At 43.3% G+C, this 70,263-nt stretch overlaps 1 protein-coding gene across 1 annotated transcript; it reads right to left on the reverse strand.

Annotated features, from left to right (window-relative positions):
- Window positions 1–2,698: 2,698 nt before the first annotated feature.
- Window positions 2,699–48,984, reverse strand: zgc:56493 (Thioredoxin-like). Its single transcript, XM_060924868.1, has 5 exons — window positions 48,874–48,984; window positions 29,384–29,488; window positions 9,527–9,592; window positions 3,232–3,297; window positions 2,699–3,056 (listed from the first exon to the last, which is right to left on the reverse strand). Exons 1-5 carry the CDS (start codon window positions 48,895–48,897, stop codon window positions 2,994–2,996), a joined length of 324 nt encoding a protein of 107 aa, XP_060780851.1. The 5' UTR covers window positions 48,898–48,984; the 3' UTR covers window positions 2,699–2,993.
- Window positions 48,985–70,263: the final 21,279 nt, after the last annotated feature.

Genomic DNA, 70,263 nt, shown 5'->3' on the forward strand with positions numbered 1-70,263 from the left:
AAACACGCCTAACTTCAGATAACCGTGTAAATAACCCTGTGTGAAACAAACATGATCCATGGCACCTCTGAGTAATTCAGCCAGTGTTCATGAGAATTGTAAATTAGCATAAATAACACAGCAATACTACCATAAAGCTACATCTCCTTCCCCAGGCCAAAATGTTCATTCATGAAAATGGCAGACTAAAAAGTCATCCTGTTTTTGGAGCTCCAATTAAACATTATGCAGTAATTTTAAGTTTAATAATTATTCGTTGAAGGTGAGGTGAATAATAACAGATGAAGTCATGGTTATTATTCACGGAGCCTGAGGTGGATAATTGTTTTAGTATAAACACAGTGTTTATTTGGAGGACCCACAAACTTTTATTCAAAAAAAATTTACTTCAAAAGTGTCATGCAAATCTAATAATGGCATATGACAGATTTGTATCACTTATCTATGCCAACTCACATAAAATACTTTGTTATGGAATTGATAAATCACAATTCCACCTTACCTTTGAATACTTTTAGACCAAACTTTGTTGCATCTTTAGTGCTTTTAGGAACAGCATTTTCTTTCAGAATTTGTCATTCTTCCTCACTTACGTTGACAAAGCAATTGGTCGATATTTTGCCAAGTCACTTGAGAAATAGTTTCTCGAACAATCAGCATGCGCGATTTCCCATAACCTCTGTATTTATACTGTGTTTTACAGTTTGAGATGTTCATATTAATATTGGACTGTTATACAATAGCACTACTAGTCAATTTAATGTTAATAAAAATGAGGTTAAACAAGTTGAGAGTTTTTATTATACTTCGAATTGTAGAGTCAAACTGGATGTCAACATCATGAAGCATTTCAGATTTGCTTCAAGGGAATGAAATGTACAATCCGTTAGGGAGAACAGTGGACTAATTTGCACAACTCCAACAGGTCCGAACCAATTGTCTGTGCCTAAAAGAAAAACTCAAAATACAAGATTTGCAAATGTAGCAAGTTTCCCAAAACTGTTTTTGTATGAGCGATCCTTGCATGAAGCCCATTGTCTTATTTTAGAGTAAATTCAGCAATGACCCTAGAGCCAACAGCAAAAAGCCAAATCGCAAAGTTGACGGGGCTTTAAGGATCTCATCTCATTATCTGTAGCTGCTTTATCCTGTTCTACAGGGTCGCAGGCAAGCTGGAGCCTATCCCAACTGACTACGGGCGAAAGGCGGGGTACACCCTGGACAAGTCGCCAGGTCATCACAGGGCTGACACATAGACACAGACAACCATTCACACTCACATTCACACCTACGGTCAATTTAGAGTCACCAGTTAACCTAACCTGCATGTCTTTGGACTGTGGGGGAAACCGGAGGAAACCCACGCGGACACGGGGAGAACATACAAACTCCACAAAAGGCCCTCGCCGGCCACGGGGCTCGAACCCAGACCTTCTTGCTGTAAGGCGACAGCGCTAACCACTACACCACCGTGCCGCCCGGCTTTAAAGATTTGTTTAGAAAACTTCCAGACTTCCTTTAAAACCTGTTCACTGGCAACAATTCCCCCATTCATATCACTATCTCCTGCACTCTTTTCTAAATAGAAACAGGTTCTGTCTGGCCGTCCGCATTTTCGTTTCCAGGCCATATCTTTAAAACTACTGAAGATATATCTTCATGAAACTTTGTATACATAAATCAAGCAACATGCAAACTGGTGCCTTTTGCCATTTTGGATTTTTTTTGGGGGGGAATCTGTGCAGTGAGGTTGCCAGGTCTTAAATCCCACACAACGAAAAATATTTATATACAGTAGATAGCTAGATAGATAAGCACGGTTGCCTCATAGCAAGAAGGTCTTGGGTTCGAGCCCACACTTTGTGTGGAGTTTGCATGTTCTCCCCGTGTCCACGTGGGTTTCCTCTGGGTGCTCCGGTTTCCCCCACAGTCCAAAAGACATGCAGGTTAGGCTAACTGGTGACTCTAAATTGACCGTAGGTGTGAATGTGAGTGTGAATGGTTGTCTGTGTCTATGTGTCAGCCCTGTGATGACCTGGCGACTTGTCCAGGGTGTACCCCGCCTTTCGCCCGTAGTCAGCTGGGATAGGCTCCAGCTTGCCTGCAACCCTGTAGAACAGGATAAAGCGGCTAGAGATAATGAGGTGAGATGGGATGTGCCTTTGCATACTAAGATTCATTTTTCTATGGAAACAATTTCAGACTTGGTCTCTCAGGTTAGTCTTAGGGGTAGGTTTTGTTTCCAGAGCAGAATTTGAAAACTATGAGTGGTATGGTCTCAAAAGTTGGTACGTGTTAAGTAAATGTGTGTGTAAATGTGTGTGTAATATATATATATATATATATATATATATATATATATATATATATGCCTTTTGATACTAAGAAATGTGAAAATTTTTTAGCTCATCCGGACCAAACGCTGGTGGGTTTATGCCATGGGCTGCTGAGATCAGTGTAAAGAGGTAGGGTTGGTTTGGTTTCCTGCAGCAGAACTTGGAAAAATGTGACAAACAATATCTTGAAACTTGGTATATAGGGTGGGGGATATAATGACTGATATTTAAATATATCTGCAGTAGTTTCTCCTTACACTTTGTTACAGGATTTGGACATGACTGTTCTCACTTATGGTCATGTTAAGAGAAATGATTTAACCCATATTTATTAAAATAAATAACCACACACCACCACGCACTTGTATTCTTTAGGTCTGTGTTGTTTAAACCTGATTTCAATGGTTATTTTTCTGGGCATAAGATCATGGGGTTACATGGTTTTAAAGGAAAAAAAAAAAAAAAGCTTAAATAATTATGGCAACACAATGAATTGAGTAAGGCTTACTTGTTTAAAATGTACTTTTCTACAGCTCATCTGTCAGGGCATCAAAAGTTCATTAAGCAACAAAACGAGTGCTTGTTAGAAAAGTCTAGGAGATTAACAGGTGTGTTTGGGGACAAGCCTATATTTATATATTTCACACATTTCTCTCTTCATTTGTGAGTCTTCACCAGCTCTTCCAGTTTCGTGTGGTTGGACCCAGAGAACTCCTCCAACTGCAGCACAAATAAAGGAGTAGAATTAGACTTTACAGAAAAACAGTGTGACGCAGCTAGCAAGCCAGGAAACTTCAGTAATGACTCCGATTACATGCAAACCAGAAATAATGGCAGGCTTTACAATTCCCTTCTTTTTGTGTGCGCTGTAACTAGAGTAAAGAAACCAGCTCACCTTCTTTCCATTCTTGTAAAAGTAGAATGTTGGCATGCATCGGATCTCACAGAACTGAGCCACGTCCTACAGAAAAAAGGAGAAGGGTTTTTATATTTAAAAAAAACAAACAAACAACAAACCCAAAACCCCTCAACTCACTTCTTTCAAAGCCAAGACTTGTGTAATTCCATGCCCTTCTTTGTTTACTGGAGGAAGTTTTTAATTTAAGCTTTGTGCAGTGTGCCTCTGCTTGTTGTATTTTTTTTTGGGGGGGGGGGGGGGGGGGGGGGGGGGGGGCGGCATCAGCTGTCACCTCACAGCAAGAAGGTTCGGAGTTTGAGCCCAGCAGCTAACAGGAGCCTCCCTGTGTGGAGTTTGCATGTTGTCCCGTGTCTGCCTGGGTTTCCCCACACAGTCCAAAAGACATGCAGGTTAGGTTCCCTCTCTAAATTGATTGTAGGTGTGAATGGTTGTTTATGCGTCAGCCCTGCAGTGACCTGATGACTTGTCCGGGGTGTACCCCACCGCGCACCCATAGTCAGCTGGGATAGACTCCAAGCTTGCCTGTGAGCCTGCACAGGATAAGTGGCTACAGATAATGGGTGTGTGCGAGATTGTGAGAGAGCATGAGTTATTTATTGTGTTCGTGTTCTCATATCTCTAGCCGCTTTATCCTGTTCTACAGGGTCGCAGGCAAGCTGGAGCCTATCCCAGCTGACTACAGGCGAAAGGCGGGGTACACCCTGGACAAGTCGCCAGGTCATCACAGGGCTGACACAGACAACCATTCGCACTCACACCTACGGTCAATTTAGAGTCACCAGTTAACCTAACCTGCATGTCTTTGGACTGTGGGGGAAACCGGAGCACCCGGAGGAAACCCATGCGGACAACATGCAAACTCCACACAGAAAGGCCCTCGCCGGCCATGGGGCTCGAACCCGGACCTTCTTGCTGTGAGGCGACAGCGCTAACCACTACACCACCGTGCCGCCCGTGTTCATGTTCTTCCATATGAAAAAGACAGGAGATCTGAGTTTCACACTCCGTCTAACAGCGAGGTAAAATGAGAATTTAGATGGCAAATCCAGGGAGCCAGAGATGAACTTTATATAATAATAAAAACGCGATCTTAAAGACAGAGCGAGTGTTCAGTATAGCACTACAGGGATACGTTATTCAGAATGAACAGTGTTCTACAAACCAAGAGGAGGCACATTTTTTTTTTTTTAAGAAACGAATATGATTCTCAGAAACCAAATTAACAGTCCTGCACCCTTTCTAAAGCTTGTCTGATATCAATACAAAGATGATGGAACATTCAAAATTACAAGAAAAGAATGTGCAAAGAAATAGTTGTATCTGGTTGAGTGCGTTTAAGCTGCTGCTTCTCACTGGGACCCTTTTCGGTTTTAAATCTTTTGCTGATTTTGTCTCCTTGTCTGCTGGTTGCAGTGGAGCTCCAGACCCAGCCTTGGTCCACCATACAGTACATGAGGAGTGTTCTCCTGTTCACTATGGATTGCAGTGTGCTTGCGGTTCTCAAACATCACGGTTGCCCAGTGCTCTGGCAATGATGGTTTCTATACTCCGAGATGAAGCTGATCAAAGGCCAAAAAGGTACCTTTATTCCGAGTTACACAGCTAGCCCATTAGCCTGAAGGATTCACTACACACAGCTTTGATGAGAAGTGAGCACATGCCAGCATGTTTGTGAACCTCCAGTGAAGGTAAATACTGTTTTGTTTACAAGGGAGAGGTTTTTTTTAATACATTACTTGCATATGTTTAAAAAAAATTAAAAACCATCCCCCATGTAGAATGTTTGCCAAGTTAGTAAACTAGCTGGCTTTCTAAAGCATGAGCTTTATAAAAATGTAGTGAGCCTGATAAAACATGCTCAGAAGTGAGCTTTAATACATGCATAAATGTGAGTGGCAGTTAAGTCCACGCATGCAAATTCAACAGAGCTCATCATTTGAAGTAACATGCTAAGCTAGCAGCAAGCAAACAAAGATGCAATCAGAGCAAAAAAAAGGTAGAACAGTGACCATTAACTAGCCCATGTAAATCAGTTTGGTTGAGGTGTGGGGGTGTAGAGGGCAGACTCTGACAGGCTGAGCTCCAGGCTCGTGCTTATTTATCGTCTAGTTAAAATACCCCCCCCCCCACACACACACACCTGTCCCCTCAACAAAAAGGGCAATTCTTCAGCAGAGGGGCCAAAATTATCTTTAAGATTGCTTTAACTTGTCAACTCCGTGATATTGCTAAAGTATGGTGTCCGGAGGGCGGGGGGGAATTGAAAGCCATATGCAAAAAAAAAAAAAAAAAAAAAAAAAAAGAGCAAAGTCGCGGTTTGACTTATGAAACAAAAGGTTTTTTTTCCTTGATGCAATTCCATGACTTCTTTCCTCATAAAAAAGACTTTGCATTCAGAGCTAAACAACCAAATTTATGCTTTTTAGGGTCAAAAGATACACCATACACTGTGGGATTTATTTACTACCATTATCTTGAGTTCAGTAGGCGGCACGGTGGTGTAGTGGTTAGCGCTGTCGCCTCACAGCAAGAAGGTCCGGGTTCGAGCCCCGTGGCCGGCGAGGGCCTTTGTGCGGAATTTGCATGTTCTCCCCGTGGGTTTTCTCTGGGTGCTCCGGTTTCCCTCACAGTCCAAAGACATGCAGGTTAGGTTAACTGGTGACTCTAAATTGGCCGTAGGTGTGAATGTGAGTGTGAATGGTTGTCTGTGTCTATGTGTCAGCCCTGTGATGACCTGGCGACTTGTCCAGGGTGTACCCCGCCTTTCGCCCGTAGTCAGCTGGGATAGACTCCAGCTTGCCCGCGACCCTGTAGAACAGGATAAAGCGGCTAGAGATGATCTTGAGTTTAACTGCAAGTTGGCCTAGTGGTTAAGCATGTCTGATCAGGAGATCACGAGTTCTACTCGCGGTTGGGTCGTACCAAAGACCATCATAAAAGTGGTACCTACTGCCGTCTGGCAAGGCACATTGCAATAGAGATGTGAGTGGGGAGTCAAATTCTTGTGGTTACCAGAGGACTAGCCCCCTACTGTAACCCTAGCTATGCAATAGACGAGAAGCCAAAGGCTACAGAAATGGAGATTGCCGCCACCTAATGCGCCCTATGGTGCAGGAAAGACTTTAGACTTAGATTATCTTGAGTACTGCAATTAAAAAAATAAACCCTTCCACACGTGTGAATGTCATTCCGTTACTGAAAAACTACTAACAGAAATAGTTCCATCCCAGACTTGCACCTTTCACCAAGGCAAGTTCAAGCTCTGCCAGCTCTCGCTCTCCAAGTTTATCCAATAAGAGCATTTGTATTTCATTATCTGTTTGGCAGACATGTTTTGTCCATTTTGTTTGAGCGCTGCCATTAACATGTATTCAAGTAGGAGAGAATAGTTACATATCCAGGCCTAATTAAGAGACACTTGTGTACATAGTTAAATGTTCCCCCCCCCCATGTACATTTGACCTGCTTGAGCATTTTTGTACTATTTAAAATATTTTAATACCTTTGTATTTGAAAATTTTTCAAGGGATGGGCATCAGATAAGGATAATACAGGTTATCAAACGTCAGACCCTTTATTGGCGCCAAACGTCCCTTACTGGTCAGGCTCTAATCCTTAGGCTACTATCACACCGCCTCGCATCTTGTCACGCAAGCAGCATGTGGGTCAAACGGCAAGAAATGAGGCGCATTTTGTCCAAAATTAAAGTCCTGTGACGCACATAGCATATAGTGTTACTGTAGTCTGGCTAACGCGACTTCAAAGCTCTGCGAGCATTTGGTCTGGCAAAGATATTAAGCCCAACCGTTTCCCAAAGCGCGTGGCTGACCCACCTCCCTGAAATGCCTGTTTGCTACTGGTCGAAGCCAGAAAAGGCTGTGACGAAGCTTAAACCAATCACATCACTCTTTCCTCTGACGTATGTGACACGACGGAAACTGCTTGAGTAACAGGAAGATAAATACCTCCAGGGATGCTCTTTGCTCCGTTTTCAATGAGAACTTCCCGTTGAATGCTTTCAATACAGCATCTACCGCTGTGTCAAAGGCTTGCTGCTGCTCCATGTTCGTAATGTTGTTTCTAGTGAATGAAGCGCTTCCGGCATAGATTCTGTAAACAATCTATGGCTTCCGGTCGCAGTTCTACTACGTCACTGCCTTGAACACGCCTCTACCCAGGGCCGTTGGAGATGCTCAAAGTTGATTGGTTCCCGATTTTTCGGGAGCTTGGAAGAGCTGGAGATAGCTTGCCTTGCCAGACTAAGCTCGCAACAGGCCCTCGTGTTGCGTCACACTTAGGATGGGCGGGCCCAGGCTAGTGTTACTGTGGCGTATCTGGGGTTTGTATGGGGTTCAAGGAATGTAAAGTTATGGTGTACGGAGGCACATGATGCACTGCTACAGCATAAGTTTCGTTGGCGTGACATTTCGTTCTTACAGTGAAGAAAGCATCATGCCAGCGAAGACGTCAGGACCCAAGAAGGGCAAGGGAAGACATCAGCTGCATCCACCTTCATCAGACACGTCAACTAAAGCTTTCGCACGGCGTAATAGATGTTCAAGCAACGTTCCCGCGGCATCACTGCTGCGTAGCTTTCATTTTTACAGCATACGCATGAGTGATGCATCAAAGCTGCTACGTATGTGTTACAGATTTTTAAGTGCAGACTTAATACACCATACCCTGGTGTACAAGGAGATAGTGTTACACATCCTAGAGTATCAGCTACCCAAGCTGGCGATGCTGTGACGTTCCTTTCTTACGGTCACACATCCTGATACGCCAATGTGTGACAAGCATTAGCAACTGCCTGGTCAGAGCTGTGGTGCTTTAAATGAGCTCACTAGTCAGTTTATACTCTGAAATAGAGCCAAATATATTAGGGAAAAAAAAAAGAAAAAAAAAAGTTAGAAACTATATCCTCAGGTGATGTAGTTGCAGTTGGCTATATAAAATGTCAGAAGGCAGGTTTCCATTGTTGACTAAACAACTGCAAATGGTCCCTTTCTCCAGCAAGTGATGTTATATGATTAAAACCTGGGTTTTCTCCTCTCGTAACATTCATTCCAATTAAAACACCACAATGGATCTCCAAGAACCTGAAATTCTGGCATGGTCATTTCATGTCATGCAACTTAAATGTTCTTGAAACACTGCTTTGTCGAAATCATATGAAAAGCCACCATGTAAGCATACGAACAGAGATTAGAAGGTTGTTTTTGGGTCCCCCCCCCCCCTCAAAAATTCACCTGTTTCCATTAAACATTAGCTCGTAACTTCAAATTGTGCCATAATCAGTTTAAAGGAGTACACCACCCCCAAGTGAAATTGAGTCAGTCCCTAGAGTTGGATGAGTGAGCCAAAGCGTTTTGTAGCCGACCCAGCCCTTGTCCTGATCTGGAAACGTCCCGGTTAGCTTTAGCTTAGTCGCTGTAATCCAGCGTGTCCAGCTAGCATTGTCGTTGCAAAAGTGAATCAAATAACTCATTTTTTATAATTATTTCTCATGACCTGTACATTCACATTGAGTACACATATCAATGCAAATTAACACTAAGGGATTTACTAGACCAATTTATATCTGGAACCATTTTCAGCTACAGCACAGGCAAAGCACCGCTGCAGGCGCAAAGACTACGCAGCACCTGAAAACCCTGGTTTCCTTGGCAACACTGGTGTATTGACGGAAGCTGTGGTGCTGCGTGGTGTCTTGGCGCCTGCAGCGGTGCTTTGCCTGTGCTGTGGCTGAAAATAGTTCCAGATACAAGTTGGTCTAGTAAATCCCTTCGTGTTAATTTGCCTTGATATGTGTACTCGATGTGAATGTACAGGTCATGAGAAATAATTATAAAAAATGAGTTATTTGATTCACTTTTGCAACGACAATGCTAGCTGGACACGCCGGATTACAGCGACTACGCTAAGCTAAAGCAAACCGGGACGTTTCCAGATCAGGACAAGGGCTGGGTCGGCTACAAAACACTTTGGCTCACTCATCCAACTCTAGCGACTGACTCAATTTCACTTGGGGGTGGCATACTCCTTTAATGGAAACCTGTCTAGGGAGCAAGTTCTCTCACACCATTTTGAAAGAGCGGTCATTTCTACTTCTGAGGTGCCCCCCCCCAGTGGCATGGATGATACAGCTCAACCAAGGCCCATTACAGGTTTCAGTCCCAATACAGGCACAGGGCACTGAAGAGACACAGTTACACCCTCTACAGCACTGGAATAAAGGCATGGTGTGAGATCAGAAGAGGAGATTACCAACCTGTGCGTCGTCCACATCTACCTTGAGGAAGACCACATTAGCATTTTCTGCATCTTCAGACAGTGCCTGAAAAACAGGAAAAAAAAGACAAGGCAAAGGATAAGACGGCCAATTCAAATTGAATGCGTTCGTAAAAGGTATCCACTGGAGAACGTTTCCAGCAAGAGTGCAGCATGTTGAACTGAAGCTCATCTGTTTTAACGCTAAAGATAACCCAATAATTCTTTAAAAAAAAAACACAATCACTGGTTTGGAAGTGACCCAAGGGGCTGCCTACTGCAGATTAACACAGACTGATAAAGCACAGAGGGGAGAGAAAGAAACCCAACCCTATGCAAGATAAACCAAAAAAAAAAAAAAATTGTGATAAGCATGATTTGTGCAGCAAGGTGGAGGCTGTGAAAAGCATGAAACCGTTGACGTTCATAAAGACGCTATTTAGAGACAAAACATTCAAGCCATAAAGAAAAGCCTGTTGAGCCCCCCCCAAGTGTATGGTACAGGAGCAAGCACTTCATATTGTACCAACTTGCATTTCGAAATACATAAAGACCCACACAGTTACAGCAGACCTTCCTTTACCCACTGCTGTCACCATGACCATCGAGATCCTTCTAGAAATTTGCCCCACCCCCGATCAAGACACCATACAGAGAATACAAGATATATCAGAGGACAAAAGAGATGAATCAGATGCATGCCATCCTGATTGAAAGACATCAAAATAATCCCATCCTCAGCTTTCGCATTTATTTGCACAGGCTATAATTTCAGCTCTGTTCTTGTTCGCTGCAATTAAATCTCATCACGTTTATGCATTTTCATACTGACTACAATATCCGAATCAGTGCGTGTGTGTTTGCGTGTTCGGTAAGCAGCACTGTGGCAGCAGGGGCGTGGTTGAGCGTCAGCTGTGAATGGCAAGGAGTCAGGTTGAACCAGGAGGTAACGTGATGGTGTGCCCGTATCCAATTACTGGCTGTCCATGAACGTGCGTCTTTCAGGCAGCCAGTAACAGGACAGAGAGCTGCGTCACCCCGTCATGCGAGTGTATACAGTATAGCGTGCCTACATGGTAGTCACTGAAAATGTTAATGAAATTAAAGGGCACTTTGAATTGCAACACCTGTCTCCAGTGCCTTATTGCCCACTCTTACTACAGGCACTTCCTCCAGATCCTGTGTATGCATTTACATAGTGGCCCATTTTCACAGTCACGTGAAAAATTAATTCCACACTTGATTAAGCATGCTCACTGCATTTAATAAACACTTTCCACTGTAACTGTGTGGTACAACCTTAACCATTCGATATGCAAGTTGATTTCCTGTTAGGAAATCAATCATCCAACTTGATTTTGCCCATGCAATAATGGATTATTTGTATTAAATAACACTGCAAAATTAATATGCATTTTTCCATATGATAAATTTACCAGTGTTGGCTCAAAACTTGATGTTCAACAAAAAAAAATACGGAGTCCTGAAGCAAGAGCAGTTGAGAAACACCGTTTTACATGTAAAGGATAACCATGACTGCTGATACAGTCAATGATAAGTTCTACAAACACAACCGCTCGTTCTTGAGATATCTAAATGCTAAACAGAATGTCAGACAGAAGCACGGATGACTGATAGCAAAAATCTTAGCTAGCTAAAAACAAGCCTCAAGGTCATGAAAAGTTAATACGCAAGATTACTAGGTACTGCATGCAATAACCCCAACGTCGAAAGTTCAGAGCGTGCAACATGGTCTACACAACCCGAACTTTGGAAAGATAAATCACAAGTCACTGACAAATTAAAGGACCCCCTCCATACACCGTCATGTGCTGGATCACCACAAGCCAATGGAAGTTTCACTACATTTACTTTTAAGCGCTCATCTTGAATTACAAGGGCTAGCCATAAATGCTTCGTCTTCATTTATTTTGTGCCCCCCAAGAACAGGCTAGATTATCCAGATCTAGCATCAGCTGATATGAATCCTTGCACATTTTTTATATTAATCTTAACCAAAAAGGGGGAAAAAAAAAAAAAAAAAAAATAGGCCTATGAAATTGTTCTTACATGCAGCTCACCATAAAATGCTGGCAGTAGACACGTTTCCATAATTGCGTAGTGGAGACCGTCTGAAATCTGGTAACATCAGAACCATGACGGAGAGAAACTCAGTCACTTAACATTCGCAAAAAATGTGATTAGTGCCCAAGGCCTGGTGCACAGTAGAGAATTTTCAACTCTTGACCAAATTTAAAAACATGGCAGACTACAGACCTAACAGATGCAGCTGATTAAGTCTTAAAAATAACAAGAACCCACACACTAGATAACTTAACACAGGACCTCAGCTCCCCCCCCCAAAAATCACTAATTTATCACTTCGAGTGCTTTAAACGCTGAACTTTCAGAGTACGTTTCTGTGAAATCCCAAGTGCCCAGGATTGCCACTGGGGAGAGACTTGGGATTTCACAGAAACGTACTCTGAACTTTGAGTTTAAAGCACTCGAAGTGGCGGACCACAAAGGAGAGAAGGGATTGGGGGGGAGGAGAAGAAAAAAACCCACCCACAAGATCAACTGAGTGTTACTGCTCACTTATATCAGAACGCAAGCAATCAAAGGATAGGACTCTTATGAATGTTGACTTCAACAAATAACAAACCCTGAAACAAGTAAAGAGCAGCGTCTCTCACCAGGGATTTCAAATAGCATCCTGGTAAACTGCCATTTTGAAATCGCGTCAAAATCCACCCCATGTCTTAATACATTGTCAGTAAACAGGAAATCGATGTCTTCACGTCTGTTGCACAGACGTCCACTGAATACATTTACGAAAACAGTGTGGATTTTCAGTAAACACTTTCCTCAGCAACTACAAATCACAACTGCTTGATATTTGGTACTGAGCTTCAGCTTGGGGTTCTATACCGTGTACCGTTTTCAGGTCTGTCGCACGGTATAGAACCCCAAGCAGCTACGATTTGTAGTTGCTGAGAAAAAGGGCGTTTCAGCCAGATGGAGGTAAGCCAGTATACACCCCCCCCTTTGGAGCAGAGGCATTTAAAAAAAAAAAAAAACCCCACACACCCCACAAGAGCATGCGCTCTTCATTGGGAAGAACTGAGATGCTGGCACTCTGGGTAAATCTCTGTATGGATGGGGAGACAGCAGCTAGTGAAAGCCACTGCTACAAGCTCACGTTTTAATAAAGGCCAAAAAAAAAAGTTTCAGGTAACATGAAATACTAAAATAAGGTCGGTAGGTAGGAAAAAAGTTTTTTTTTTTTATTTTTATTTTGTTCGAAAAAATTAACACAAGTAAACATCTTACAAAACAGTATTTTGGCACAGAATCCTTTATACCACACAAAATAAGTGTTTTAAATCTTTAAACGAATTAAAAAAAAAAATTATTTTATATATATATATATATATATATATATATATATATATATATATATATATATATATATATATAAAAAGAGTTCGAGTTATGATCTACGGAAGTGTATTGCTGCCACACAAAAAAATTGGCTTAGAATCAAGTAATTACGTGAAAAGATATTGTTAACAAAGTTATCACGTTTTTAACAATATATTTATCATGTAATAACACCACGTAATTTCATGATATGAAATTTATGATATTTTCATGTAATAACATGAAAACACCTCAAGAAATATGTGAAAATACCGTCCTAGGCTAGGCTACTTCCATTAAAAGCAGACGGCCTAGCCTAGCCTACTGTAGAACTTGAGTCGAGCAAAAACACCAAGCAAAAACATGTCTGAATCCTGAATGACTCCTATTTGTATAAATAGGGGACTACATAGGTGGCAAAACAGTGTTTTTCCCTGCCATGGAAGTGCACTTGTATACTGAAGAGAAAGCAATTTGCATTACAGCCTTGAATGAGGATTCAAAATGGCAGCTCAGCTCAGTTTTGCCTTCCTCCTTCAGTATACAAGTGCGCTTCCATGTTTATGCAGGAGGGCTGATAGAGGCGAAACATTTCACTTATCGTTTCTTTCACAACTTGAATGCATTGAAACAAAATTATGACCAACTAACGCTGCTTACACTAAAATATCAAGGGAAATTTGTAATAACTTTACGGTCGGCAATTTCGACGCGGAAATTCTCGATCGGTCAGGTTACCGGAAACGCACTTTTTTTGGCCCAATATAAACGCTTACATGGTCATGGAGATTCTGTGCTAAACATGATGCTTCCCAGTCAGCTGGCTCTATTCAATATTCCATTGCTGGTCCTTTCACATGACAATTTTGAACATTTTTGATATTTATGATTAAATAAAAGGGAAGCACCTATCCAGCTGGCAACCCAAAGATTCTGTAAACACCCCCCCGAACACCAGCCTTGAATAGGGAACGCCCCTGTGATTGTCCCCATACGAGAGGATAGTCTAATGGAAATAAATGTGTTTATTTGCTGTGAATTCAAAACTGGATTACTCAAAAAAAAAAAAAAAAGCCACACAGATACACTACCATTCAAAAGTTTGGGGTCACTTTGAAATTCTTATTTTTGAAAGAAAAGCACTGTTCTTTTCAATATCAGAAATTGACTCTATACATTGCTAATGTGGTAAATGACTATTCTAGCTGCAAATGTCTGGTTTTTGGTGCAATATCTCCATAGGTGTATAGAGGCCCATTTCCAGCAACTCTCACTCCAGTGTTCTAATGGTACAATGTGTTTGCTCATTGCCTCAGAAGGCTAATGGATGATTAGAAAACCCTTGTACAATCATGTTAGCACAGCTGAAAACAGTTGAGCTCTTTAGAGAAGCTATAAAACTGACCTTCCTTTGAGCAGATTGAGCTTCTGGAGCATCACATTTGTGGGGTCGATTAAATGCTCAAAATGGCCAGAAAAATGTCGAGACTATATTTTCTATTCATTTTACAACTTATGGTGGGAAATAAAAGTGTGACTTTTCATGGAAAACAATTGTCTGGGTGACCCCAAACTCTTGAATGGTAGGGTACTCCAATATTGGTGTAGAGAACACCTCAATATTCCAGCTGGTTTACAGTGAACTAAAAGCCACACTTTGCCGCTTTTCCACTACAAACGCGGCTGAGTCGGGCTGAGCCGTGCCGTGCTGAGTCGGGCTGAGCGGGGCTATTGAAGTTGCATTTCAACTACAACCGCGCTGAACCGTGCTGGCTGGAAGTGGGTGGACACATTGGGTGGAGTTAGCGAAAGTGGGTGGACGTCACGCGATGTCGTTAAGCGGCGCAGTGACATCAGTGATCTTTTAAGCGGTAGTCTCACGACCCGGAGAGTAAACAATAAACATGGAGTCGTTAGTGTTGCTGGTCTTGGTGCTGTGGCTTGTTGTCACTGACAACGCCAGATACTGGCAAGAGCGTATAGATGAGGCGAGGCGCATAAGGCTTCAGAAATTCTCGTAATTCGTAATTCTTCTTCTGGGTTTGCAGTGTTTACAGATCCCAGCGTGCTCGCGGGGCATGTGTGGGCATGTGAGGACACTCCTCCTCACCAATCAGTGCACAGGGGAGTGTCTGCTCACACCCCCAGCCTCACTCAGCTCGGTTTGGCTCGCTTCAGCCCCACTCCAAAACCGTGCGAGTTTTGGGGGCTAAGCAGGGCTGAAGCGAGCCGAGTCGTGCTGTTCTGAGACAGTCGAAACGCGAGCCGTGTCGGGCTGAAGTGAGCTGAAAAAGGGTAGTGGAAAAAGGGCCACTAGTGTTTGTGCATTTTGTTTAACTGCCATTTGGCAACCAGGAGTCATGTCACACCACCACATTGGCATCTAGGGTAGAGGTCTGCGCGGGTCGGATTTTTCAGTCCCGCTCCTGCCCGCATTGTGCAGTCCCGCCCGCAAAGAATTATGATTTTCAGCCCCGCTCCCGCCCGCCATATTTTGTCCCGCTCCTGCCCGCAAATCCCCAATGATGCAGACGTTTGCGTTATTTCTCAGGAAAGTTCTTGTCTTGACACAGCATGATGGTGCCCCGCCCCCTACTTTGAGTGGATTTGAGCATAAACATCACAGCTCACGTTTGCTATTATTTACCTTGTTTCTGAATTCGGAATGTTGAAATGGCAGCATGTAGACCTAATAATAATTTAAGTAGGCTAATCATTTAAGTATGCGCTCTCCCGTGGTGCATCTCCTATGAATAATTAGTGTGAAAGGAGAGATGGATCGCACTCTTGAACTTATTCTTTTAAGTTTCTTTTCAGTTGTTAACAGCAGAAGGAGACAAACGTTTCGGCTGTTGCCTTCGTCAGGGTCTCTAATAATAATCAAAAAAAAAAAAGTATAGGCTACTGTAGCCATTATAGGGCTATGGTTGCACAAAGATCTCAAACACGGAAGAGGAAAGGAATCGGAAACGTACGAGAGTTATTTATCCTCTCCTGGATCAGAATCAGAATTCTGATGACTAGCTCTTCTAAGGTGTCATTGAGGCATCATGTTAGGCTACGTTTACATTACGTCGAATCAGCGGATCATCAGATTAACGTTCTTAAAACGATTCGCGTTTACACTAAAACCGTTAGCCGTGCACACAGCAACACCAATACGCGGATACGCTCGGCTCCGCAGGCATCCTGCGCTCCAAATCACTCCGCCCTGAACAGCGAGTGCCCTCTGGAGGGTGCGCACTCCGGCCCTGCGCAGCTCACACAGCGCGCGAGTGAAGTGCACAAGCTGTGATTCGGGACTGAGCCGCTGTGTGTGAGATCCCTGCGCATATCACTTACTACTTGCAAGTGGAAGGATGGCAAGCCTAAAGACAATCATAACTACACAATGGGCAGTATTTGCGTCAGTATTTGCAGTATTTTCATACTTTTATACTCTTTAATGAAAAGGTGATACAAGGCGGAAGTCCGGGCCGTTTTTCAGCAGTCGCGTCACATGACCAACGCCAGCAAATCAGGAAGGTGGATGTCACAGTGACGTTGTCCAATGAGACGCCAGCTAGAGCTCAGCACAGCGTATCTGCGTATTTTGAATGTTTACACAGCACCGGAGCTGACACGATCTGGATTGAATACGTGGACGCTGGCGGATTCCCGTTTCCAGGCGTTTTAATGTAAACGGACAGCGCATCCGCGAAGAAAACGAGACAGATACGGTCTAGTGTAAACGTAGCCTTAGTGTGGGTCACTGGACGCTGGGTGTGAACAGCGAGTCATTAGAGTGATCAAAGGATTGCCCGTTAGGGTGATCAATGGCAAATTTAAGATGCCATTCCTCACTCAATCTGGCAATCTGACTCTCTGCAAATTTAGGCATCAAAATGTTATTAATGCCAAATAAAATATCCAGCACAAATTATATATGATAGACATAAATGAATAATTTATAAATTTTATTTTAAACACATTTTTAGTTAGCGGGACTGCAGCTCATCACCACTCCCGCCCGCATATGTGCACTCCCGCTCCCGCCCACAACGAGCTTTCAAAATTTGTCCCGCGCCGCACTGCTTTGCAGCGGGTCCCACGAGTCCCGCGGGAGTGCAGGGCTCTAATCTAGGGGAACACGTCGACGCAACAGAAGTATGAATACCCTGAGAATACCTGCATTGCTTTCAAAAACAGGTGAACTGAGGGTTGGTGTTTTCATTAACAGGCACATTTACACAACTCTTGAAAACACAAGCAAAGTTATTGAGCAGCACATACAACATGTAAACCACTCCTGTTAAATAATTCACATTTAAGGGAAGTAACAGCCTCAATACACACAGACACGTTTGTTTCCATTAACAGACGACTTTCCAGGGGGGAAAAGTCTGTCACAGGCAACTGGGCTTGCAGAAAGGGGTGGGAAGAGGTAATAAGAGAGGAGCGACTCCTGCAAGCAGCATGTTTGTGGATCAGAAATACATTAACAGAAAGTAGGAAGCATGGACTTTAGACACTGTAGACAGAGGTTTGTTTGAATTCTTGGGTTTCACATGACATCAAAACTTTAGCTAGTGGTCTACCAAAGCTCAGCTGAAAGCGTTTGTACAGAGAAGGTGCATTGCTCATGTGAAAGATGCCTCATGCTTGCGTTGTTTTAGGCTACATCCACACAACGAGATGTTATTTAAAAATATATCGCGTCCAAATGGGCAACGATCAGTAAAATCTCAGGTACATATGGCAACGCAACGCTTGCTGAAAACAATGCAATACACATGACAGACCTCTAGGGGCGCTGTAAGACGGTCCCTTCGGAGACACCAGAACAATAGAAGTAGTAAGGACGCATGCGCATAAACTATTATGCGCGAGACTTCATATTAGCCACAAAGTCAGGAAAATCTGTTTGTAAAATTACATTATAATGACCAAATACAATGAAAAGTATTTTTCCAGTCTCACCTGTGAAAGGTAATCCCATGTGATCTCGTTTGGACGGCAAACCTGTTGGTACAGTTAAACGCAGCTAATCTTTATTCTCCGCTTTGACCCATCCAATATGGCGGCAAGGATGACGTATGATTCTACGCGGAAGGCGGCGTCTTCAATGGTCCGGAATAAATTGAATACTACACGATGGATTAATTTGCTCCTCTACGCCCTTTTTGAGGAATGTATTGTCGGACTTAAACCAACATCTGAAGAGGTGAGATCGCTCCCTTTTTTTCCCCTATTTTTGCTGGCGGGATTGACTCTGCCCTAAGGGCAGTCTCTCTCTCTCACTTTGCACCATTACACAATAAATATTCACAGTGAAAATATTTTGTAAGCGCGTTTCATGAACCAAGTTATAGGATTTGTTGACAACTCGCATCGAGTTCGTTACACTTCTACCTGGCGTGAAGCACTGACAGTCATGTGGTTGTGACGTCATCATAAACAAATCCGTTCTACTCATCCAGACGACTTCACAACGGCAACGTTGCCAGATCTTTCCACTCTGGAACCCGTTCTCAAAAAGATTGCGTTTTGGGCACCCAAAACGCCGGTGCCGTGTGGACGCCAGGCCTAAACGATAAGCAATTGTATCGGAGTCACCTGAATCCGTTGCCGTGTGGACAGGGCCTTAGGTTGTTCAAATCGATCAAACCATGAAACTGATGAGTTTTAGGGTTCCTGGTGAACTAGTTTATTAATTAAAAAAAAAAAAAAAAAAAAGGGAACGAACACAGGATTTCACAAAAAGACGTCAAGAAAGGTGGCTTTTGAACCCCTCACTGAAATCGAAGGGAACCAAGTCGAAGCATGCTCGAGTTTGCAGTGATCACTTGGTGAAAGGTTTGGATCTGGTCAATCCATGTGAAAAATCACCAGAGGACTCACCACTGACCAGCTCAGATTTGCTTCATACTTTCTGCAAATATTGTCAGTGTGCCCAATAAATGGTGTACAAAATTTTAGGCTTGTACCTTCATTAGTTTGAGATATAGGGGCTTAAAAAAGGGGCGTGGCCCCAATTTCACTTAAAACGCGTGCTACAGAAAACGGACCTAACTTCCATAAGTCATTACTTTTGGACTATTAATGCAAGATACATGAAATTTTCAAGGATTGTTCTTCAATGCCCGATGCCTTTAAATACTAAAATAGAAAAAGTTCACAGTTCAATATTTGCCAAGTTATGGCTTGCTGAATTTTTTTTTTTTTTTAAAGTGCTTTGGAGCAACTTTGACACCCCAAATCTCCACATTAGAGCACACCAGATCTTTCAAGTTTTCTTCTTTATTACTCCGGTTATAGTACTCTTTAGGCAACTGGGTATGTGCTCAAAAGAAAAATCAACCTTTGATTTATTACGTTTAAAAAAAATAAATAAATTTGCGCCTGTAATTCAAATGCATATTACAAAATGTAGGATAAGGTCTACCATAAAGACAATTATAACCACTGGAAAGAGCTGGTTTTGATTAGCAAAATGCACAAAATATGAAGTTGGTACTCTAAATCAAGCTATAAAACATTAAGGTATCAAGTATGACATGTTTTACGATAGACAGAAATGCTGTTTTGCCATAACTTGCCAAATATTGAACTGTGAACTTTTAGTATTTAAAGGCATCTGGCATTAAAGAACAATCCTTGAAAACTTCATGTATCTTGCATTAATAGTTTAAAAGTAATGACTTATGGAAGTTAGGTCCATTTTCTGTAGCACGCGTTTCAACAGTGAAATTGGGGCCATGCCCCTTTAAGCCCCTACATCTCAAACTAATGAAGGTACAAGCCTAAAATTTTGTACACTATTGGGCACACCGACAATATTTGCAGAAAGTACGAAGCAAATCTGAGATGGTCAGTGGTGAACATTTTTCTAAGTCTCAGAGATGCCTACCCCAAATTTTGAATTTCAGTATTCTTGAAAACATTTCAGTATTTTGGAATGACTTTCAGTAACATTAATTTATGTGCATTTCCATTATAAAAGAGGTACATATACCAAATGTTTAATATTTAAATTATTAAAAAGTACTCTTTTGAGTGAATTGAATAAACAAAACACTAGCAGCCATCTCCACTGAATTTCCACTCAAATTTCTAGAGCATACTATATCATTTTTCTAAATACAATATAGTGTTCCCTGTTTGCAGACATTACAGTTGACTACCAATCATTGGTATTGAATGTAACTCCTCAAAAGTATTATATTATATTGCCTGGCAAAATGTTCTACCTGTTAACGGATTCTAATAAAATAAATAAAATTAAAAAAAATTCTTATTTCATGCCAAAGAGAGTCCGACATTGTTATCTTAATGTCCCAATATATAAATACTTCAGCATAATGCTTCAGAAGAGACATTGAATAAAATGACATTTATAATTGTATTTAAAACAGTGGAATGATCAATTTTTTGCCACAATCCCAACAGCACTAATCATAAAATTCTGTTTTGGATCATACTACATGTACATTTGCACTTGCAACACTGAAAAGACTTTGAATTAAAGAAGTCCAGCCAGTGTTTGATATTTTCAGTGAATAAAAATCATACATGTAAAAAGAAACTGAATTGGTTTAACTCACATTTCATGGCACTAATCGGCAAGTTCAACTCCAAGCACAGGTCAACCATCACCGCTTCAGTACGCGTCACGTTCCGTGTCTTTTCATCCACAGATTTCGTAAAAAACTGCTGGATACCCCCAGGTTTACTTTCCGCCTGACTCGCCATTTCAGCATACTCCATATGTTTTTTTTTGTAGTTGACATGCCGCCTGCAGTCATCGCGACCACCATGAGTGATGTTAATGTCAGTTCTACACAGTTTGCAGTGTGCGTATCCATTGCCCTTTTGACTGGGTGTAATGCACGGCCATTCTACTGTATATCGTGGGAGGAACACCTGAGACCTGTGCTTCACTTGTCCCGATACTGAGTGTTTCAGTTCCACGATTGAGAAGCAGCACCATGCGTGTGATGCCGAGCGAAAATAGCGCAAACAAATGTGCGGAATCTGCGCATGCCTCACACACACACACACACACACAATCTGCGCATGTCTCACACACACACAGAGCATGTGTGCTTGTCATAAAAATAGCCATGAATTGCGCATGGACTGAAAAAGTCACTTAGACATTTAAAAACAACTCACTGGAATTTAAGACTTTATAATAATTCCGTACAGAATAGCACTGTTTGCCGTAACATTGTATTTACGTAACTTTTCCACACAAAATACGGCCAATCCGTACTAATAGGCATCTCTGAAATCTGGTGATTTGGGGCGGAATTACCCATCTCGGCTATCATTAGTGTTTTCCAAGTACTTTTCTTGCCATGGTGTTATTTTGTGGTACTGCGTTTTTCTGTTTGTTTTTTTAAGTCATGAAGTGCTAAAGTCCCCAGCTGTTTCGGTTTCCTCCTCACAAAATCCTTATGCATGAAGGTTGTGACAAAATTCTTATCCAGCCATAAAGTTACAACGCACCATGATCACTTCGTCTTGTTTAACTAAGATCCAGGTCTTTAAAGGGGTTTCTGATCTTTGTGAATGATTTACCTGAGAAATAAAAGACCCAACACAAGTGAAAATCAAGTGAATGGTTTGTTTACACTTCAACTTGCAGCACTTTGTTGTAAAGATGTGGATGAAAAGCTTTTTTTTTTTTTAAATAAAGTTTTAAGCCTCCATACTCTTCCACGCTTTCATCTGTTTTGCGGTGTAGAAGGACGTCTACAACACCAGATAGTTCCAGATGTTGGGGAACTCGACTGAAGGGTAGTTTGAGATCATATGACAAATCCTTCTTTCCCAGACTGTAGGGGTCAATTCCATTGCACACAGCAATCTAATGAATATATCTAAAGCCAGCAGTGGATTCTAGATTACAAGCATACGCTGGTAAGCTATTGCTAGTTGTTTGCACTACGGCAGCTGTTTTGGTTTGCTCCACCACCAGCTGTTTCACTGGAAGTGAAATTGCCAAGAAAAAAAAAAAAAAAAAAAAAAAGTCACGTGACTGAAACCCCAAGCCCCACCCCACCATCCCAGCTGTCCCTTTTACACAGGCGTCAATAGAGTGCTCCGAGATGATGCTAAAAATAGTAACACTGCGGTCTGCGTGGCCATCTTGGAAGTCACTCGCTCCAGAGCACTCAGAGTACACATTCACCGATTCGTTTCCGCGTTAGAGGGCTTAGAAGCTTGGATTTTTTAAAGGTCCCATGGCATGAAATTTTCACTTTGAGGTTTAACGTTAAAATGAGTTCCTCTGACCTTCTTAAGTCACCCCAGTGGCTAGAAATGTCATAATGTGTAAACCAAACTATGCCCACCCTTTGTCAACATTTGAGAATGGCGTGTCAAAATGGCGTGTTGATAGGCTCTTCCCTTTACTACGTCAGCAAGGGAGATGATCCCCACCCACTGTATGGATTGCCCGCCCAGCTCAAAAGTTGCCACCATAGATACGTCACTTCAATTTTGTAGTGAGGAGACCATAGAGGACACAACATGGCACCACCTAAGCAAGCAAAACAAATTGTGCTGTACATGGATGTGACAAAAGGGGAAAAAAAAAAAAAAGTCTGTTTTTACTGCCGACGGGAGAGCCCCTGAAGACGCAGTGGCTTAATTTTATTTACTCCAATAATACGCCGTCGAGTCTACCTAAGACGGTGCATGTTTGTCGGAAGCATTTTCCTGATGAATGTTTCCACAACTTGGGACAGTACAGGGCAGGTTTTGCACATCAACTGTCACTGAAGCCTGGGTTCGTACCAAGCATCCCTGCCGCATCAGCAACAAACACCGAACAAGTGTATAACTTAAGTCGTTTTGCCGTGTTTTAAAATCGGTGCGTTAGCCTTGCAATGGCTACATTAGCTGTGCAGCTAACCGCTGTGCAAAAATAGTTGAGTTTTACAAATGACTTCGTGTATCCAGCACGATAGGGATATGATGAAGTATGGTGGCTATTTATATCACCATGTGAACATTGTCAAGCAAACCGGGATATAGCCTAAATCACTACCTTTGTGTAAACACAGACTCTGCTTGATCGCGAACTTTATAACGGGAAACATAACCAACCCAATAATTCCCGTTTCCAGACATAACATTTCAAACTCACCATTCTGATACGTCCTGCTGAAGTCAGTGATTTACAGTTTGTTCAACTGCTTGCGCTTCTGCTTCGGGGTCGGACTCCGGGTCAAAAGTGAAAGCTTGGACTGTTGCTTGACCTGCCATTGCTACTGTTCACACACAGGTAGCATGCCTGCAGCTTGGTCAAGCCCCTCCCCCATGGCCCACCCTCTACCCTTCCCTGCCTCCATGCTTCTCATTAGCAAAACAATGCACTGGGAAAAGGGCTGAAATGGGGCTCTCTCCCAGGAGGCTATATCTACGTGCAGAGGGTTCATTTCGAGAAAGGCTGCGGATATAACATCCGGAAACCTCCACGAGCCCGTTTAAAGCATCAAACCACCATGCCATGGGTCCTTTAAGAATTTAGACATCTGAAGTGATGGAGCACTACTGTGAAAGTTTGGATAAGCAGGCACGGGAGCATTAATACTGAGAAGGTACGTTTCATTGGGAATGTAGATCCATACACTTAGTGAGAAGGAATGGAAAGCTGACCCCAGCTTGTTGCCGCATGGGACATACATCGATCTTGTGAACTATCTAGTGTTCCAATATGGCCGCCGCTGGGTTCGCACCAACCTTGAAGCACTATTCTGGCTCTGTTACGATCAATCTTTCCAGCTCAGAGGTGGAACACCACAGGTTCCTGTTCCACATTCGGACATTTCACACAGAACGTCCAGAGTAAAGGCACAAGATTCCCACCTTGAACAGGCTGTGTAACAGGAGCGTAATTCGACATCTGATTGTCGATCAATGTACCCCCCCCCCAAAGGGACATATGCAAACTACAGCAGCCAAAACACATCCAATTACACAAACAATGACCAAAAATATACACCACCACACTTTGGTCTTGACCAAGCTGCTGCCACAAAGTTGAAGCACAAGTTGTCTATAATGTCTTTCTGTGCTGTAGAATTACAATTTCCCTCCACTAGAACCAAGAAACCAACACCTGTTCCAGCATGACAAACATTCCCCTGCACAAAGCGAGATCCATTAAGACACTGACAAGGTCGGAGTGGAACAACTCGAGTGTCCTGCACAGAACCCTGACAGAACACCTCAGGGATGAACTGGAACATTGACTCCTCACCAGGGTTGGAAATTAACCTTTTATCCACCTGGTAGATTCTAAAATCCATCAGCCACTCAAGTTTTTAACTGAAAGTGTGTAACCGAGTGTGAATACAGTAAGAGCTACAATATTCAAGCATGATTTAAATCGGACATTTTATTTCATAAGTTAAATATTTAAACACAAAGAAAATACTGACACGCTCATGCACACACCTGTAAACTGATGGAGGTTAGGTTGGACGAGTTGGACAAGTTTAACCTCCCCCCCCCCCAAAAAAAAAAAAAAAATTAACAGGACTCTCCACTGTTGGCCTTTTTCCACTTCATTTATTTAAAGTTTAACCCTTGTAATGTGTTCGTGTTTTTGTTACACAGGGAGTGCTCCCGGGTCTGGTGGACCCATTGCACTTTAGGACTATCACCATATATTCAAACCTTTTTTGTTAAAATACTCAGCAACTGTTTCATTCATGCAATTTGCAAGTAGTATTAAGAACATATGTCTTATTTATTCCCCTTTACCTTTATTAATTTACATTTTTAAAAGAAAATGCCACTCGTTTGTTATTTTTTTTTTATTAAAATGGAAGAAAATAAGGAAATGCATCATATAACAACCATAACTGGGTAATGATCCAAAATGTATAAATCAAACAAGTTCTTCCAACAGTTATTTGAGATTCAACAGAAATTTAACCTATGCATGTCAGTTTACACAACATCTCTCTGAACAGCACTTGAATGCAAACAGATCCAGAACAGATTAGGACACACATGAGGGGCAGATTTTCACTGTATGTGTATTGCAGATATACTTCTGACACTTGGTGCATGTATATTGGGTTTTTCTATCCATCTGGGGTCCACACACTGCACAGCGCTTCCTTTTGTTGACAGTCACAATCTTGCAAACCTGTGTGGGAACAGCACTGCACTGGTGGTTCCCACCAAGGGCCCATCTCTCTTTGTCTCTCTCTCTCTCTCACAGTCAGTCACTCACAAACACACACATGCACACACAGAGAGAGAGAGAGAGAGAGAGAGAGAGAGAGAGAGAGAGAGAGAGAGAGAGAGAGAGAGAGAGGCCAAAGACAAGAATAGGGAAATTAAAGCCGCAAGCGGCCTCGACGGGCCCTCGCGCCAGCGGCCAAGGGGGGCGGGGGCATGCGTCCCCGCGAAATACCTTCCACAGCCTCTTCGGCAAGAGACATTACTCCCACAATGGCGACAAACCACAGAAATGGACACATGGCAACAATAGGGTCTCGCACTGAACGGTGCTCGGGGGGCGCTATAGAGGCCCTGAGGCCGGCCTGGATCTGGGCTTCTGGTTCTCAGTAGCGGTGGCAGTCTAAGAAAAAGGAGCCAAATTTCGTGCGTTGTCGACCATGGCAAGCGCCCCAATAAGGGTCTTGTAAAGAGTTTGCTTGCCAAGTTTGACAAATCAGAAGCTGCAATATCATTTTTGCCATAACCAGCACCCCCAGGGGCGAAAGTGCACAAAATTTGGCGTGTATGTCAGGTGAGCCATGAAGAGTTTGCGTATGAAGTTTGATGACAATTGAGTAAATAGAAGATGAGATATAGATTTTTGAAGAATAAATTTTTTGGTTTTTCCCATGTCAGTAGGTGGTGCTATGCTGTACATGAGCGATTATGAGTTGGAAAAATAAGTGTCAACAACAGCAACGAACTTTCACAAGGTAGTGGTGTGAAGGAAAAGCACTACGGAATTATTTACCAAAAACCCGTTTTGGAGCAATTGCGTCGGCCAAAAACAGCGCCCCCCATGGACGAAAATTCCCAAAATGAGGTATAAATGACATGGGAGGCAGGAAGAGGGTGGCCGTGAAGTTTGACCAAATTTGATTAAAGATTGGATTTTTTGCCCAAAAATAGCGCCCCCAGTGGCGAAAGTGCACAAAATTTGGCGTATATGTCAGGTGAGCTATGAAGAGTTTGCGTATGAAGTTTGATGACAATTGAGTAAACAGAAGATGAGATATAGATTTTTGAAGAATAAATTTTTTGGTTTTTCCCATGTCAGTAGGTGGTGCTATGCTGTACATGAGCGATTATGAGTTGGAAAAATAAGTGTCTAGAACAGCAACGTACTATCACAAGGTAGTGGTGTGAAGGAAAAGCATTATGGAATTATTTACCAAAAACCCGTTTTGGAGCAATTGCGTCGGCCAAAAACAGCGCCCCCCATGGACGAAAATTTCCAAAACGTTGTATACATGACATGGGAGGTAGTAAGAGGGTGGCCATGAAGTTTGACCAAATTTGAGAAAAGATTGGAATTTTTGCCCAAAAATAGCACCCCCAGTGGCGAAATATCACAGAAATTGGGTAACATGTCAGAAGACCAATGAGTGATTTGCGAGTGAAGTATGAGCAGTTTTGAGCAATCAGAAGATTTATGAATTTTTAAGCATGTAAAATTTTGCATCGAAAATTGATTGACGTATAACTTCTGAACGGTTCATCCTACGTGAAACGTATTTAGTAACTTTTGTCAGCCATGTCTGTAGATGTGTATCAATTTTGGTGACATTCCTATGAACGGTCTAGGAGGAGTTGCGCCGTATTCGTGGCCATGCATTTCGCACAAAAGTGAAATTACCTCACTTCCTGTTGGGCGTGGCTAATGCATTGGCATTACATTTTTGTCCGGCTTAGTGAGATACATATGCGTACCAAATGGCATGCCACTACTACAAACTACATGGCACCCAGGCACCTTAATGCGGGAGGCCAAAATCACAACGACTTAGGGGGCGCTATAGAGGCCCTGAGCCCCGGCCAAGTTTGGGCTTCTGGTTCTGAGTAGCGGTGGCAATTCTCGGAACTGGTGCCAAATTTCGTGCGTTTTCGCCCATGGCAAGCGCCCCGAAAATGGCCCAACAGCGGAGAAAAATAAAGAAGACGACAGAAGAAGAAGAAGACGGAAGAAGAATAATAGTGAACTCTTACAAGAACAATAGGGCCTTCGCCCATAGGGCTCGGGCCCTAATGAGAGGGGCACAAGAGCTATGATTTCCATACTTTCAACAGCCCGGGTCCAGTAGACCCGAACACCCTCTATGTAATACAAATGTGAAGGGGGTGGAAGCAAGGGGGGGGGGGGTCAATGGTTTTTTTGTCTGATTCATGTTCCTTGCACAAAATGAGCCAAAGCCAGTGAATCTCAGTGTGAAAAAACAATTCTTTATGTATTTTTTTTAAAGATGAAAACTGAAAACAGGTCCCACAGACCCGAACACGTTACAAGGGTTAAATAAATGAAGTTTTTCAACCTTCCCTTCTTTGGCCTGTGTCTCCTGGGAGGTTTTCTCTGCAGACCTCTAACCCCTACAAGGGGGCATTGTTTGCTTGCTACAACGCTTGCCTCAGCTGCCTGACCTGAGGTAATTCTCAAATGCCGCTTTTCCACTACCAACGCAGCTGAGTTGGGCTGAGCCGAGCCGTGCTGAGTCGGGCTGAGTGGGGCTGTTGGAGTTGCATTTCGACTACAACCGCGCTGAACCGTGCTGGCTGGAAGTGGGTGGACACATTGGGTGGAGTTAGCGAAAGTGGGTGGACGTCACGTGATGTCGTTAGGCGGCGCAAACACTGACATCAGTGACCTTTTAAGCGGTAGTCTCATGACCCGGAGAGTAAACAATAAACATGGAGGACATGGAGTCGTTAGTGTTGCTGGTCTTGGTGCTGTAGCTTGTTGTCACCAACAACACCAACAGATACTGGCAAGAGCGTATAGATGAGGCGAGGCGCATAAGGCTTCAGAAATTCTCGTAATTCTTCTTCCGGGTTTATGGTGTTTACAGATTCCAGCGTGCTTGTGGGGCATGTGAGGACACTCCTCCTCACCAATCAGTGCACAGGGGAGTGTCTCCTCATGCCCCTAGCCCCACTCGGCTCGGCTCGCTTCAGCCCCACTCCAAAACCGTGCGAGTTTTGGGTGCTAAGCAGGGCTGAAGCGAGCTGAGTCGTGCTGCTCTGAGGTAGTCAAAACGCGAGCCGTGTCGGGCTGAAGTGAGCTGAAAAAGGCCAAAAGTCAGTAGTCAATGTTGAAGTTGCCACACTGAAGGAGTCTTGTTTCACTTGAACACTTTCATGAGGAGATTGCATCCTCGTTAAAAAGTGTCCAAGTAGAACGAAGACTCCCAATTCAATCTGCATTGTGGAAGGTCACAAATATTACAACTCCATTATTTCTTTGTACAGGCTACTTTTATTTAGCCACCACTGTGACTGGTAGGTTGAGCAAATTCACCCGCCACGACAAAAAAATAAATAAATTTTTCACCTGCATTTGGCAGGTAGCAGGTGCTAATTTCCAACACCGCTCATCACACGATAAACAATCTTGGAGCCACACCTCAGAATCCAAAGGAAAGCTTTCCCAGAAGTTACAACAGCAAAAGGGGACTTAAAAAAAAAAAAGATCCGGATTGGGATGTTCAACAAGCATATACAGATGGTCAAATGTTCACAATTAATTACTTTTGGCACATTGGCACGCACATACAGTGAGTGAGCAAGTTATTTGAATAATTATGTAGAAATTTATTCAAAGCAGGTTGTGTGGTCTCCAGGCTCAGTGATGTTTATGATCAACACAACAGGTAAAGATTTACTTTCTCAAACATTTTTCCGACCAATGATCGAAGAAGTCTTGCTCAAACCCCCCCCAATTTGTATAAAAACATTCAGTGAAAAATCAAATCCAACAGCAAACAAACCAAAGTCATCAACTTTGATTTGGAAACCAGGCAAATGGGTGTGGAAGCACCAGTAGATTCACTGCTCGCATTCCCATTTCAAAGCAATGACACTCAACCTGTTACTCAATTTGAATTTCCCACCAAGGATTAATAAAGTAACTCCTGATTACTAAGGATTGAGACTTCATTGATTTCAGGGTAAACATTTGCAGATAATTCAATAAACAAATGTATTTTGGATCACTGGCCTAAAATGTAACCCTTACACCAAATAAAACCACAGTGGCACTGATTTTAGCAATACACAAGTAGTGGGTTTTAGCGTCTGTGTAACTATGGTTTAATTAGCTTCAGCATCTGCAGCCACATCCACCCTGAACAAAATCACCAGCCACGCCCAGGTATGCGAATTCCCCATGAGGCAAGCCAGGGGATGCAATTTATTAACTTAAAAAGCAGGATTTACTCACTTTGAAGCATGGAGCGATACTCTGGCAAGGCCCACACCACGTCGCTGTGAAGTCCACCACAACGAGCTTATCACCTGCATCAGCCAGAGCTTTATCAAAAGCTGCCTGTGGAGAAGTGTGAGAACAAAAGTTAAACCTCAGACAAAAACTGAATATAACTTAAGTCAGATTCAAGAAAAACATGCTTAAAAAGTTATACCCAAGAAAACAGTAGCACATAGAGGTCAGTTCCATGTCTAGAAAGAAGTATTGGGGGGCTGGCAGGCGCATGGATGTTCCAGTTGGTTACAACTTACTGGGACTCATAGGTGCTACAACACTCATGAAACAGGTCAATGACTTTATACCAAGTCTATAAGAAATTTAGTAATTAACAATACAACTATTCTTACATAGAGTTAAAATTGAGTACGAGATTCCAAGCAACTTAAAATGACTCAATTAAACATTATCATTTGGCATTCAGACTAAAATCTGCTGGATGAGAACTTGGAAAGCAGAAAAACTTAATATAAATCTACATCCTACAAAACATAACTATCATTCTTATTAGGGGTCGACCGATAATCGGCCTGATATTCTGCATTTTTAGGATTATCGGTATCGGCTATAATTTCCACCGATATGCCGATAACGTCTTTTTGCAGCCATTTCATTCCTAACGCAACCGTCACTGCACGTCCTTTCCTGCACTCGCCTCTGAGTTCAAGAACACGGTCCCGCCCACCACATCTGATTTGTTGTGAACTGTTTCAAGGCAGCCGTACGGGCACTCTGGCAGAAGTGGCACAAGGGATACAGCCAATCAACACGCGTAGCTAACCGCTCTGAACTGTTTCAAGGCGGCCGTACAGGCACTCGGGCAGAAGCAGATCCCACTTCAAGGTAAGGACACGCTGCTTTTGCCGCAATAAGTCAAACACAAGTTGCAAAAGCACAACATTATATGTTTACATTCTTCATCTACTACTCGTTAAAATTGACCATTTGCATCTGTGTAGCCAGGCAAACTTAGCTTACGGAAGGAAGCACTTGAATTAGCCTACAACCAACTAGTCATTTTTAAATCCCCGTCTAGAAACGTTGTGAATGTGTCAGTAGTTCTACTCGAACAGTAGAATGACAGCCATACAGAGAGGTGGTCAAGGGAAGATGAAATAAAACGTAGTGTAGGCTAGCGCAAGCCTACTGGCTATTTGTTATGGTGATGAGTAAACTTCATGACGTGACTCGTGCTCAAAAAGCGCGTTGCACTTGTACGGTAACTTCATAAAGCGCTATATGAACATTTAAACAAGCCAGATGTGATGTGGTGCTAGTAGGCTACGTAATACTGTAGGGAGTTTGTCAGGACGCTTGTTGTGGGCTCAGTAATTGTGTCGTGGATGCACACTTGCTTGGATAAACGGTAATGAACGAAATACATCAATTAAACTCTTGCGCAAGTGATTCTCCTCGCTAGCGCTTCTGATTCGGAAAGCGATATACTCTTAAAGGAGCAGAGCTGTAGACGGTTACTTGTTAAGTTGTTACATAATAGGGAGTGATAGCCTACTTTGATTTTACTTTTTAAAAAAATGCTGCAGGCAGCTCCCTACACTTGATTTATTTAAAAACTACTTGAAGTCTTACTTAGTTCTTAGTGTAAAAGAATCCAGAGTGTATTTTCATTTATTTTCCACTGAAAATGGTGAGCTGTAATATAGTAGGAAGTGATTTTTTTTTTTATTGGTGAATATATTATTTTCTCATTTTATTCTAACTAATGTTTGACTTTATTGTACAAATGCTGCTGGCATCTCCCTGCACAAAATTTCATGTTCAATTTTACTATTAAACATACATTTCATGGATATGAAGGTCTGTGTCAGTGTGTGCCATGTTTAATTTCATGTGAATTATAATGTTTACATTTATCGGTTGCACATATTGGTTATCGGCATCCCAATTCCATAAATCGGTATCGGCCCTGAAAAAAAAAAAATATATATATATATATATATATATATATATATATATATATATATATATATATAAAAATAATAATAATCTCACCCCCGGCGGGGGGGTGGCATCCATGTCATCCTCAAGCTCGGGTCCTCTACCAGAGGCCTGGGAGTTTGAGGGTTCTGCGCAGTATCCATGTTCCTAGGACTGCGCTCTTCTGGACTGAGGCTTCAGATGTTGTTCCTGGGATTTGCTGGAGCCACTCTCCCAGTTTGGGGGTTACTGCCCCAAGTGCCCCCACTACCACAGGGACCACGCAACCCTTGACCTTCCACATCCGTTCCAGCTGCTCTTTCAACCCTTGATACTTCTCAAGTTTCTCATGTTCCTTCTTCCTGATGTTGGCGTCAGCTGGGATCGCCACATCCATCACCACCACCCTCTTCTGCTCTTTGTCCACCACCACTATGTCCGGTTGGTTAGCCAGGATCTGTTTGTCAGTCTGGAAGCTGAAGTCCCACAGAACCTTGGCCCTGTTGTTCTCAGCCACCTTCTGTGGTATGGCCCATTGGGACTTGGGTACTTCTATTCCATACTGGTTGCAGATGTTCCTGTATACTATCCCAGCCACTTGGTTGTGCCTCTCCATGTACACTGATCCAGCTAGCATCTTACACCCTGCTACTATGTGCTGGACTGTTTCAGGGGCTTCTTTACAGTCTGCATCTTGGGTCTGATCTACTCTGGTAGATCCTGGCCTCTGTGGCTCTTGTGCTTATGGCCTGTTCTTGTGCTGCCATGATTAGTGCCTCTGTGCTGTCTGTCAGTCCTGCATTATCCAGCCACTGGTAGGATTTCTTGATATCAGCCACTTCCTCTATCTGACGGTGGTACATGCCATGTAGGGGTTTGTCTCTCCAGGTTGTCTGTTCCTCCTCCTCCGCACTCTCATCAGGGTTCTGGTGCCTGAGACATTCACTTAGCAGTTCATCCTTTGGGGCCATCTTTCTGATGTATTCTCGGATTTTCGATGTTTCATCCTGGACCGTGGTCTTGATGCTCACTAGCCCTCGGCCTCCCTCTTTCCGCTTAGTGTATAGTCTCAGGGTGCTGGACTTAGGGTGGAACCCTCCATGCATGGTGAGGAGCTTTCTAGTCTTGATATCTGTGGCTTCTATCTCCTCCTTTGGCCAGTTTATGATACCAGCAGGGTATCCGATGACTGGTAGTGCGTACATGTTGATGGCTCGGACCTTGTTCTTACCATTCAGCTGACTTTTCAGGACCTGCCTTACTCTCTGGAGGTATTTGGCTGTGGTTGACTTCCTTGTGGCTTCTTCATGGTTTCCATTAGCCTGTGGGATGCCAAGGTACTTGTAGCTGTCTTGGATATCACCTATGTTGCCCTCTGGTAGGTCAATCCCCTCAGTCCGGATCATCTTGCCTCTCTTTGAGACCATCTGGCCACACTTGTCCAATCCGAATGACATCCCTACGTCATCGCTGTAGATCTGGGTGGTGTGGATCAGCGAGTCCATTTCTTGCTCGTTCCTGGCATACAGCTTGATGTCATCCATGTAGAGCAGGTGGCTGATTGTTGCACCACTACGGAATCGGTACCCGTAGCTGCTCTTCGTGATGATCTGACTGAGGGGGTTCAGGCCTATGCAGAACAGCAGTGGTGATAGCGCATCTCCTTGGTATATGCCGCACTTGATGTTGACTTGGGCAATGGGTTTTGAGTTGGCCTCTAGGGTCGTCTTCCACATTTCCATTGAGTTCTGGATGAAGGTCCTTAGGTTCCTGTTGATCTTCTACAGTTCCAGACATTCCAGTATCCACGTGTGTGGCATTGAGTCGTAGGCTTTCTTGTAGTCAATCCAGGCAGTGCACAGGTTGGTCTGTCTCTTCTTACAGTCTCGGGCAAATGTTCTATCGACCAGTAGCTGGTGCTTGGCTCCTCTAGTGTTACTGCCAATTCCTTTCTGTGCCTTGCTCATGTATTGAGCCACATGCTTACTCATTTTTGCCACAATGATGCCTGACAGGGCCTTCCATGTTGTGCAGAGACCGGTAATTGGCCGGTAGTTGGATGGGATGGGTCCCTTCTGGGGGTCCTTCATGATTAGGACTGTCCTGCCTTGGGTTAGCCATTCTGGGTGGGTTCCATCCCTCAGCAGCTGGTTCATCTGTGCTGCTAGGCGTTCATGGAGTGCAGTTAGCTTCTTCAGCCAGTACGTATGGATCATATCGGGGCCTGGTGCTGTCCAGCTCTTCATCTTTGACACTCTTTCTTGGATATCTGCCATTGAGACGGTTACTGGTTCTTGTTCTGGGAGGTTGCTGTGGTCAGCTCTTAGGTCCACTAACCATTGGGCATCGGTGTTGTGTGATGCCTTTCTTTCCCATATGTCTTTCCAGTATTTTTCCACCTCAGCTCTTGGTGGGTCTGACCGGTTGTTGTTCCCCTGCCACTGAGAGTACAGCTTGTTTATTCTCCTGGCCTCTCCCTCCTTGGTGTATCTCTTCAACCAGGTGGCCAGAGCTGTTAGTCACTGTTTGGCAGTTTTGAGTGCCTCTGGTATGGAGAGTGAGTTGTACTTCCTGGGTGCCCCTTTATTCACCATGTTCCCTTTCTGTAGTTCAGCTAGCTGGCTAACTTCTCTCCGTGCTGCCTTTATCTTGGCCTCTAATCGTGGCCTCTATCCATGGTGGATACTGTTTGTTATGTCCCGAGCCCACCTTGTGTCCAAGCATCTCCATGATTACTGTTGCTGTACTGTGTATCAGCTTGTTGGTCTCAGTGATGGTTCTTGTGGAGATTGTCTTCAGAGCAGCATTCACATCTACTTGGCTTCGGTATTCGTCGGGGGCTCCAGGTTTCCAGTTGGGTCACGATCTTCCTTCTCAGGTCAGCAGCTCTTGTGTTGAGGCTGTTAGCTGTTGGGGCTTGGTATCTCTCTGGTTGTGGGGGATGATGACGACGACATCTCCCTGTCTTCCTGGCTCCCCCTTGCCATAGCATTGTTGTTGCATTTCATTAATCTCTAGTTGTGATAGTTGTGTGGGGATGTTGGAACACTGGGCTAATAGCTGTTTCTTTGTTAGCCTTGATTATGGGTTTCGAAGTATCCAATGGTCCCACATTTGCTGCATGTATCCCCTCTCTCTGGGATTGCTTGTATAGTAACAAGTCCATCGATGTCTTGTTCCAGTAGCCCATTTCTCATCAGTTTGCCCTGGTTCCCTAGCAACTGACGCAGACCTTGTTGACCCGGGCAACGTCTGAGCCAGTATGACTATCAGTTATGTCTTCACTCATTCCTGAGGTAGGATCATGAGGGGTTTTGCCTAAGGACCCTTACTGGATGATGTTTTGCCCCGACCGGGATTCGAACCCCGATCTCCTGCATCGTAGTCAGTGAGCGTAATATTTTTTTTTTTATCTATCTATCTCCCCTAATCCTTATTATGAACATTAGGCAGAACATCAGTGAGAATCGAATATGAATTGCCACATGGCATAAAACCTAAAAAGTGTACAATATCAGTGCAAGACATGAGGCCGGACCAGCGGACATTTACCACTAACTTTCGCATTTATCCATCTGCATTTCAAAAGCATCAGACCGGATGGCCCATGAAAAATTGTAAAGATATGGAAACGGCAGTTCCCGTGGGCCCGACTTAAATTCATAACTCTGCCACCGAAGGTCCTAGCCCCACCAAAACTTACAGGCACCTCCTTCTCCCTGAGCCCTTTCAAACCAGCCCTGGCGCAGCCTGCTATGACTATCAGCTATTCACCCTGGAACCCCCAAAAAACCTAACACAAGCTCTGACTCGAGCCAGCTTTTAAAAATTCATAACTGCCACCGAAGGTCCGAGCCCTGCCAAACTTTACAGGTACACCCTTCTCCCTGTGCCCTTTCAGACGAGCCCAGGCTTAGCCTGATCTGACATCCAGAGCAAGCGCGAATCGTGGAAAGCTTTAGCACGATCCCTGGTTCCAGCTGCTTATGCAGGAGGATTTAAAAATTCATAACTCCGCCATCAAAGGTCCTAGCCCTGCCAAAATTTACAGACATCCCTTTCCCCGAGTAGCACACCAAGACAACTCCGTATTCACCGTTTTGATTACGTAATGCAGCTGAACTAGTGTCAAGGTTGACCGTATCTGATTGATCCAGTCAATCAGACTTCAGCTTACATGAAACTTTGCCATACAGTATTATGTTAAATGCCAAACTGCCAATCAATGGTTATGTTGTGCATTTTAAAATTCATAAGAAATGTTTTCATCTGGAGGATGTAGAGTTTCTCCTATTTTAAAGAAGGAGTCCAGCAGATTTTAGTCTGAATGCCAAATGATACATTACCATTTCTAGTTGAGTGTTAGAGTTACTTGGAATGTTGTACTCAATTTTAACTCCAAGTAAGAACAGTTGTATTGTTAATTACTAAATTCCTTACAGACTGATTATAAAAACAGTCTAAACAATAGTCATTGCTGACATGTTTCATGAGCGTTATAGTACGAGTACCAGCAAGTTGTAACCAACTGGAACATCCTTCCCCCCCATACTTGTGTTCCTTGGGTAGAACTTTAAGGATGTTTTTCTTGAATCTTTTGACATTTTTTTGTAAATTATTCAATTTGTAGTGTAATTAGCAATTAATATATCTTATGCAATTTGGCCTTTGAAGATCACAAAAAATAAGATTCAATAGTTTATTACCATGTCACAGTTGATAGGAATTTGTTTTGGCACATCCCCAACAAATACATATGAGGAGAAGGGGGGGAAAGAGGAAAAAAAAAAAAGCCACCATACCTAAGGGCAGACAGCCATGGGTAAAACAGACAGACAGTGAACAGTAGTGGGGTACCCAGTAGTCATTGGACAGCAATAATGGCTAAAAATAAGTTGCATTTAAAGTTGCATGATAAAGTGCATCTTAGAGTGTTCCAATGGTAAAGTGCATACCATGCATATAGAGTGCTACATATCATGGCAGTCAGAAGGTTCAGATGTCTGATGACTAGTGGATATGTGCTATCCCTAAACCGTGATGTTGAGGTTCTCAAACTTCTATACCTCCCTGATGGGAGGAGATTAAAAAGATGGTGTGCTGGGTGGGAGGGGTCAACTATGATTCTTCTTGCCTTTCTAATTAACCACGATGAAAAGAGGGAGGAAAGTGAGGAGAGGTTGGCGCCTATGATTTTGGATGCTCTGCGTACAACCCTTTCCAGCCTTGTCTTGTTCCATGAGGTGGTGTTACTGAACCAGACAAGGATGGAGAATGTGAGAACACTTTCAATTGTAGCTCTGTAAAAATGAATCATGGCTGTCTGACTTTAAACTTCCTGAGCTGCTGCAGGAAGTGAAGTTGCTGATGGGCTTCGCTGATCTTGATGTTGGTGTTAAGGTCCCATGATAAGGATTCATGAATAGTAGTCCCAAGGAACTGGAAGTGAGTGACCTTCTCCACCTCCACCCCCTTGATAGAGAGAGAGTGGAGAGGGGGCCAGAGGTTTTCCTAAAGTCAACGACCAGTTCCTTGGTCTTAGAGATGTTAAGAATCAGGTTGTTCCTATCACACCAACCCACCAGCTCGTCCACTTCCCTGCGGTAGTCAGATTCATCCTTGTTTGTGATGAGGCCAACAACTGATGCATCGTCTGCAAACTTGTACAACAAAACTGAATTGGAGTGAGACTGACAGAAGTGTGTATAGGGAGTACAACAGAGGAGATAAGACAACCTTGTGGTGCTCCGATGTTTAGGAGCATGGGCTGTGAAAAGTAGTCACCAATTCTAACAACCTGCTTTCTATCACACAGAAAATTAAAAATCCATCTACAAAGTGATGTACTGACACCCAGCTCTTGCAGAGTGTTAATCAACTTTACAGGTACAATGGTGTTGAATGCAGAGCTAAAATCAAAGAGAACATGGGCATATGTACATTTCGATTCCAGATGTTGGAGGATAAAGTGCAAACAGAAGGATACTGCATCATCCACGCTTCTATTTGTTCTGTAGGCAAATTGCTGGGGGTCTAAGGTAAGGCTGGACAGGTGCTTACAAACCAGGCGCTCAAAGATTTTCATAATGACAGATGTTAGGGCAACAGGCCTATAGTCATTAAGACAAGTGATTATGTTTCTTTGGGACTGGGATAATCACAGCAGATTTGAAACAGGCAGGCACAATAGTAAGCTGGAGAGACCAGTTGAAAATACAAGTGAGGACAGGGGTGAGCTGGTCAGCACAGTGTCTAAGGCTACATCCACACGACAACAAGATGTTATTTAAAAATATATCGCGTCCAAATGGGCAACAATCAGTAAAATATCAGGTCCATATGGCAACGCAACGCTTGCTGAAAACGATGCAATACACATGCCACACCTCTAGGGGCGCTGTAAGACGGTCCCTTCGGAGACACCAGAACAATAGAAGTAGTAAGGACGCATGCGCATAAACTATTATGCGCGAGACTTCATATTAGCCACAAAGTCAGGAAAATGTTTGTAAAATTACATTATAATGACCAAATACAATGAAAAGTATTTTTCCAGTCTTACCTGTGAAAGGTAATCCCATGTGATCTCGTTTGGACGGCAAACCTGTTGGTACAGTTAAACGCAGCTAATTTTTATTCTCTGCTTTGACCTCTCCAAAATAGCGGCGAGGATGACCTATGATTCTACACGGAAGGCGGCGTCTTTAATGGTCCGGAATAAACTGAATGATACATGTTGATGGATTAATTTCTTCTACGCCCTTTTTGAGGAATGTATTGTAGGACTTAAACCCACATCTGAAGAGGTGAGATCGCGCCTTTTCCCCCCCCCCGGCAGGATTGTCTCTCTCACTTTGCACCATTACACAAATATTCACAGTGAAAATATTTTGTAAGCACGTTTCATGAACCAAGTTATAGGATTTGTTGACAACTCGCATCGAGTTCGTTACACTTCTACCCGGCATGAAGCACTCAGTCATGTGGTTGTGACGTCATCGTAAACAAATCCGTTCTACTCATCCAGACGACTTCGCAACGGCAACGTTGCCAGATCCTTCCACTCTGGAACCCGTTCTCAAAAAGATTGCGTTTTGGGCACCCAAAACGCTGGTGCCGTGTGGACGCCAGGCCTAAACGATAAGCAATTGTATCGGAGTCACCTGAATCTGTTGCCATGTGGACAGGGCCCCAAGTATAGCAGACGCCACACCATCAGGCCCAGATGCCTTCCTGGTGTTTTGCTGGCGCAACAAAATTCTGACGTCATGTTCAAAAACAGTGGGTGGAAGGCCACCTTGTTCTTTGTAACAGGGGGCAGGCAGCTGAACACCGTCGTCAAAGCGGCAGTAAAAATTAAGCTCATCAGGGAGGGCTGGGTCGCTGACTGGAGCATGTTTTGTTTTAAAAGTCAGTGATGTCCTGCAGCCCTTGCCAGACACCTTTAATATCATTTGCCTGTAATTTTTTTCTCAAGTTTAGCTTTATAGGAAGCTTTGGCATTCACCACAGCTCGCTGAAAATCATTTCAATTTTTTGCAATTAGTCATGTCACCACATTTGAAGGCAGAGTGTTTCTTCCTACAGAGCAGTCTTAGGCCAAGTTTACATTAGACCGTATCTGTCTCGTTTTCTTCGCGGATGCACTGTCCGTTTACATTAAACCGCCTGGAAACACCAGGAAACAGGAATCCGCCAGCGTCCACGTATTCAATCCAGATCGTGTCAGCTCCGGTGCTGTGTAAACATTGAGATATGCGGATACGCTGTGCTGAGCTCTAGCTGGCGTCGTCATTGGACAACGTCACTGACATCCACCTTCCTGATTCGCTGGCGTTGGTCATGTGACGCGACTGCTGAAAAACAGCGCGGACTTCCGCCTTGTATCACCTTTCATTAAAGAGTATAAAAGTATGAAAATACTGCAAATACTGCCCATTGTGTAGTTATGATTGTCTTTAGGCTTGCCATCCTTCCACTTGCAAGTGGTAAGTGATATGCGCTGGGATCACACACACAGCAGCTCAGTCCCGAATCACAGCTTGTGCACTTCACTCGCGCGCTCTGTGAGCCGCGCAGGGCCGGAGTGCGCACCCTCCAGAGGGCACTTGCTGTTCAGGGCGGAGTGATTTGGAGCGCAGGATGCCTGCGGAGCCGAGCGTATCTGTGTATTGGTGTTGCTGTGTGCACACTAATCACTTTAAAAACGTTAATCTGATGATCCGCTGATACGGTCTAATGTAAACATGGGCTTAATTCATTATTAAACCAGGGCTTACTGTTAAAGACAGTCACAGTTCTCACAGGAATGCAGACACTCACAGAATTGGATGTAGGCTGTGACAGTATCAGTGAAGGAGTCAATATCATCCTGGCTGTCAGACCAGAAGTTGCTCCAAACAGTGGAGTCCAAGCAGTCTTGTAATGTTTCTATGGCCTGTGGGGACCAGCACTTAAAGTGTTTGACAGTTGGTTTTGATACCTTCAGTTTTTGACGGTATTTGGGAATCAAGAGAATAGAGTTGTGGTCGGACTTACCCGGGGGGCCCTGGCCACAGCATGAAAAGCCTCTGGGATTGGAGAATAACACTGATCCAGTGTTTTATCCAACCTGGTGGCGATGTGGATGTGGGGTTTGTATCTGGGTAAGACTTTTCAGGGTGACGTGGTTAAAAATCATCCAGCGCGATCATAGCCGCATCTGGGTTGCTGTTTTCCACCGCCATTATATGATCCGCCAGTTGTTGCAAGGCAGAGGCATCGGGAGGGATGTAAACAATGATCAGGACAACGGCAGAGAATTCTCTTGGAGAGTAGAAGGGCTTGCACCGTGAGAGACTCCAACTCTGGGGTGCAGGTTTGTGACAAGATCTTGTAGTTAGTACACCAGTTGCTGTTGATGTAGCAGCCAACACCACCCCCGCGTTGTTTCAGTGAATTTGTGGTGCGATCTGCACGATGAAAAGAGAAGCCGGGTAGTTGGAGCGAAGAGTCTGGGAAACTTCCATCAAGCCAGGTTTCAGTTAGGCAGATAGCAGCAGCATCCCTGAAGTCTCTGTGACCGGGTGAGCAGGGAAAGTTCATCCATTTTATTCACCAGGAATCAGACGTTGGAGAGAACCAAGCTTGGAAGAGCCGGGCGGTGGATGCGGCGCCGTAGCCGGACAAGTGTGCCGCCTCTCGCACCTCGCTTCCGAGGCTTCCAGAATTGCTTTTGCCGCTCCCTGTGTTGCTGAAAGTCCAGTGGGAGATCAGGCCGAAAAGTGGGCATGTTGTCACGGATATGAAGTAGAGCAAATCTGTCATACTGGACAATGCCAGAACTGGGATCCAGGAACAAACAAAACGCAGGACAAACAAAACAAAACAGGGAGTAATGCCGAGTCGCCATAGAATGGCGCCATGACGTCACATGACCAAGTCCCACTCACAAAAATAAATAATGTTCCTGGAAATAGTTGAGAAGCCATCTGCAGTTTCTGGGGCCCTGAACTCCTGGCCGCATAGTTGTGGGCCTTCGGCCAGTCATTCAGACGGGCTGAAATTTGGACGGACGGACAGACAGACATGGGCGGCACGGTGGTGTAGTGGTTAGCACAGTCACCTCACAGCAAGAAGGTTCTGGGTTCGAACCCAGCAGCTGGCGAGGGCCTTTCTGTGTGGAGTTTGCATGTTCTCCCCATGTCTGCGTGGGTTTCCTCTGGGTGCTCCAGTTTCCCCCCCACAGTCCAAAGACATGCGGTTAGGTTAATGTGGGATGGCCTTGGGTTGAGGTGCCCTGAGCGAGACTCCCAACTGCTCCCTGGGCACTCCTAGCATGGCTGCCCACTGCTCTGGGCGCATGTTCACTGCTTCAGATGGGTTAAATGCAGAGAGGAATTTTCACAAGTTGTGCTTTCATTTCAGACTTGTCTGTCTAGGGATAGTCTGCTTAAAACTCCTCTTTTCCCACATGTGTATGATTTCTGGCATCATACACAACAAGCATTAACAAAAGTGCCAAATGGGGTTTTACTAGAAATCCAGGTATGCCCTTTTTGTCTAGCGATTCATAGAACAGCAGCTCAAATTTCATGTAGATTTTACCTCAGCCAAACGTGTATATTACAGGCACTTAGCAGACGTTCTTTTTCCAGAGTGATGTACAAAACATTCAAATTTTTAGCAAACCTGCAGGTCACTGAAGTGAAAAACCCACAGACAGCACATGCAAACTACACAGAGGTCCCTGCCAGCTGCAAGGTTTGAACCCAGAACCTTCTTGCTGTGAGGCAACAGTGCTAACCACTGCACTGTGTGTGTGCACAGATACTTCACATTTAATTAAAAAAAAAAAACCCACCCCACAATTCCTCCACTGTTAATTCCAAATAATGTTCGGATAATACCAAGACCCAAGAAAACAGCACGACAAAAGCCTAGCGAGAGCAGTATTCAATAAAAAGGACCTCTTATTCTTTGCCAGCCAGAAGCACTGCCAACTCACTCTCCCCGACACACAAGTCAGCAGAACATGGAAAAACCACTTCCCAGATAAAGTGCATTCGTCATGTTTCCATACCTTTTCACCTTCAATGAAGGGACTTTTGTATTTTGTCTGAAGGCTGAAAAAAAGCAGAAGAGCCAAGTTTTCAGGTGCAACACCTTAGCAAGGAGTCAGTTATACCAAGTAAAAGCTACCTAGTCGCATTGTGAACACTTGGCCCACGTACAAGACAGACACACTGTTCATGTTTAATGTCTTTATGCTGTAAATGTACACCACACAGACCTCAGGCTTTCTGAAGCTTACTCATGAAATAAATCAGATATTTGCAAGTTATATAACTCAGCGTTTCTCAACCTTTTTCAGTCACAGCACCCTTCAGAAGTAGGCAAATTCTTAAGGCACCCCCATATAAAAATATATGCAGTCACGCTGACCATACGCTGACCCCGGCAGTGACATTGTGACATGGGAAAGGGGGCCATGAGACAAATTGATGATACATGAGGTGGTGATCTGAATTAGTGTAACTATTTTATTTATTTCAATGTTAGAATATATAATTTTTTTGACAGCACCCCGGTTGAGAAAGGCTGATACGACTTGTTTTAAAACCTAGTTTGAAAAATAAACAGGAAATGATGTAAATTAGAGACAGCTAATGGGAATGACCAGGGATAAAGGAATGTCTGAAGACAACAAAATGTAAAAATTCGCTGTCTTGATCAGATTTTACTTTTATATAATTACACAAAGTACAGGGCTCGACATTAGCACTTGCCCGATGGCCCGGCGGTGTTTTTTTAACGTCTTTCGGGCCAGTTTGGGCCACTAAATTTGGCCAAACAGTGTCCCGGGCAGGCCAGTATGTTTTCGATACAAATTAAAATCTTACTCATATTTTACCCAGAATCGTGAAGAAATTGTAAAATGCACCTTTTCGATACGAGGTCCATCATCTTTGTTTTCGTCATGCTCCGCGGCAGGAGTGTATCGTTTTCGTGCATCTTCAGAGATGTTTGGAGCTGTTCGGAAGCGTCATTTTGGCAGGAAAAATAGCATCTTGTAGACGAAGACGGTTGCGGCAAGGAGACCATCAGAATGGTGAAATTCAAATAGAAATATGTTCAAACTCCACGCTCCCCAACCTGGCCAAAGGCCAGGTAAACAGTTTAAATACGATCATGCATAAATTAACTATCGGGTGTTAACGAACGGCTTCATTTTGAACTCTGCAGCCAATCGGAGCACGCGATGTCACGCTCGGTTTACAACTTGCCAAATATGGTGCCGAATCGTAAAACAGCATTTCGACACACGCGCTTTAGCTTCGGATGGTGTAAAATCGTTCAGACTTTGTATCAAAATTTCAGGATACACTGCCAAGAAATATGGCTACACGTGTATCAACTTTTAGTGATTAAAGAATGAAGTATAAATGTTGGTTGCTATGACTGAAATAGAACAGAAAATAATGTGGTAAATTAGATCTGATCCCATACGTTATATTATTCAAATATCCAAAGATGATGAAATCTATCAAAATAGCCAAACTAGGTCTACATTAGTTCATTACAACAAAAATAACTATTCTGACCCTCTCTGGTACAACCAGACCATGCTAAACCCAGTATACCCCCAGTTGCTAGGGGGGTATGCAAATGAGCTGAATTTGCAAGAGTTTACTACTAGTTCCCCCAAGGACATATCCTGAAAATTGTGTTTATATCGTCTTATTTAAAAAAAAATAAAATAATAATAATAATAATATCACCCCTTTTTGGCTCACCTGAGCATACCTGTTAATTAGCTAATTAACAGGTAATTAGGGTTATAAATCGCCCCCGAGCAGGTAAGGCTTTGCAAAAATCTCACTGATTATTCCCCAAAGTCAACCCTTTCAGGAAATGTATGGTTTGTCAATGATTCTCATGATATTTTATTAATTTAGAAATAAAACTTCATGGGGAATAAAAATGCCCATTTAAATCCAGCATGATGAGGGTTAGTATGCCACCCTCACCTTTCATCCAGACTTGGGACTGGCCTGTGTGTGTCTTGTGGCTATTATATAAAAGGTGTATTTAAAAAGTTAATTGTACCTCTATTTCTATTAGAATATCTACAGTGTTGAGAATTCAATATCTACAATGTTGAGAATATAATGAGCCAAAGTTGAAACCATGACAAAAAAGGAAAATATGTCTACATCACACCGGGTGGGTTACAGGCAAAGCTTATTCTATAAACAAGTTAGTTGCATGGTGAGGCAAAACTTAGCTTATTCTAAAACTTATACAAACAATGTAAAACAGTAATCAACAGCATGTGTTAAACGAACAGAGAACAACAAAGGAAATTTTTAAGTGTAACTAAAATTGATAGAACAAGAAATGCAAACAATAAAATCAATGTGAACAAAGATATAATGTTAACAAAATATGAATACTTATTTTCATTAATTTCACCTTTAAAAAAAAAAAAAAAGGCGCACCAGAATGCACAAATATGAATTGAAAAAAAAATCAATTTTCCAGGGAAGGGCCCCAGGACCCCCTCTTTGTGCAAACACCTGGGGTGCTTGCAGTGGCTACCTGTAGCAACCGTGGTTCGGGTACCGCGCACATTTGGGCCACCACATTTTCCATTTGGGCCAGTAACTTTTCAATTCCACTGGCCCAATGGGCCACCAGTGGTAAACGCTTAATGTCTTGGCCTGCTTCAACCATTCCTACTGGCCCCAGGAACTGAACCAGCAACCTTTTGGTCCCAAAACTGCTTCTCTAACCATTAAGGCCAATTTATGCTGACAACCCAGTCCTCGCAGACGGCGTCACAGATAGCGTCTGCGTAGCCCCCCCCACCTTCGCAGACGCTCTGCACACACCTCCCAAAAATTGTGACCACCACAGAAGCCTCGCAGACAAGAGGGCTCTGATTGGTCCACTCTACATCCGCTGTACACGCACTTCCGCTTCCCTACTTTCCCGGTTTGGTTTGTTTTCACTACCGCCATTTTTAAAAACACGAGCGAAGATGGAGCAGCACGATGAGCGGTTGATCGAGGAACCACACCCGGGGCGTAACCACACCCACCAACTACTCCTAGTGATTTTGCGACTTTGCGCCCCCTTGCGTTGTGGCGGTGAATAACATCGCGCACGCCTATGACTCCCCGCTCAACGATAAATTACAACTGTCTGCGAAAAGCTATCTGCGAAAGCCTTGTCGCAAGAGCATGCAGAGGCCCTTAGACCATAGCTTCCACCAAAATTTGTAATGGATATTTATAATAGAGTGCCAGTACAAAATCCATTTTAGATTTCTAAACATGAGTTTTGTGGCACAAGAGTAAACATTACAGAAAAGTGTTTGTATGTCAGTGAAGAAAGCTGGATGCTATACAGGAAACAAGTTCTCTCTCTCTCACACACACACACACACACACACAAATGAAGGCTGCTGGGTTTTGGTGCAAAATTAAGAAGCATGTGTTACAGCACAGTGGCGCAAGTAATGGCCCTTTTCCACTACCCTTTTTCAGCTCACTTCAGCTCGCTTCAGCCCGACACGGCTCGCGTTTCGACTACCAAAAACCAGCACGACTCAGCTCGTTTCAGCCCTGCTTAGCCCCTAAAACTCGCACCGTTTTGGAGTAGGGCTGAAGCGAGCCAAGCCGTGCCGAGTGAGGTTGGGGGCGTGAGCAGACACTCCCCTGTGCACTGATTGGTGAGGAGGAGTGTCCTCACATGCCCACACACGCCCCGCGAGCACGCTGGGATCTGTAAACACCGCAAACCCGGAAGAAGAATTACGAGAATTTCTGAAGCCTTATGCGCCTCGCCTCATCTATACGCTCTTGCCAGTCAGTATCTGTTGGCGTTGTCGGTGACAACAAGCCACAGCACCAAGACCAGCAACACTAACGACTCCATGTCCTCCATGTTTATTGTTTACTATTCGGTCGTGAGACTACCGCTTAAAAGCTCACTGAATCAGTGACATACAGAGCATCGTGGACGAGTTCGCGGAGCGCAAGGCTCGTCGTATGCCCTTCAAATAATGCGCGCAGTAGGCTATTGATGTTTTATTATGAGCCATGTACAGTATGTCACCTAATGTTTTTTGTTTCTGAGTTACATGTTCGTTTGAAGGACTTGATGTACTAAATAACATAGTTGCACCCGGTAGTGTTGAAATTGGTAAACACCGCAGTTGCGGACATTTTGTAGCCTAAAATGATGTTATGATAAGCTTTAATAAAGGGCCCGGTCATTTGCCCCGCCCCTGACTTGTTCCGCCACTGTCACTGATGTCACTGTTTGCGCTGCTTAACGACATCACGTGACGTCCACCCACTTTCGCTAACTCCACCCAATGTGTCCACCCACTTCCAGCCAGCACGGTTCAGCGCGGTTGTAGTCGAAACGCAACTCCAACAGCCCTGCTCAACTCGACTCAGCTCGACTCAGCACGGCACGGCTCAGCCGCGTTTGTAGTGGAAAAGCGGCATAAGTGTCTGTCGCACTGTTGCCTCACAGCAAGAAGGTTCTGGGTTCGAGCCCAGCAGCCAGTGGAGGCCTTTCTGTATGGAGTTTGCATGTTCTCCCCATGTCTGCATGGGTTTCCCCTACAGTCCAAAGACATGCGGTTAGGTTAATATGGGACGGCCTTGGGCCGAGGTGCCCTTGAGCGAGGCACCGAACTCCCAACTGCTCCCCGGGCACCATTAGCATGACTGCCCACTGCTCTGAGTACATGTGTGTGCACACGCGCACATCAGGCCCGGCGCCGTGGGGGGGCAAAAGGGGGCGTCACCCCCTCGTGGCTACAGCCCCGCCCCCTCAACGGAGACTCAGATCACTTAATTGTCTTCTTAATAGTTATTGTGGGTGTATGTGTGAAATGCTGACACAGCCACGCACACACAGACCTGTGATAAGGACAAGGGGAGGGGTCGTGCGGGCGGGGGTTTTACATGTAGTCTACACTTACAAGTGCACTGTCTCTGCAATATGCAGTCAGTTTACGGGAGTAGTCTTTCCCCCACCGAATTAAACGAATTCAATCACAATATTGTGAATCCATTTTCTTTCTTTGTAGGCTAAGTTTATCTCCGTTTATGTTGGTGTACGTGTTCATATATGGTCCGCTTTGTGCGCAAATAGCGTAAGAATGTGTGTCGTTGACGTCACCCCCCATGCAGCGGGGGTGAAAATTCATCACTTCAGAGTGTTTAGTCCCCTATACGCCTAAACTGGGATCGCAGATTAAGTGGTTAGTGTTGACTCGGTGCGAGTCAGGAAGGCTATTACTGGCGCAGCCGCGGGGTCTGTTGATTTTTTTAAAATTATGATTTTGGCCGCCGAGCCAAGTACCTTAGACTTGCATTGACATTTTGTTTTCATGCCGCGGAGCTATTTGTACGTATTTTAAATTTAAAGGACTTGCCTGTAGGTTTGTGTGTGTTTTATGTTTGGCATCTTTCCGGTTGTAACGCGTGTCTGTGAGAAAATTGGAGGGGAGGGGTAACAGGTGGGCACGGGTGTTGATAAAGCGCAACTGCCCTGGTATGTCACATGATTTTCCCGGACTAAAGCAACCTTCGGGGCCGTGGTTTTGTGGTTGGCACAGTTAATTGTTTGAAACACATTGTCAGACCACCATCACTACTACACACTATATGAAAAATATTTGCCCCCTTGCGATTTCTAATTGCCCCCTTAGTAAACTGTTCCTGGTGCCGGGCCTGGCGCACGCGTGTTCACTGCTTCAGATGGATTAAATGCCGAGAGGAAATTTCACAAGTGTGTGATGAATAAAGTTGGGCTTTCTTTCTTTTTTCTTGACAGCCAAAGCATCCAGAAGAACTGTGGCTGGTTCTGATGATCCTCAGTAAAACCTACAGCTCATTTCCTTATCAAAGTGCACTCACTGGACCTGAGACTACTTTTTTTTTTAGGTTGAAATATTTATTACGCTTTATTGATCTTTATCCATTAGTGGTTTAAATGTAGAAACACTTCATGTCCTCTCAGAGTCACGTGTTGCCCATTAGCACAGTGTCGGCTAGTATGATGTAAAACTTCATTTCTTAATAAAAAAAAAAAAAAAACACGACTATTTAGAACGAAAACTAATTATTGGCGTTATATGCGAAGAAGTGTGTGTTTTAAATCAAACCGAATACAAACTATGAAAAAAAATAAAAATGCATTAAAAAGTTGGGTGTAAACTTAAAGGAGTTATCAGATGACCGAGACTTTATTTATAAAAAAAAAAATTAACCGTACAAAAAAAAAACAAAAACCTCCCTTATAGCTATACTGTTTGAGCAAAACTGCTTAAACCACTTTATTTTACTTCAAATGACGTCATTTCTTGGAGTCCTGATTCACGCAGAGTTAGCTTAGCATAACCGGTCTTTTCTTTTTTTGAATAAAATAACTGACAGACTGAGGATTTTTTTTATTAAATATGTCACTTTAACTAAACACCCCAGGATAAACATGCTGCAGGTGTTTATTCAATAAGTTTTATTATGTTTTTGAATCAGCAGGCGCAGGTTTAAAGCCCGACTTCATGCTAGCGCCATTTTCCAGCGCGAGACCATATGGGGTGCCAAAACTTACACTAGGAGGATATTTTTAAATAAAACTGCTCCAGAAATATCCAAAATCCTCGTTATAATTTGCTCAAGCGTTTGTTTATACATTATACTTAACGAGCTGAACAGAACAGGGGTGAGTTTACACCAGGTCCAGCTCCATGATGAATATGGGTGGGTTCTTAACTAAATACACAGAGCAACTAGTCTAATAAATAAAGCGAAATAACCAGCCACCCAAGTGTTATAAAATTATCATTTTTTAATTACCAGGAGTAATAACTCCAGATTAAAAAGTGCTTATAATCAGAAATATTAAACGCAGTTTAATTACTTTACACGACACAGTGTCGGATTCGGCTTGAAATCTTTCTAAAAACACTTAAACCGCAAACCTGTTAGTTTTCTAACTCTTACCTTGTCTTCAATGACGATGATCATGATGAGTTTTTGATAAAGTGACCTGATCCCTCCCTGCAGCTGCTCGGCTCCTCCAGCACACTCCACTCAACTGAACTGCATGGAAACGTCGCGCGCTGCGCTCTTAACCAGAAGCCCCGCCCACGCATACGCGAATCTGTGCAGTGAGGTTGCCAGGTCTTAAAATCCCACACAAAGAAAAATATTTATATACAGTAGATAGCTAGATAGATCAGCACGGTTGCCTCATAGCAAGAAGGTCTTGGGATCGAGCCCACACTTTCTGTGCGGAGTTTGCATGTTCTCCCCGTGTCTGCGTGGGTTTCCTCTGGGTGCTCCAGTTTCCTCCACAGTCCAAAGACATGCAGGTTAGGTTAACTGGTGACTCTAAATTGACCGTAGGTGTGAATGTGAGTGTGAATGGTTGTCTGTGTCTATTGGCCCTTTTCCGCTACCCTTTTTCAGCTCACTTCAGCTTGCTTCAGCTCGCTTCAGCCCGACACGGCTCGCGTTTCGACTACCAAAAACCAGCACGACTCAGCTCGCTTCAGCCCTGCTTAGCCCCTAAAACTCGCACGGTTTTGGAGTGGGGCTGAAGCGAGCCAAAGCGAGCCGAGTGAGGCTGGGGGCGTGAGCAGACACTCCCCTGTGCACTGATTGGTGAGGAGGAGTGTCCTCACATGCCCACACACGCCCCGCGAGCACGCTGGGATCTGTAAACACCGCAAACCCGGAAGGAGAAGAATTACGAATTACGAGAATTTCTGAAGCCTTACGCGCCTCGCCTCATCTATACGCTCTTGCCAGTATCTGTTGGTGTTGTCGGTGACAACAAGCCACAGCACCAAGACCAGCAACACTAACGACTCCATGTCCTCCATGTTTATTGTTTACTATCCGGGTCGTGAGACTACCGCTTAAAAGATCACTGATGTCACTGTTTGCGCTGCTTAACGACATCACGTGACGTCCACCCACTTTCGCTAACTCCACCCAATGTGTCCACCCACTTCCAGCCAGCACGGTTCAGCGCGGTTGTAATCGAAATGCAACTCCAACAGCCCCGCTCAGCCCGACTCAGCACGGCACGGCTCAGCCCGGCTCAGCCGCGTTGGTAGTGGAAAAGCGGCATTAGTGTCAGCCCTGTGATGACCTGGCAACTTGTCCAGGGTGTACCCCGCCTTTCACCCGTAGTCAGCTGGGATAGGCTCCAGCTTGCCTGCAACCCTGCACAGGATAAAGCGGCTAGAGATAATGAGATGCAAGATAGATAGATAGATAGAGCAGCACGGTGGTGTAGTGGTCAGCACTGTTGCCTCACAGCAAGAAGGTCTTGTGTTCGAGCCCACACTTTCTGTGTGGAGTTTGCATGTTCTCCCCGTGTCTGCATGGGTTTCCTCCAGGTGCTCCAGTTTCCCCCACAGTCCAAAGACATGCAGGTTAGGCTAATTGGTGGCTCTAAATTGACCGTAGGTGTGACTGTGCTTATCCTGTTCTACGGGGTCGCAGCTTGCCTGCAACCCTGTAGAACAGGATAAGTGGCTACAGATAATGGATATATGGATATATATATATATATATATATGGCGTAGTGGTTAGCACTGTCACCTCACAGCAAGAAGGTCCTGGGTTTGAACCCAGCAGCCAGTGAGGGCCTTTCTGTGTGGAGTTTGCATGTTCTCCACATGGGTTTCCTCCAGGTGCTCCGGTTTCCCCCACAGTTCAAAGACATGCAGGTTAGGTTAATTGGTGGCTCTAAATTGAATGTGAGTGTGAATGGTTGTCTGTGTCTATGTGTCAGCCCTGTGATGATCTGGTGACTTGTCCAGGGTGTACCCGGCCTCTTGCCCATAGTCAGCTGTGATAGGCTCCAGCTTGCCTGCGACCCTGTAGAACAGGATAAGCGGCTACAGATAATGGATGGATGGATATATACTCATGAAAAGTCCTGCCTTACTTAAACTCTTCCACAGAGACCCTGACAAAGACAGCACGATGTCAGCCACGGCGGGCTGCCTCAGAAAAGTAACCATTTGTCCTACCTTAAAACTCGTTTTGCATTTTCTGCCTCCTTTTTTGTATTTTCGACCCTCCGTTTATTTTCTTTCCTTTTCTGAAAACCCGATTTGTGTCCAGACATTTTGTTCTGCTACCAACGAACTAACTCGTCAGGTCTCGTCTCTCGAGTCCGCGATGATTCTCGTGGGAAGGGCAACAATTGATACATTTTTACAAACAGCCAATAAACAGCCAATAGGGAGGTTGCAACGTTCAGGCTCTCCTTTGCTCACTCACAGACACTCAGTAATGCACTTACAGTGGTGCTTGAAAGTTTGTGAACCCTTTAGAATTTTCTATATTTCTGCATAAATATGACCTTAAACATCATCAGATTTTCACACAAGTCCTAAAGGTAGATAAAGAGAACCCAGTTAAACAAATGAGACAAAAATATTATACTTGGTCATTTATTTATTGAGGAAAATGATCCAATATTACATATCTGTGAGTGGCAAAAGTATGTGAACCTCTAGGATTAGCAGTTCATTTGAAGGTGAAATTAGAGTCAGGTCAATCAATGGGATGACAATCAGGTGTGAGTGGGCACCCTGTTTTATTTAAAGAACAGGGATCTATCAAAGTCTGATCTTCACAACATGTTTGTGGAAGTGTATCATGGAATGAACAAAGGAGATTTCTGAGGACCTCAGAAAAAGCATTGTTGATGCTTATCAGGCTGGAAAAGGTTACAAAACCATCTCTAAAGAGTTTGGACTCCACCAATCCACAGTCAGACAGACTGTGAACAAATGGAGGAAATTCAAAACCATTGTTACCCTCCCCAGGAGTGGTGACCAACAAAAATCACTCCAAGAGCAAGGCGTGTAATAGTCGGCGAGATCACAAAGGACCCCAGGGTAACTTCTAAGCAACTGAAGGCCTCTCTCACATTGGCTAATATTAATGTTCATGAGCCCGCCATCAGGAGAACACTGAACAACAATGGTGTGCATGGCAGGGTTGCAAGGAGAAAGCCACTGCTCTCCAAAAAGGACATTGCTGCTCGTCTGCAGTTTGCTAAAGATCACGTGGACAAGCCAGAAGGCTATTGGAAAAATGTTTTGTGGACGGATGAGACCAAAATAGAACTTTTTGGTTTAAATGAGAAGTGTTCTGTTTGGAGAAAGGAAAACACTGCATTCCAGCATAAGAACCTTATCCCATCTGTGAAACATGGTGGTGGTAGTATCATGGTTTGGGCCTGTTTTGCTGCATCTGGGACAGGATAGCTTGCCATCATTGATGGAACAATGAATTCTGAATTATACCAGCGAATTCTAAAGGAAAATGTCAGGACATCTGTCCATGAACTGAATCTCAAGAGAAGGTGGATCATGCAGCAAGACAACGACCCTAAGCACACAAGTCATTCTACCAAAGAATGGTTAAAGAAGAATAAAGTTAATGTTTTGGAATGACCAAGTCAAATTCCTGACCTTAATCCAATCGAAATGTTGTGGAAGGACCTGAAGCGAGCAGTTCATGTAAGGAAACCCACCAACATCCCAGAGTTGAAGCTGTTCTGTACGGAGGAATGGGCTAAAATTCCTCCAAGCCGGTGTGCAGGACTGATCAACAGTTACCGAAAACGTTTAGTTGCAGTTATTGCTGCACAAGGGGGTCACACCAGATACTGAAAGCAAAGGTTCACATACTTTTGCCACTCACAGATATGTAATATTGGATCATTTTCCTCAATAAATAAATGACCAATTATAATATTTTTGTTTCATTTGATTTGATTTATTGACACTGCTCAAGGTTGATACAAAAAATAAATAAATAAATAAATAAATGGTGCTTATGTACCTTGCACATATGTCAAAAGGATAACACAAAAAAGCTCAGATGAACTTATTTCCATTGTGGTCCTTATGCATAAAAAAAAAATTTAAAATGTATGTCTAAAAGTGTACAACTAAAATCAGTATGGTGTACAATGTATGTGTAAAAAAAACAAACACATGCAATACATACAAACATAAAGACAATAAATAAGTACATTTGAATTACCTTTATGCCATTTTGCTAGACAACCACTTTTGTTTAACTGGGTTCTCTTTATCTACTTTTAGGACTTGTGTGAAAATCTGATGATGTTTTAGGTCATATTTATGCAGAAATACAGAAAATTCTAAAGGGTTCACAAACTTTCAAGCACCACTGTATTCTCTGTCTCCTGGCAGAAAGCTCCTTGGTTTGCTTGTATCTCAATCACAGCTGGTATTCTGTAGAAAGACTTCTTTTCACCTTTCCCATCAGCTTTGTTGGAACACCCTAACACAGCACAAAAGTTTACCATTGTAGGTTTATGATGAATCAAGTGCCTCGTGGGTTTAAATTCCGCGCGCTGCCATTATTTCCCCCTAATCACGAGTTTGTTGGTCTTCCAATATGGCGCAGGGTTTGTTTACTTCCGGTTTCCGGTGACGTCAGTGAAAAGGGTCTATTGGGCTTCCCCATCCAAAATGTTCACACACACACACGCCCGTCTTGTTTTTTTTTTTCAGGGTTTTTTTTGGGGGGGACCTTTTTTTGTGGGGGGGGGGACCTTTTTTTTTTCGCGCCCGCGCTCGTGCCCCCCCCCCCCCCGCGATGCCGCCCCGGGCGGCTGCCCGGTCGGCCCGCCCCCAGGACCGCCCCTGGCTGGGACTTTCCTATCACAAATGACTCCCGAAATCCTTCTCCAACTGCTCCACCCTGCCTGCCTCACTATCTCAGCCCCCATTTTCCTGCACAGTTGACCCCAGGTACTTCAATTCATCCAACTTTCTTTATGTCTACTCCTTGCATTTTCACTACGCTCTCATCCCCATTCTCATTGATGCACATGTATTCTGTTTTGCTACTGCTCACCTTCATTCCTCTTTGTTCCAATGCATACCTCCATCTCTCCAAACCCAGCTCAACCTCCTTTCTACTTTCACCACATATCACAGCAAACATCATGTTCCATGGTGACTCTTGCCTCACTTCATCTGTCAAGCTATCCATCACTATGGCAAACAAAAAAGGACTCAAAGCAGATCCTTGATGAAGTCCCACCTTCACCTTGAACCATTCAGTTGTTCCAACTGCACACCTCACTCACTGCTGTTTCACTGTTCTCATACATGTCTTGCACCACTCTAATATACTTCTCATTCACTCCACACTTTCTCATACAATACCACAACTCATCTCTTGGCACTCTATCGTATGCCTTCTCCAGGTCTACAAACACACAGTGTAGCTTTCTCTGGCCTTCTCTGTACTTCTCCATTAACATTCTTAAAGCAAATATTGCATCCGATGCGCTCTTCCTTGGCATAAACCTGTACTGCTGTTCATAGATTGCCACCTCTCTTCTCAATCTCGCCTCCAATACCCTTTCCCATAACTTCATGGTGTGGCTCATCAGTTTTATCCCTCTGTAATTACTGCAGCTCTGTACATCTCCCTTATTCTTGTATATTGGAACTAGCACACTCTTTCTCCATTCATTCGGCATTTTTTCATTCTCTAAGATCTTATTAAACAATCTCGTTAGGAACTCCACAGCCGTCTCACCTAAACATCTCCAAGCCTCAATTGGGATACCATCTGGTCCAACTGCTTTCCCAGTCTTCATTCTTCTCATGGCTGCCCTCACCTCATCCTAACTAACCAACTCTGCTTCCTGATTTGCTGTCTCCAACAAATCTGACCTTTTCTCTCTTGAATTCTCCTCATTTAATAAATCCTCAGAGTACTCTTTCCACCTTCTGAATACACTCTCTTTGTTTGTCAGCACATTTCCATTTACATCTTTCATCACTCTTACCTGCTGTACATCCCTCGCTTCCCTGTTTCTCTGCCTAGCTAGTCTGTACAGGTCTTTCTCTTCTTCTTTGGTCTCCAGTCTTTCATACAACTCCTGGTATGCATCTGCTTTCGCCTTCGCTACCGCTCTTTTTGCCTTCTGTCTCGTCTCTCTGTATAACCACCTGCTTTCCTTGTCTCTCTGATCATCCCAATTCTTCTTTGCTAGCCTCTTCTCTTTTATAATTTCCTGCACTTCTTTGTTCCACCACCATGTCTTCTTGTCCTCCTTCCTCCTTCCCGATGACCACCCAAGCACCTTCCTTGCTGCCTCTCTTACTAGTATAGCAGTAGTATCCCAATCTTCTGGCAGACTTCCATGACCACTCAATGCCTGTCTCATTTCTTCCCTAAACTCCTTCTGATGTTCAACCTCTTTTAGTTTCCACCACTTAATCTTTGGCTCTACTATTTCACGCGTCCTCTTTTTTGCTTTCAAGCTCATCCTGCACACGACCACTCTATGTTGTCTAGTTACCCGTACACTCTCCCCTGCCATCACTTTACAGTCTCCAATCTCCTTCAGGTTACCCCTTCTGCAGAGTATGTAGTCCACCTGTGTAGATCTTCCTCCACTCTTAAATGTCACCCTGTGCTGCTCTTTCTTCTCGAAGTATGTATTGACTATTGCCAAATTCATCCTTTTTGAAAAATCAACCACATTTGCCCTTCCACATTTCTCTCTCTTACACCATATCTGCCCATCACATCCTCATCTCCTCTGTTTCCCTCACCAACATGTCCATTGAAATCTGCTCCTATCAGCACACGCTCCTCCCTCTGTATACTTTCTACAGAAAAACTCTTTCTCTTCATTCTCACATTCAACCTGTGGGGCGTACGCACACACAACATTGATTACCACTCCTTGAATCTCCAACTTCATGCCTATCACTCTATCTGAAACCCTCTTCACATCAATCACACTGTTGACCAACTCTCCCCTCAAAACAACACCACCAGTTCTCTTTCCATCGACTCCATAATAAAACAACTTGCATCCACCTCCAGTGTTCTTGGCCTTGCTTCCCTTCCACCTCGTCTCCTGCACACACAAAATGTCCAGCTTCCTTCTTTCCATCATACCTGCTAACTCTCTTGCTCTGCCAGTCAGTGTTCCCACATTCAGTGTTCCTACCCTCAATTCTAAGCTCCTTCCCTTCCATCTTTCACACTCTTTTCTAACACGCCTCCCCCCTCTCTTTCTCCTTCTCCGTTTTGGCGCAACAGTAGCATACTTTCCACTGGCACCCTGTTGACCAACAGTACTGGAGGCGGCCGTTGTTAACCCAAGTCCCGACCGATCCGGTATGGTATTTCTCTTTTCAATCCGCATGTGAGATTTGGCACAGTTTTACACCGGATGCCCTTCCTGACGCAACTCTTTCCATTTATCCGGGCTTGGGACCGGCACCAAGAGTACGCTTATGCACCCCCCAGTGGCTGGATTGTAGTTTTGAATCTTTAAACCTGTAAAAAACAGTAAAGACATTTTTTTAACTTATTACGCTTTATCTGTAATGACTGTACCATACGGGTGGCACGGTGGTGTAGTGGTTAGCGCTGTCGCCTCACAGCAAGAAGGTCCGGGTTCGAGCCCCGTGGCCGGCGAGGGCCTTTCTGTGCGGAGTTTGCATGTTCTCCCCGTGTCCGTGTGGGTTTCCTCTGGGTGCTCCGGTTTCCCCCACAGTCCAAAGACATGCAGGTTAACTGGTGACTCTAAATTGACCGTAGGTGTGAATGTGAGTGTGAATGGTTGTCTGTGTCTATGTGTCAGCCCTGTGATGACCTGGCGACTTGTCCAGGGTGTACCCCGCCTTTCGCCCGTAGTCAGCTGGGATAGGCTCCAGCTTGCCTGCGACCCTGTAGAACAGGATAAAGCGGCTAGAGATAATGAGATGAGAATGAGATCAGACTGTACCATACACTGTAAATGTCAGCTTAGATACAGTATGAAGACAGACATTTGTCAACTATTTACTCGTAAACCCAAGACCTGGCAACACTCCTGTGGAGTTACGTCATGCTGCATTCTGGGCAGTGCGCCATCTCGTCACTTACACCACATTTAGCCCCGCCCCTCGCCCGAAATCACCCGGGATTGGCTCCAGCTTCCCCTAAGACCCGGATGAATGGCTGGATGGATGAATGGCTGGATGGATGAATGGGTGGATGGATAATATGTAATAAATCTAAATGTGTGGGAAAAGGAAAATAGAAGGAAAATTGATTATCCTAATGTTATCCTAGTATCCTGTTATTATCTTTGCACAAATCTTTCAGGTTTATAGGATTAAAGGCTGTGTGTTGAGCATTCTACAAATAAAAAGCTGAAAAGACTGTGGACATTTGTATAGCACTAAGTCTGTATAAAGGGTCTAATGCAATGCCGCTATGTGTATCTCTACCTGTATCTGTATTGGTTTAGTGCTCAGAATATTCATATTAATATCATAATTTGTATTTCAATGGGTATTATTATTATTATTATTATTATGATGATGGGCGGCATGGTGGTGTAGTGGTTAGCGCTGTCTCCTCACAGCAAGAAGGTCCGGGTTCGAGCCCCGTGGCCGGCGAGGGCCTTTCTGTGTGGAGTTTGCATGTTCTCCCCGTATCCGCGTGGGTTTCCTCCGGGTGCTCCGGTTTCCCCCACAGTCCAAAGACATGCAGGTTAGGTTAACTGGTGACTCTAAATTGACCGTAGGTGTGAATGTGAGTGTGAATGGTTGTCTGTGTCTATGTGTCAGCCCTGTGATGACCTGGCGACTTGTCCAGGGTGTACCCCGCCTCTCGCCCATAGTCAGCTGGGATAGGCTCCAGCTTGCCTGCGACCCTGTAGAACAGGATAAAGCGGCTAGAGATAATGAGATGAGATGAGATGAGATGAGATGAGATGAGATGAGATGATGATGATGATGTAGTGGTTAGCACTGTTGCCTCACACCAAGAAGGTTCTGGGTTCAAGTCCAGCAGCCGATGGGGGCCTTTCTGTGTGGAGTTTGCATGTTCTCCCCGTGTCTGCGCAGGTTTCCTCCGGGTGCTCCGGTTTCCCCCACAGTCCAAAGACATGCGGTTAGGTTAACATAGGGCAGCCATGGCCTGAGGTTGGGCTGAAGTGCCCTTTAACAAGGCACCTAACCCCCCAACTGCTCCCCAGGTGCTGTAGCATGGCTGCCCACTGCTCTGGGTATGTGTGTGTGCTCATTGCTCACTTGTGTGTACATGTGTGTGTTCACTGCTTCAGATGGGTTAAATGCAGAGGAGGAGTTTCACTGTGCTTAAGTCTGTGCTTGAGTGTATGTGTGATAAATAAAGGCGTCTTTCTTGTTCTTGTTTATTATTATTATTATTATTATTATTATTCTCATCATCTCATCTCATTATCTCCAGCCGCTCCATCCTTCTACAGGGTCGCAGGCAAGCTGGAGCCCATCCCAGCTGACTACGGGCGAGAGGCGGGGTACACCCTGGACAAGTCGCCAGGTCATCACAGGGCTGACACATAGACACAGACAACCATTCACACTCACATTCACACCTACGGTCAATTTAGAGTCACCAGTTAACCTAACCTGCATGTCTCTGGACTGTGGGAGAAACCGGAGCACCCGGAGGAAACCCACACGGACACGGGGAGAACATGCAAACTCCACACAGAAAGGCCCTCGCCGGCCCCGGGGCTCGAACCCAGGACCTTCTTGCTGTGAGGCGACAGCGCTACATTATTATTATTATTATTATTATTATTATTATTATTAACCAACTGGACAATAGTACATCATACCAAAGATCAAAAAATAAAAATACAATCTTGGGTATACAAAGCTATTGTTCATTTGGCCAGAGCTCTTTCCCTGAAAAAAATAAAATAAAATAAATAAAAAATAAAATTAATTTAAAAAAAAAAGGGATGGGAGACGTTAACCAGGAAATTTAAGGAAAGGCCAATGACTAGCAAGATTTGGTAGCCATTTGCAAAACTCAAGTATTTCCACTCAATCAGGCTGGATATAGCCTTTCTAATTATTGTTTCACTTTCTCATATTACTGTCTTTTGCATTTCGTTGCAGAGTTTTTCTATTACATTTTCGTCACTGAACAGTTCTTTAATATCATCTTTCAGTTGTTTTATTCTTCTTCCTAAACACCCTATTATCACAGGGATTACTTTAACTTTAAATTGCTCTCGTCTTTCTCATAATTCGAAACACAGCTGTTGATATTTTTGGATCTTTTCGTTTCATTTTTCGTTTTTCATTCTTCTTCTTCTTCTTCTTGCTGTTGTTGTTGATAATGATGACAATATTTTTATATGACCCTAACCACTATTTCTCCAGAAAAACACTAAAAAAGACTAGGGCTCACAGCAAGCATGTCCTGAGTTCGTCGAACCTTGTTGTCTGTTGACTGGAGCCCTTCTACTGTATGTGGAGTTTACATGTTCTCCTCATGCCTGTGTGGGTTTCCTCCAGGTGCTCCAGTTTCCTCTCACAGTCCAAAGAAATGCAGATTAGTTCCACTGGCTACTCTAAATTGCCAATACGTGCGAAAGTGAGTGGAACCGGTTATTTGTCTCTGTCACCCCTTTTTCACCAACAGGGAATGGGTTCTTGAATGGGTTCCATTCAGATTTCTTGAAACCTTGGTGTCAGCTAGAGAACCAGCACATGTTTTCACCAGTTTTGAGAGGAACTGCTGTAATCAAGGATGTGTCATGAACAGAGGATGTTGCAGCACAATGCATAAAGGAAGTAACCAGTAGTCATAAGATAGTGGAGCACACTGATTAACAGATACTGAATACTAAATACTGAATCCTGTAGTTTGTTTGTAGTTGCCAAGAATATCCATATTACCAGATTTAGTTTCTGGATTTATTACACACACAATCTAATGTGGCGGCACGGTGGTGTAGTGGTTAACGCTGTCGCCTCACAGCAAGAAGGTCCGGGTTCGAACCCTGTGGCCGGCGAGGGCCTTTCTGTGTGGAGTTTGCATGTTCTCCCCGTGTCCGCGTGGGTTTCCTCCGGGTGCTCCGGTTTCCCCCACAGTCCAAAGACATGCAGGTTAGGTTAACTGGTGACTCTAAATTGACCGTAGGTGTGAATGTGAGTGTGAATGGTTGTCTGTGTCTATGTGTCAGCCCTGTGATGACCTGGCGACTTGTCCAGGGTGTACCCTGCCTTTCGCCCGTAGTCAGCTGGGATAGGCTCCAGCTTGCCTGCGACCCTGTAGAAGGATAAAGTGGCTACAGATAATGAGATGAGATGAGATGAGATTTCAGGTCAGTTTGTATAGAAATATAGTGGAAATATGGTTTTACTTTGGAACTACAGTATGTAGTGCAAGTTAGATTACTGGAGCAAACCACTGACAATACATAAACAGACTGATAGATAAAAATAGATAAAAAAGAAATGTGCACTTCCTATTTGTAAATGAATTCCGCCATGAAAGTATGAAGTAAAGAGGGAAAGAAAATCTCTCAATCATGTGGCTTTTTCGTTGCATCATGTCGATTCTACTCCTGATGCACACCTCCGGTTGCAACCAAATGCCACATGAACCCAGCAAGCTTTCTAAAAAATGTGATTTTTATTTGGTTGTTTAATCAGAATAATGTCTCATCTCATCTCATTATCTCTAGCCGCTTTATCCTGTTCTACAGGGTCGCAGGCAAGCTGGAGCCTATCCCAGCTGACTACGGGCGAAAGGCGGGGTACACCCTGGACAAGTCGCCAGGTCATCACAGGGCTGACACATAGACACAGACAACCATTCACACTCACATTCACACCTACGGTCAATTTAGAGTCACCAGTTAACCTAACCTGCATGTCTTTGGACTGTGGGGGAAACCGGAGCACCCGGAGGAAACCCATGCGGACACGGGGAGAACATGCTAACTCCGCACAGAAAGGCCCTTGCCGGCCACGGGGATCGAACCCGGACCTTCTTGCTGTGAGGCGACAGCGCTAACCACTACACCACCGTGCCGCCCATCAGAATAATGTATTTACAGTATATTTGGTTACATCCCTAGTCTGTATATACCTATATTTATTACCAATCCTTAGCACTTTGGATATGTTGATGCAGGATAAAGTAGTTACTGAATACTGAAAATGAATGTTGATGGAAACAAGGATGACTCTGAGACAAACTAAAGCCCTTTCACTATGCAATAAGCCCATCAATTTCTCACCTTTATTTCTGAATTATAAATACTATAAGCCTAGCTTACTTGAAATGAGGTGGGCCTTTTTCCACATGTGTATTAGATCTCCTCTACCTGACACTAATTTGTAGTTCTTCTTCTTCTTCTTCTTCATTCATGCAGGGTATCTTAGAACTACAACCTGTCTGTTTTGCTAAAGTGCATACTTCTCAAGGTGTCCATCTTTATATATCTCATTTATAAAGAGCAGTTCAAAGGTCACATTCAACCCAAGAGTTAAGCTGTAAACCCAAATCGCTGACTCTCATATCAAATTGCTCAATTTAATTGTACTCATTTAAAGGATTTTAAACTTGGCTGAATATTCCAGGAAATGGACACTTAAAAATTTTGAGGAGCACTTAATGGCATCACTTATTTACTTATACAGTACATGTTTATCAGAAAATTTCCACTGTGGGATCTAAGAAAGTATTAGGCTGATAATGGACTGTAGCCCAAATTTCCTACTCTCTATATGAGTATACAACACTGAACAAGGGTGAGATCATACTGAATATTGGCATGGCTGTTATTTGGGCCATGATTAATCACAGCCCTAACATGTTTAAATAATATTGGCTGGCATTGAGTGGTATATCAGATATATTCCATTCAGCTAGCATAATACTGAACGAGTCGAAAACAAGTAGCATTCAGTTAGCAAGGGTCAATGCAAGCTCACCCGTGACTCTGTGCTTTTAGCACGGCAGTGCAGTCACCTTCCAGCCAGTGTAGCATTCATCAGTAGTGTTAGCAAGGGCCAATGCGAGCTTACCCGTGACTCTGTGCTGTTAGCGTGGCAGTGCAGTCACCTTCCAGCTGGTGCAGCATTCATCAGTAATGCTAGCGAATGCTAATAAAGTGGTCAAGCCAGTGCTATCGAGAGTAAGTAGCACAGGCTAACGACCGAGAAACTATGATTTCTGTCTCCAGACTCCTCTTCCATGCACACTCACCACAGTATTTTTCACTCATTTTCCTCTGTAATTTACTTAGTTACTTTTAAAATCAACATTGACAACTATACACAACAGAGTGACCTGGCAGCCAAAATTCTTTCTAAATCTTCCGTATTTAATGAAGCAAACCTGCTAGCACAGAAGTTTTACACCTCTGACGTGTCTCTTTTCCATTTTTTTTATGTCTATTGGTATGTTGTTCTCCTGTAAATATGTGTGAAGAATATCTAACAAAGTTTTGGTAGCCTTTTGGGTGTTTAATGTGTCTTTCTCTTTGCTGGAAAACACAAAAATGATTGTGCATGTGTGCAGCAAAGAAGTTTCTCATTGGATATTCATACTCCAACGTGTGACGTCGTGTTGTCTTGACAACGTGCAATATCGAAACAATATTGCATGCTCATTCTCTATTGGGTAGAGTGACGTAATACATGTAGAATAAGTGATCAGCTAACAATATTGCATGCTATCAAACTAAATGAATGAAACCCACTAGAAGGGAATAGAACACATTTTTATTCCACTGAAAAAGTGTCCTGTATGTATAATAATCATTATAATTGCATAATTGTGAGTGCAATATTGCTTTTATACAAGTTTTATAAGCAAGAAATTAATATAGAGTAATTGACATTTTGGACACCATATGGCCAAATGTCTCATCTCATCTCATTATCTCTAGCCGCTTTATCCTGTTCTACAGGGTCGCAGGCAAGCTGGAGCCTATCCCAGCTGACTACGGGCAAAAGGCGGGGTACACCCTGGACAAGTTGCCAGGTCATCACAGGGCTGACACATAGACACAGACAACCATTCACACTCACATTCACACCTATGGTCAATTTAGAGTCACCAGTTAACCTAACCTGCATGTCTTTGGACTGTGGGGGAAACCGGAGCACCTGGAGGAAACCCACACGAACACGGGGAGAACATGCAAACTCCGCATAGAAAGCCCCTTGCCGGCCACGGGGCTCGAACCCGGACCTTCTTGCTGTGAGGCGACAGCGTTAACCACTACACCACCATGGCGCCCCATTTTTGAAATATCACTAGAATTAGGATTTTGGGGGGTTAGCACCATTTGATTTACACAACATGCCTACAACTTTAAAGGTGAAAATTGTTGTTTTATTGTGACACAAACAATAATTAAGATGAAAAAACAGAAATCTGGAGTGTGCATAGGTATTCACCCCCCCAAAGTCAATACTTTGTAGAGCCACCTTTTGCTGCAATTACAGCTACAAGTCTCTTGGGGTATGTCTCTATTAGCTTAGCACATCTAGCCACTGAGATTGTTGCCCATTCCTCAAGGCAAAACTGCTCCAACTGCTTCAAGTTAGATGGGTTGCATTGGTGTACAGCAATCTTCAAGTTATGTCACCGATTCTCAGTTGGATTGAGGTCTGGGCTTTGATTAGGCCATTCCAAGACATTTAAATGTTTCCCTTTAAACCAGTACAGTGTGGCTTTAGCAGTATGCTTAGGGTCATTGTCCTGCTGGGATGTGAACCTTCATCCTAGTCTCAAAACTCTGGCTGACTCAAACAAGTTTTCCTCCAAAACTGCCCTGTATTTAGTGCCATCCATCTTTCTTTCAGTCCTGACCAGCTTTCTTGTCCCTGCAGATGAAAAGCATCTCCACAGCATGATGCTGCCACCACCATGCTTCACTGTAGGAATGGTGTTCTCAGGGTGTTGGGTTTGCGCCACACATGGCATTTCCCATGATGGCCAAAAATATAAATTTTAGTCTCATTTGACCAGAGTGTTCTATGTGTTTGGGGAGTCTGCCACATGCTGTTGGGCAAACTCCAAATGTTTTTTCTTTAGCAATGACTTTTTTTCTGGCCACTCTTCCATAAAGCCCCACTCTGTGGAGTGTACGGCTTAAAATGGCCCTATGTACAGATACTCCCATCTCCGCTGTGGATCTTTGCAGCTCCTTCAGTGTTATCTTTGGTGTCTTTGTTGCATCTCTGATCAATGTCCTCCTTGCCCGGTCTGTGAGTTTTGGTGGGCGGCCTTCTCTTGTCAGGTTTCTAGTGGTGCCATATTCTATCCATTTTGCTATAATGGATTTAATGGTGCTCCCTGGGATATTCAAAATTTGGGATATTATTTACAACCCAACCCTGATCTATACTTCTCCACAACTTTGTCTCTGACCTGTTTGGAGGCTCCTTGGTTCTCATGTTGCTTGCTTAGTAGTGTTGCAGAGTCAGGGTCCTTCCAGAACAGGGTGATTTATACAGACATCATGTGACCAATCATGTGACACTTTGATTGCACACAGGTGGATCTTAATCAAATAATTATGTGACTTATGAAGTGAATTGGTTGGACCAGCTCTTATTTAGGGGTTTCATATGAAAGGGAGTAAATACCTATGCACACTCCAGATTTCTGTTTTTTCATCTTTATTATTTGTGTCACAATAAAACAACAATTTTCACCTTTAAAGTGGTAGGTATGTTGTGTAAATCAAATGGTGCTAACCGTCCAAAAATCCATTTTAATTCCAGCTTGCAATGCAACAAACAGGACAAACATCGAGGGGGATGAATACTTTTGCAAGACACTGTAAATGCTCTTTTTACAACAGTTAGTTCCAGGAGAGTAATTTGATTGGACAAGTGATGTTGCAGCACCGAGACATTTCACTGCTTGTATCACTCTGATTAACTGTGTTTGCTATATAGAATTCCAATTATAGCAATAGTTTGTTACACTGAACCTATCGCTCCACTACGGGCTGTCAGTCAGTTGGTACACTGCATGACAACATGCAACACTCTATCCAGCCATGGCTAGTTTTTGTAAAAAATAGACAAAGTAGCAAAAATAAGCTAAATATTTGCCCACATTGTGTCTGAGATATCAGATACTTAAAATTAATTTCTTGTTTATAGAACTGTTGTATAAACGTAACATCACATTCACAATTCCGCTGTTGTACTGAATTGTGCTATTCAGTATAATGGCAAGCCTAAGTGCTCAGTTCAGGTTTTGTTATTTAAATCGGTATGGTGGACCTCCAGGATGATTTCCTTCAGAACTAGTCAAATTTTCTAATTTGTCATTTTACTTGCAAAGTACTAAAAGTAAAGTCATCACTTACACAGCCTAAAAGGTCCCAGCAAAGTCATGCTCATCCAGGTGCCTCTCCTTCTACTTGCTTATGTTCCAGACTATTAGGGTGTTTTCCTTCCAAACTAGTGAAGATCAAATATCAAAATCATCACAAGGGTTTGGGACACATCCTAAAAATGCAAACCTACCACGCAGTAACATGCAACACTCATAATAAGTGCAGAAATTGTACTTTATTGAGGATGAGAATTATTCTGGGTTCTGATACAGTGCTCCTCTTGCTTCAGTGGAGAATCTCACCTGGATACTGTATATTTGTCCTTAAGAACTGAACTGTAATCATAAAAACTGTCCTTTGCTCATCCTAGGACTCTTATTTACAATCTGCTTACACTCAACATGCTTTCAAAACACTGTACTATTGGTCTTTACTCTTCTACGCATGTATATTGTAATGATGTATAATCCCACTATCCAGTATCACCCAGAGTAGGATGGGTGCCCATTTGAGTCTGGTTCTTCCCAAAGATATATATATTTTTTTAAACTGATGTCATGTCAAGGAGTTTTCTCACCACTGTCATCGCTGGTTTGTTCATTAGGGATCTAGGTCTACATTCAGAATTCTGAAAGCGGATTTGTTTTTATATATATATATATATATATATATATCATCTCATCTCATTATCTCTAGCCGCTTTATCCTTCTACAGGGTCGCAGGCAAGCTGGAGCCTATCCCAGCTGACTACGGGCGAAAGGCGGGGTACACCCTGGACAAGTCGCCAGGTCATCACAGGGCCGACACATAGACACAGACAACCATTCACACTCACATTCACACCTACGGTCAATTTAGAGTCACCAGTTAACCTAACCTGCATGTCTTTGGACTGTGGGGGAAACCGGAGCACCCGGAGGAAACCCACGCGGACACGGGGAGAACATGAGAACATGCAAACTCCACACAGAAAGGCCTTCGTCGGCCACGGGGCTCGAACCCGGACCTTCTTGCTGTGAGGCGACAGCGCTAACCACTACACCACCGTGCCGCCCCATACATACATATATATATATATCTCATCTCATCTCATTATCTCTAGCCGCTTTATCCTTCTACAGGGTCGCAGGCAAGCTGGAGCCTATCCCAGCTGACTACGGGCGAAAGGCGGGGTACACCCTGGACAAGTCGCCAGGTCATCACAGGGCTGACACATAGACACAGACAACCATTCACACTCACATTCACACCTACGGTCAATTTAGAGTCACCAGTTAACCTAACCTGCATGTCTTTGGACTGTGGGGGAAACCGGAGCACCCGGAGGAAACCCACACGGACACGGGGAGAACATGAGAACATGCAAACTCCACACAGAAAGGCCTTCGTCGGCCACGGGGCTCGAACCCGGACCTTCTTGCTGTGAGGCGACAGCGCTAACCACTACACCACCGTGCCGCCCCATACATATATATTATATATATATATATATATATATATATATATATATATATATATCAGGGCTTTACATTAACTTTTTTGCTCACCAGCCACTGTGGCTAGTGTTTTTCCTGAGTCTCTAGCCATTCAGCCTTTTCACTCGCCACAATTTTGTTGCCAGGAAATCGCAGTTTTTTCTTCACCATGATACGTTAAAGTTCGGAAGATCTAGATTTAATTATGAATGGCAGCGTATAATGTATCTCTACAGTAGCACTCAAGTATTCAGTGCTGTTAAGGTAGCTCCCTATATGAAAACATGCAACCAATTCAGACAAAAATATAAACAGAGTATTCTGTTTATTGAACTCAAATTCAAGCCCCTTACAATATGAAATATTGTATAATATGAAAAATAACATTCAGTACAACTGAACTGATTCTAATATTAAAAGTCCAATTCAAAAACATTTATCATTGAAAAACATTTGATGTTTTGATATGCAAGTATTATGTGTATTATCAAGTATTATTATGTATGTTATGAATTATCTATTAATTGTGTGTGTGTGTGTGTGTGTGTGTGTGTGTGTGTGTGTGTGTGTGTGTGAACATGTGTAGAGAGAGACATTAAATGTCCTCATTACATTCATCATCAGATGAGTCTGAATGGTCCATGAAAAATGGTCTTCGTGACCTGAGGCTTCCAGCAGGCCATAAGTTGATAGCTGGGCCGAGATCAACTTCTTTCCAATCACGTGAACGTTTCTAAACAGCAGCTCCATCCTCTCCAGCTCAGCCAACTTCATGACAGCCAGGGACTTGAAAGCAATGCTGTCCGGTTAATGAACTAGCCGTCTTCACCGGTTTTTGATGTTATAGTACTGATGTGTGCATTTGACTTCTCGTGGTCCTTTATAGTTTCGAGTTTAAAATTACTGGTGCCTGTCTTTGCCAGACTTTCTACAGTCTTCGCAGTACATGGTATTTTTGGTTTTGCTATGAACGAGCCAATCTCGCCCAAACTTCCATTTGTCATTGAACTGTCTTATGTTCCTATTAGCGTCTTGTTCAACTGCATAGCCACAGCCAGCTCTGAGGCCCCCGTGGTCCGGACCTCAGTCATTTTTAAGAGCTGAAAATACATTTGTACGCTAAATATTCAACTGGATAAAAAAATAAAGAATAACATTAAAATAATTATGTTAAATGTTGATTCTGTCTTTTGTGTCTGTTTCGTGCGCACGGCTCTGAGACCAAGAACACAAAAGCGAATGAGCGCGCGACTCGGGGGAGGAACGCAATGCAGGAGACACGGGGTTTCCATGGGAACCATCAGCGCACTTTCATCAAGCTGTTCAACTGACATTTTCGAAGCAGCACAGTTGTAGCCTACCTTGTTTGTGATTTAAAAAATACAAATCATTCGATAAGCCAAAGCAATAGAGTGGAAAGTTTCAACTTATGTTTGCCTTGGATAACTTTGCCTAAAACATGGTGGTGTATACTGATTTTTTTTCCCAGAATTTTTTTTGTGTAGGTGTAATGGATGCCAGATTGTTAATGTATTTTAGTTCTATAGGCTACATGGTTAGGGTATCTTTTGTCCTCATTGCTTGGGCCAGATCAAACCATTAAACAAGCTTAAATTATTCTTACTCTTGCCACATACATGATTTTTTTTTTCAAAACTGATGATATTCAGTTCAAACACCATTAAAAGTAATTTCAGGAATAGATCTCTTGTGTGACATGTAATTCACCCCTCTCATTTAAATATGTCGAACATTTTCCGGCGCGCGCTTTGTGCATCACGGACCTCGGTGATTTTAAAATGCTGCTCTGGCCCTGCTCATCTCTGCCCCTTTTTTCCTGAGCAGCAGGGTTTGAAACTCCAGCTATATGCCCCCACATAGTGCATTTGTCAGTCGTCAGCAACTTTGTTGCTTCGTTCATTAACCGCAGGTGACCGTATCAGTGATTTCATCTGAGACGTTAATGAACGTTCTAAACAATTCTAACATGTTGTCAGAATGTTTATGCAGGTGCTCATGGGAGTTGTAGGCACGTAATATTACATTGCAATGCGTTTATTATATCAGATGCCTTCAGAGAAAACTACAATTAAAATATATTGTCATACCACAAAATAAACCACCCGCCAAAGTGGCTAGTGGGACTAAAGTTATTACGCGCCAAAGCCGAATTTTACCTGCATTTGGCAGGTGGACGGGTGCTAATGTAAAGCCCTGATATATATATATATATATATATATATATATATATATATATATATATATATATATATATATATATTCTATCCACATATTCAATGGATATGAGCAATTGCATGCTCTGATTGGCTACTCTACTACTAGAGAAAAACAATGGCGGAGCATGTTGCTGAACCGACCGAGGACGAAATAAAAACTCTACTTGAAAACAAAACCCCAAAAATACCAAAAAAAGCAACAAAATATGGAATAAAAGTATTTGATGGTAAGAACATATCTTTTTTTATTTTTCAAGAGTTATTATTATCACATTTTTCACAAATTGCTCCTGTCATTTCACTGGTTTGTTTACATTCTTCATCTTTAAACATTAAAATTTGTTGAATTTTTTTTAAATTGGTTCAAAAGCTCAAAGAAGTTTGAAAATTACAGAACTGAAATGTCCAAGGAAGAATTACATGAATGTCTAAAGCTGTTCTATACCTCAGTATGACAGCGATTTCTACAAAAAACAACAACACTAAAATCAATTCATGCAGCCATTGATAGGTTTTTAATAAGTCCACCTAAGCGGAAAAGATTTTGTCGGAGGTTTTGTCTATTTATTTATCGAATTTGCTAAAAATTAAAAGGCTCTGTTTCTCAAAATCCAGTGAATGTGGATAGAATAAAACAGTTATTCCACTCAATCTCATCGTACATGGCTTATAGCCAACTCGGTGCTACATGCCTCGTTGGCTATCAGCTCATGTACGACTCAGTTTTGTGGAATAGCTGTTAAATATATCAGATTATCAGATATGGATCAGATTCCAGTAACAGATGTTACAGTTTCCTAATTTTAAATTATTTGTGCAATAACCACTATCAAATAAATAAATAACAAATCTTTATCATATTTGGGGGGAAAAATGGGCCTCCTTTCCCTGTATTGTGTAGCCTATACCAGGAGCTGACACACTTTTATTTTTGAACCACTCCTTGATGAGGACAACAGATTAAAAAAAAAAAACCTTAAATAATCTATAATTATAAATTCAAAAGACAAATTTCATCATGCTACCAAAAGCTTGGGTTCACAGACTATAGTTTGAGAGCAACAGCTGTAAGGATGGTTTATATAAATGCAGGAATGATGAAGCAGGTGGTCCTCTGATGAGAGGTTGTATTGGTGTTACTATTATCTCTCATTAGAACCAGCATTGGCTGGCATCAAATGAGTCGGGTTTCCAAGGAGACAAAAGCTAAATGAGATTCTAGCATGAGATGTGAGCATAAAACATTTCAAATAAACCAAAGTGGACATTAAGCACACTTACACTCATTGAGAAACCATTAATATCATGTGCATCAGAAACTAAGAGACCAAAGGACCCCCCCCCCCCCCCCCCCCCCCCCCCCCCCCCCCCCCCCCCCCCCCCCCCCACACACACACACACACGAGCAGATGTGGGGCTCTCTTAATGCTTTTGTTGGAAATTGCAAGAACTCATTTTTAACATTCAAGTAAACGTTTAAACCAGGACAACAGATTC

This window comes from Neoarius graeffei, chromosome 7 (assembly GCF_027579695.1).
Source record: "Neoarius graeffei isolate fNeoGra1 chromosome 7, fNeoGra1.pri, whole genome shotgun sequence".
NCBI lineage: Eukaryota > Metazoa > Chordata > Actinopteri > Siluriformes > Ariidae > Neoarius > Neoarius graeffei.

Bases quoted from the DNA above. Each gene is read 5' to 3' on its own strand.
- zgc:56493 (XM_060924868.1), bottom strand. From the start codon at position 48,897: ATGATCATCGTCATTGAAGACAAG. The intron at 3,298-9,526 runs GTTGGTAATCTC...TTTTTTCTGTAG, and splicing joins TAGATGTGGACGACGCACAG to GACGTGGCTCAGTTCTGTGA. The intron at 3,057-3,231 runs GTGAGCTGGTTT...TTTGTGCTGCAG, and splicing joins TTTACAAGAATGGAAAGAAG to TTGGAGGAGTTCTCTGGGTC.